The 72,089-nt window shown below is 38.4% G+C and overlaps 1 protein-coding gene across 1 annotated transcript; it reads right to left on the bottom strand.

The window, feature by feature from the left end:
- Nucleotides 1-28,628: 28,628 nt before the first annotated feature.
- On the bottom strand, nt 28,629-43,796 carry LOC307168128 (tubulin epsilon chain-like). The gene is made up of 8 exons (XM_079887767.1): nt 43,297-43,796; nt 40,295-40,349; nt 38,936-39,051; nt 34,397-34,518; nt 34,120-34,307; nt 32,022-32,194; nt 31,136-31,276; nt 28,629-29,648 (listed from the first exon to the last, which is right to left on the bottom strand). Exons 3-8 carry the CDS (start codon nt 39,034-39,036, stop codon nt 29,477-29,479), a joined length of 897 nt encoding a protein of 298 aa, XP_079743893.1. The 5' UTR covers nt 39,037-39,051; nt 40,295-40,349; nt 43,297-43,796; the 3' UTR covers nt 28,629-29,476.
- Nucleotides 43,797-72,089: the final 28,293 nt, after the last annotated feature.

The following is a 72,089-nucleotide window of genomic DNA, read 5'->3' as shown; positions in this document are numbered from 1 at the left end:
TAAAATGTAAACTATAATACCACTGTTGTCCACTAGAGGGAGCAGCAGGATTATGCATGATCTTTTAATTCGCTTTCAGTATTGGGAAATAAACAAATGCTTTAAGAAGCAATCTTTTTTATTATGATGTTTTTTTTTTTATTATGATATTTGTATATATTTTATTTTTTTATTATGATTATGAACGGTTTGATTGACATTAGTGATTCTTGAGGCAAAGTTGTTCAAGATGAGGAGATGAAGATATTTTCACAATATCACATCCTAAAAACATTGAAAACATATTTGTCTTTGTGTGTGTGTGTGTGTGGATGTGTTTGTGTTTGTGTGTGTGTCTGTGTGTGTAAGCATGCTTAATGGAAAGAACATGGAGAAACTGCTTTGTTTTACTGGTGGATAAAAAAGTCTTTCAAATGAAAGTGAGTCAATTAGTGGTCTTCTACTGCCCTCTGCAGGACATTCTACTTAATAAAATATTTTCATCTGTGCTTTTGCATTAGTTTTTGGACTATATAAAATTACTTGCATGAAAATCACCTATTATAACACAGTCATGTTTTGTCAAAGTTTATCACTTCATTTTTACTGAGCTCTCAGTTTGAACAATTCTGCCTCTCAGTAATTAATTTGAAATCTGAAAATGGTGTTATACAGAGGAGATTTGCAATTATCATTTTGTTACCTATCTTTTATTTTAAATATCTACATCTACAACAAAATGTGTGTGCATGTGTGTGTTCAAGCATGGTTAGTGTATTAAGTATTATTGTTTAAGTATTATTGTTTTCATTTACATTTTAACCACCAGAAGAAGAACACTCATTGGTTCATTCTGCTCACTAAAATATTATTTTTCATTTTTTTTTTCCATTTGAAATATTGTTTAAACTTAATAAAATCATTAAAATAACATTTCAAATCATATTTTGTCTGTTTATAAATCCCACAGACTCACATTGGCTGCAATACTAATGTTTTTGTAAAACACAGACCTGATAGTCTAATCTGTGTGTATTGTGCATATATTATTGATATTATTACTATTGCAAATCATGTTATTGTAACTCATATCTTAATAGAATATTATTTGTAATTTTAATTCTTTATTTCTTAATTGTTTTTTTATGATTACTACAGATATTATCACCAAAGATATCAACTACACCTTCACTTTTAGTATTGACACGCTGCACACACAGCACAATCACACACTCACTAATGCATTCAAATAAATGTAATCTTACTGTGCTACTTTATTTGTACATGATTAGAATGAACAGAAATCTAAGAATATTTTTCTTCTTTTGTTAAAGCCATTTCAGACTCCAAGTAAGCATTATATTACTAATCATCTATTTTAAAGGTGCCATACAATTGAAAACTGTATTTATCTTGGCATAGTTGAATGATAAGAGTTCTGGACATGGAACTGACATACCGTGAGCCTCAAACACCATTGTTTCCTCCTTCATGTGTAAATCTCCTGTTTGCAAAAGACCGCTGAAAAATGAGTGAATCCCACCATAACACCGACTGTGACGTTGGAGTCAGGATCATTAATATTTATACCCCCCAAATTAGCATTTTCCAGTCCATGTTCTAGGCCAGGCAGTGTTAATGTGGACCTGCACAGCCGAATCATCAGAAGATCTGCAGGTATTGTGAAGAAGCAAGCAAGGACAATAGTGAAAATGGCAGATCATGGATATAAATGTTATGTCTGAGGCTGTGCTGCGGATTTGAGAACTTTTCATTCCCTTCCCACAAAAGAGAACTGTCAACAGGCATGGTTGATGTTTACAACAGGATACCTCACCATTTTAATTCAAAGCTGTTAGTTTACTCTTAACGGAGGCCGATCAGAACGAAACTCGGCGAAACTCACTCATTTTTCAGCGGTCTTTTGCAAAGGTGTCATGTATGTCTATGAGGACATTGGCGTATCTCAAAAAACATGGCCGCCATCGGCCAATGAAGTTTGAGCACCTATTAGACAAGGTTAACGGAGGCCTATCGGAACGAAACTCGGTGGGCATGTTCGACTCATGGCCCTAGAGGTCTGTAAGAATTTTAAAAGAAATCGGCCACTAGTTGGCGCTAACGAGTTTTATGGCTCTGTAATCACGTGGTGTTACACTTATTGTCACAAAATGCATACCATTTGATAGATCTCCTCTTGTTGAACAACTTTGCCTCAAGAACCATTGCTGTCAATCAAACCGTTCATTAAATATTCGTAATTATGTTAAAAACCTACTTTTGCGAACTAGTCCTAGGTTTTTCGCCCGATCAGAACCAAACGAGTCTAGGACAATTCTATGGACTCTCAAGATCAATAATTATCAAAAAAAAGTTGAACTTTTGCATTTTTCGCATGGGTATATTGGGTCATAAAGAAAATGGGCGTGGCAAAATGCACTCAAAAGCCTATAAATCCTAAACGAAAACTCAGAACTTCACGAAAATTGGTGAGCTTATGTGCCATAACATCATTAACAAGCATGCAAAATTTCATGGAGATCGGACTATAGGTGGCGCTATAACTGTTAAAAAGCTTTAAAAAACACATATTTCCTATGGTAAATTGCCTGTATTGGCTGTAAATGGACTTTTCCATCTATTATTTCAGTGGTTAAAAGCTTTCTAAATAAATCTTAATGTCTTAAATGCTTATGTGCTTAAAGGCCTTAAATGCTTGAACCCCGATAAATGCTGCTTGCAGCTTGTCCTAGAGTCTCAATTTTAGCATCACTGTGATCCCTGGATCCAGACGGACAAAATGGCTATCTCCAAATCCCGATCCGAGCAAAAAAAAAAATTTCTATGGGCAATTTAGTGAAAAACCTACTTTTGCAAACTAGTCCTAGGTTTTTGGCCCAATCGGAACCAGACCAGTCTAGCACAGTTCTCTGGAGTCTCTAGATCAATAATTATCGAAAAAAAGTTGAACTTTTGCATTGGCCTGGCTGTAACAGGGTCATTCAGGAAAGGGGTGGGACAAAAAAACACTCAAAAGCCTATACAACCTAAGGGAAAACCCCAAGCTTCACAAAAATCGATGAGCAGATGTGTCAGAACATGGTGAAGAAGCATGCCAAGTTTCGTGAAGATCGGACAATAGGTGGCGCTATAACTGTCCAAAACGTCTCTTCTTATTAGGGGTTCAAGCATGAAATGCTGAAACCCTATTGTAATTGTGCTGATTTTTATTATTATTAGGGGTTCAAGCACGAAGTGCTGAAACCCTATTGTTATTGTAAGGATTTTTATTAGGGGTTCAAGCACGAAGTGCTGAAACCCTATTGTAATTGTACTGATTTTTATTATTAGGGGTTCAAGCACGAAGTGCTGAAACCCTATTGTAATTGTGCTGATTTTTATTATTATTATTATTATTATTATTATTATTCCGCCGTAAAACGCATCGTGCAGCCCAAACCGTAAGAGCTGGAACTTTGAAACTTTGACAGATGGTAGTACAAAAATCGAGGAAAGGTTCAGAGATTATGACCCCGATTGGCCCATAGGTGGCGCTATAACAACCAAAAGCGCGAAACTGCTCATAACTCCTAGACCGTATGTCGTAGACTCAAGTGTGTTATATCATTGGAAAGCTGGACGCCTGACGAACAAAACGTATATCTCCGATTTCATTTCCGCCATGATAGATTTTCCGCCATTTTGAATTTTGTCAAAAATCTACTTTTGCGAACTAGTCCCTGGTTTTTTGCCCGATTGGAACCAAACTAGTGCAGAAATGTTCTCTGGAGACTGAATATCAATAATTATCGAAAAAAAGTGGAAATTTCGATTCACGGTCGCTAAGGGGCGCCAAAACGTACGTTGTGGGAGGGGCCTATTTTACTAAAATGGCTATAACTCCCGATGTAAATGAGGTATCTTCACCAAACTTGGTACACATGTGTATGAGCTTACTCTGGGGTCACAGTAAAAAAATCGCGACGATTGGCCTCATGGTGGCGCTATAAAATGAAAAAAACATAAAACAGGCTATAACCACCTGACCGTTAGTCCGATTGACTTGAAAATTGGTATGCAGTGTCTTGGTCCAAGGTGCCATGTATGTGTATGAGGACATTGGCGTATCTCAAAAAACATGGCCGCCATCGGCCAACGAAGTTTGAGCACCTATTAGACAAGGTTAACGGAGGCCGATCGGAACGAAACTCAATGGGCATGTTCGGCTCATGGCCCTAAAGGTCTGTAAGAATTTTGAAAGAAATCGGCCACTAGTTGGCGCTAACGAGTTTTACGGCTCTGTAATCACGTGGTGTTACAAATATCCACACAATATGCATATCATTTGATAGATCTCCTCATCCTGAACAACTTTGCCTCAAGAACCATTGCTGTCAATCAAACTGTTCATTAATTATTCATTAATATGTTAAAAACCTACTTTTGCGAACTAGTCCTAGGTTTTTTGCCCGATCGGAACCAGACCAGTCTAGGACAATTCTCTGGACTCTCTAGATCAATAATTATCAAAAAAAAGTTGAACTTTTGCATTTGGATGGCTGTAATAGGGTAATTTATAAAATGGGCGTGTCAAAATACATTAAAAAGCCTATAAATCCTAAATAAAAACTCAGAACTTCACAAAAATTGGTCAGCATATGTGACATAACATCATTAACAAGCATGAAAAATTCTATGGAGATCGGACGATAGGTGGCGCTATAACTGTTAAAAAGCTTTAAAATCATATATTTCCTATGGTAAACTGCCTGTATTGGCTGTAAATGGTCTTTTCCATCTCTGATCATATAATTTTCATATCATAATGTTCAAAACTAGTGCAATACAATTCTCTGGACTCACTAGATCAATAATTGTCAGAAAAAGTTGAACTACTTCATTTGGATAGCTATAATAGGTTCACTTCAAAATCTGGCCTTTACCAAGTGTCCCCGAAAGCCTATATCTCTTTAATCAATGCTCAGACCTTCTTAAAAACAAGTCAGAACGTGTGAAATATCACCCTGAACAAGCATGAAAATTTTCAGACAGATCGGACAAAATTTGCCTCTATAACAGTTAAAAAGGTGAAAATGATATGAATTAATGGCATGTTAAGCCAATAAGTGGTATTTTACTGCCCCCTGCTGTTTAAAATAGTCATTTTCTCATATTGGTATTGGTATCAGCCATGGTAAATCATGATAAATGATGGTGTGTGTGTGTGTGTGTGTGTGTGTGTGTGTGTGTGTGTGTGGTACAAATATAACAAAGGTTTTATTTTCCAACATGAAAACAAACATAACAGAGTGCTAGTGCACAAACAATAACTGACAATGATAATGGATGAGAGGGGAACTTAAATACACAGATCAAGACAAGGACAACAGGTGACGGTTATGATGATGAGGAGCAGGTGATGATGAGGAGGGTGATGAGGAGCAGGTGCAGGTGATGACGACAGATGGTGAATGTGATGAAGACAGAAGGTGAATGTGATGAAGGTGAATGTGACACCAATATCACTGAAACATTTGTGTGTGTGTGTGTGTGTGTGTGTGTGTGTGTGTGTGTGTGTGTGTGTGTGTGTGTGTGTAGCATTATTGTGTGTAGCATATGTAGCAAGTATGCATTATTGAGTTAACATGGAAACACTGGTTTGCTTTAGTGCAGAAAACTGGTCAAAATCATGAGGTTTAAAGTGAAAGTGAGCCAATAAGTGGTCTTCTACTGCCCTCTGCTGGCCATTCTACTTATTAATTAAATTTTTCCACATGTGCTTGCATTTATACTTGAATACACACTAAAAATCACTTATATAGCAATAACTATTATAACACAATCATATTTTGTCAGTGTTAATCACTTTATTTGCACTGACACTTCAAATAATTGCTAGTAATGTGGTAAATCATGGTAAATCATGGTTAACTATGCTGTGTGTGTGTGTGTGTGTGTGTGTGTGTGTGTGTGTGTGTGTGTGTGTGTGTGTGTGTGAGTGTGTGTGTGTGTGTGTGTCTGTGTGTCTGTGTGTGTGTGTGTGTGTGTGTGTGTGTGTAAGCATGCATTGAGTTAACATGGATAAACTGGTTTGCTTTAGTGCAGAAAACTGGTTTAAAGTGAAAGTGAGCCAATAAGTGGTCTTCTACTGCCCTCTGCTGGCCATTCTACTTATTAATGAAATATTTCAACATGTGCTTGCATTCATACTTGAATACACACTAAAAAAATCACTTATATAGCAATAACTATTATAACACAATCATATTTTGTCAGTGTTAATCACTTTATTTGCACTGACACTTCAAATAATTGCTAGTAATGTGATTAATCAGGCTAGAAACATGGTAAATCAAAGTAAATAATACTAGATTGTCGTTTATCTCCTGGTAAATAATACTAGAACGTGGTATATCATGGTAAATCATGGTTAACTATGCTGTGTGTGTATGTGTGTGTGTGTGTGTGTGTGTGTGTGTGTGTGTGTGTGTGTGTGTGTGTGTGTGTGTGTGTGTAAGCATGCATTGAGTTAACATGGAAAAACTGGTTTGCTTTAGTGCAGAAAACTGGTTTAAAGTGAAAGTGAGCCAATAAGTGGTCTTCTAGTGCCCTCTGCTGGCCATTCTACTTAATAATGAAATATTTTACATGTGCTTTTGCATTCATACTTGGACACACACTAAAAATCACGTATATAACTAACTATTATAACACAATAATATTTTGTCAGTGTTCATCACCTCATTTGCACTGACACTTCACATAATTGCTAGTAATGTGGTTAATCATGCTAGAAACATTGTAAATCATAGTAAATAATACTGAAATGAGGTGTATCAAGGTAAATCATGCTAGAATCCTAATAAATCATTCTGGAACATGGTATATGATAGTAAATCATGCTAGAATCATATTAAATAATTCTAGAATGTGGCAAATCGTCGTGGGAGGAGCCTATTTTACTCAAATGGCTATAACTCAAGAAGTAAATGAGATATCTTCACCAAACTCAGTACACATGTGTATGGGTTCAATTTGAGGTCACAGTAAACAATTTTATGGAGATCGGACCATAGGTGGCGCTATAACTGTTAAAAAGCTTTAAAACCATATATATCCCATGGCAAATTGCCTGTATTGGCTGTAAATGGTCTTTTCCATCTATTATGTCAGTGGTTACATGCTTGCTAAATAAATCTTAATAACTTTTGATGCTTTTGTGCTTAAATGCCTTAAAGGCCTTAACTGCTTGAACCCCGATAAATGCTGCTTGCAGCTTTAATTATTATTATTATTCTTCTGCCGTAAAACGCATCGTGCAGCCCAAACCGTAAGGGCTAGAGCATTGAAACTTTGCCAGATGGTAGTACAAAAATCGAGGAGAGGTTCAGAGATTATGACCCCGATTGGCCCATAGGTGGCGCTATAGCAACCAAAAGCGCGAAACTGCTCATAACTCCTAGACCGTATGTCGCAGACTCAAGTGTCTTATATCATTGGAAAGCTGGACGCCTGACGAACAAAACGTATATCTCCGATTTCATTTCCGTCATGATAGATTTTCCGCCATTTTGAATTTTGTCGAAAATCTACTTTTGCGAACTAGTCCCTGGTTTTTTGCCCGATCGGAGCCAAACCAGTGCAGAAATGTTCTCTGGAGTCTGAAGATCAATAATTATCGAAAAAATGTTGAAATTTCGATTCATGGACGCTAGGGGGCGCAAAATAATCGTTGTGGGAGGAGCCTATTTTACTAAAATGGCTATAACTTAAAAAGTAAATAAGATAGCTTCACCAAACTCGGTACACATATGTATGGGTTCATTCTGGGGTCACAGTAAAAAAATCGCGACGATTGAACACTAGGTGGCGCTATAACATGAAAAAAACATGAAAAGGGCTATAACCACCTGACCGTTAGTCCGATTGACTTGAAAATTGGTATGCAGTGTCTTGGTCCAAGGTGCCATGTATGTCTATGAGGACATTGGCGTATCTCAAAAAACATGGCCGCCATTGGCCAATGAAGTTGAGCACCTATTAGACAAGGTTAACGGAGGCCGATCGGAACGAAACTCGATGGGCATGTTCGACTCATGGCCCTAGAGGTCTGTAAGAATTTTGAAAGAAATCGGCCACTAGTTGGCGCTAACGAGTTTTTTGGCTCTGTAATCACGTGGTGTTACACTTATCGTCACAAAAAGCATATCATTTGATATATCTGCTCATGCTGAACAACTTTGCCTCAAGAACCATTTCTGTCAATCAAACCGTTCATTAAATATTCATGAATATGTCTAAAACCTACTTTTGCGAACTAGTCGTAGGTTTTTTGCCCGATCGGAACCAGACCAGTCTAGGACAATTCTCTGGACTCTCTAGATCAATAATTATCAAAAAAAAGTTGAACTTTTGCATTTGGATGGCTGTAATAGGATCATTTATAAAATGGGCATGGAAAAATACATTAAAAAGCCTATAAATCCTAAATAAAAACCCAGAACTTCACAAAAATTGGTGAACTTATGTGACATAACATCATTAACAAGCATGCAAAATTTCATGGAGATCGGACGATAGGTGGCGCTATAACTGTTAAAAATCTTTAAAACCATATATTTCCTATGGTAAACTGCCTGTATTGACTGTAAATGGTCTTTTCCATCTCTGAATATATAATTTTCATATCATAATGTTAAAAACTAGTGCAATACAATTCTCTGGACTCACTAGAACAATAATTGTCAGAAAAAGTTGAACTACTTCATTTGGATAGCTATAATAGGTTCACTTCAAAATGTGGCCTTTACCAAGTGTCCCCGAAAGCCTATATCTCTTTAATGAATGTTCAAACCTTCTTAAAAACAAGTCAGAACATGTGAAATATCACTCTGAACATGCATGAAAATTTTCAGACAGATCTGACAAAATTTGCCTCTATAACAGTTAAAAAGGTGAAAATGATATGAATATAATGACATATTAAGCCAAGAAGTGGTATTTTACTGCCCCCTGCTGTTTAAAATAGTCATGTTGTCATATTGTTCTATAATTTATATTTAGACTTTATAAAATCACTATTTTAACATTTACAATTACATTTAGTCAAAAATCCATCTGTTAAATTATTAGTATTGACAGTTTGATCACATCATATATTTCAAATGTCTGTATCTACAATATAATGTGTGTGTGTAGTCTTAGGTTTCTGAATAAATTCTGAATGATCTGATTAATAGCTTACAAAGACTTTGTGAAATGTTTATAGACCATTCAAATATATTTTCATAATGACATATCCCAATAGCATTGAAAAAACAACATTTGTCTTGTGTGTGTGTGTGTGTGTGTGTGTGTGTGTGTGTGTGTGTTAACATGCATTATGGATTTAAAATGGAAAAACTGGTTTGCTTTAGTGCAGAAAAATGGTGAAAATCAAGAAGTTTAAAGTGAAAGTGAGCCAATATGTGGTCTTCTACTGCCCTCTGCTGGCCATTCTACTTATTAATGTCTACCCACATATGCTTTTGCATTCATTAGACACTAAAAATCACTTATATAACAATAAAACACTAAAAAATCACTTATATAACAATTACTATTGTAGCACAATCATATTTTGTCAGAGTTTATCACTTCATTTTTACTGATACTTCACATAATTGCTAGCAATGTGGTAAATCATGGTTAAATCACACTAAAAACATGGTAAATCAATAAATGATACTAGAATGTGGTGTATCAAGGTAAATCATACTACAATCCTGGTACATCATTCTAGAACATAGTATATCATGGTACATCATGCTAGAACATGGTAAATCATGGTAAACTATGCTAGAACAGGGTAAATCATGGTAAGCCATGATAAATCATAATAAACTATGGTAAATCATGTTAGAATGTGGTATATCATGGTAAATCATGCTAGAACATGGTAAATCATGGTAAACTATGCTAGAACAGGGTAAATCATGGTAAACTATGATAAATCATGATAAACTATGGTAATCCATGCTAGAATCACAGTAAACAATGGTAAATCATACTAGAATGTAGTATATCATGGTAAATTATGCTAGAATATGGCAAATCATGCTAGAATCATAGTAAATAATACTAGAATGTGCTAAATTGTTGTGGGAGGAGCCTATTTTACTAAAATGGCTATAACTCAAGAAGTAAATGAGATATCTTCACCAAACTCAGTACACATGTGTATGGGTTCAATTTGAGGTCACAGTAAACAATTCTATGGAGATCGGACCATAGGTGGCGCTATAACTGTTAAAAAGCTTTAAAACCATATATATCCCATGGTAAACTGCCTGTATTGGCTGTAAATGGTCTTTTCCATCTATTATGTCCGTGGTTACATGCTTGCTAAATAAATCTTAACTTTTGATGCTTTTGTGCTTAAATGCTTAAAAGGCTTTAACTGCTTGAACCCCGATAAATGCTGCTTGCAGCTTTAATTAGGGGCCAAGCACCGAAGGTGCGGAGGCACCTATTGTATCCGTTCGCGTTCTTATTATTATTATTCTTCTTCTTCTTCCGCTCTTGGAGTCTATGGCAGCCCATAGAACCGATTGCGGGAAAGTTGTTTTGGTTTGACATTCTGATAGAGGACAGTCCCAACATTAAGTACACCAATTTTGGTGTGTCTAAGTCATTCCCTCTAGCGCCACCACCTGTCCAAAGTTTCACTTTTACTTTGCTAATAACTTTTGAACCGTAAGGCCAATCAGCGAAATCCTTTTTTCCTCTGATTCCTGAGCTCATGCCGATTCGATTGCACCCTATATCGTCATTTTCCGTCATAAAAACATGGCCGCCATTTTGAATTTTCCTAAAAAGGTACTTTTTCGAACTCGTCCTAGACGGTTTGTCCGATTTGCACGAAAATTGAATCGGATCATCTTCAGGCAGTGGTGACAAAAAGTTATTAAAATCTTGTTGATTCGTCAAACCGTTTTCGATAAACGCATGAATACATTTTACGTAGCGCTAGCAAAAACAGTCGTAAGGCTGTATCTCCGCAACGGTTTATCGTATTCAGACCAAACTTGGTACATGTACTCACAAGCATGACCTGAGGCTACATGCTGCGTTTCGGCGCAGCGCCACCTACTGGTCCGGAGATATGAAAAATGGCTATTTTTGCTTATAACTTCTGAACAGTTTGTCCAAAAATCATAAAATTGGTCTCGTTAGATTCAGGGCGACATGCCGAGTCGACTGATATCCAATTTTACCATATCGGCTATTTTGACTGTCGGCCATTTTGAATTATGTGCTAAAATGCTGTATTTTATGAACGCATTAACGAATTGTTACGAAACTTGGTGTGGGTCATCAGCACGATGCCCTGAAGGAGCCTGAGAAGTTTCGAAACAGCGCCACCTAGTGGTGAATTTTTTTTTTCAAATGCTTATAACTTTGGGTGTGGTTGACTTATTTTCAGGAGACTCATCTCTTTAGACTCCTGAATCCTTGCCGAGTCCAACAATACCAAACATGCTAGGTTTCGCCTTACGGTTTGTGTAGCGTTGTGATTTAGCACTTAAAAAACATTAGGCGATATCTTCGAAACCGTTTGTCCGATCGAGACGAAACCACCGTCAGAAGTTTGGAATCATAGCTTGTTAACTAAACGTCAAAGCCCAAATGCGAAAATATGGATGTCTAGAGGTAGTAAATTCCAATTAAAGTCATGTGTCAGTCATTTTTTACGTGTTTTTTCATATAAATGTCTATAACTCCGAAGATAATTGAGATATTTTCACCAAAATCGACACACATATGTATGGGCTCACTCTGAGGACACATAAAAAAAATGGTTGGACTGAGCCTCTTGGTGGCGCTATAATAGAACAAAACATGAAATTCCCATTGACTTCAATACAGTTTTGTGAAATAAAATGCTATACTAAACAAATGCATTGGTGTAATATTACAAAACTCAGAATGTGCCATCTGCACCATCCCCTGAAGGTACCCAACATATTTAGAAACAGCGCCACCTAGTGGTCAAAAGTTATAACAAAATTTCCAAAATTGCTAATAACTTTTGAATAAATTGGCCTATTGTAATGCAACTCATCTTAGTAGATTCCTTGGGTCAAGCTGAGAACATAGATACCAAGTTTACCTTATTTGGCCTAACTTCCTGTCCGCCATCTTGATTTCCATTCAAAACCTACTTTTTCGAACTCCTCCTAGACCGTTTGTCCGATTTTCACCAAAATCGAATCGTATCATCTCCAGACCGTGCCGACTAAAAGTTATGGATTTCGTGTCGACAGACGAAACCGTTTTTGTATAGCGCAGCAGCAAAGTTGAGGCATGATGCTAATAGCACTAATCAGGCTTTATCTCTGCAATGCCTTGACATATTGACACCAAACATTGTATGTGTCATTGTAACTTCACTCTGACCACATCACATGAGTTTTGTAACTGCGCCACCTATTGGTCGAAAGTGATAATCCATTAAATCATATTTTTAATTATTGTTTCTATGATTTTTCAGGCATTTTGCCTAAAATCCTCTTTAAATGTCTTTAATTGCTCATTGTTGCAGTTGGTCTGACACTTTCAGACATGTCGGCCTGTCTTGTCGTCTTATTCTGCTTGGCCCCGGTAATGGCTGCTTGCAGCTATATTTATTATTCTTCCGTTTCTTCCGACTGGGAGTCTATGGCAGCCCATAGAACCGATTGCGGGAAAGTTGTTTTGGTTTGACATTCTGATAGAGGACAGTCCCAACATTAAATACACCAATTTTGGTGTTTCTAAGTCATTCCCTCTAGCGCCACCACCTGTCCAAAGTTTCACTATTATTTTTTTAATAACTTTTGAACCGTAAGGCCAATCAGCAAAATTCTTTTTTCCTCTGATTCCTGAGCTCAAGCCGATTCGATTGCATCCTATGACGTCATTTTCCGTCATTAAAATATGGCCGCCATTTTGAATTTATCTAAAACGCTACTTTTTCGAACTCGTCCTAGACGGTTTGTCTGATTTGCACGAAAATTGAACCAGATCATCTTCAGGCAGTGCTGACCAAAAGTTATGGAATTCAAATTGATTCGTCAAACCGTTTTCGATAAACGTTCGAACAAATTTTACGTAGCGCCTGCAAAAACATTCGTAAGGCTGTATCTCCGCAACGGTTTATTGTATTCAGACCAAACTTGGTACATGTCATCACAAGCATGACCTGAGGCTACGTGCTGCGTTTCGGCGCAGCGCCACCTACTGGTCCGGAGATATGAAAAATGGATATTTTTGCTTATAACTTCTGAACAGTTTGTCCAAAAATCATAACATTAGTCTCGTTAGATTCAGGGCAACATGCCGAGTCGACTGATATCCAATTTTACCATATCGGCCATTTTGACTGTCGGCCATTTTGAATTTTGTGCTAAAATGCTGTATTTTAAGAAAGCATGAACGGATTGTTATGAAACTTGGTATGGGTCATCAGCACAATGTCCTGAAGGAGTGTGAGAAGTTTCGAAACAGCGCCACCTAGTGGTGAATTTTTTTTTTCAAATGCTTATAACTTTGGGTGCGGTCGACTTATTTTCATGAGACTCATCTAATTAGACTCCTGAAACCTTGCCGAGTCCTACGATACCAAACATGCTAGGTTTCGCCTTACAGTTTGTGTAGCGTTGTGATTTAGCGCTTAAAAAAAATTTGGCTATATCTTCGAAACCGTTTGTCCGATCGAGACGAAACCACCGTCAGAAGTTTGGAAACATAGGTCGATAGCTAAACGCCAATGCCCAAATGCGAAAATATTGATGTTTAGGGGTAGTAAATTCCAATCAAAGTCATGTGTCAGTCATTTTTTACGTGTTTTTTCATATAAATGTCTATAACTCCGAAGCGAGTTGAGATATTTTCACCAAAATCGACACACATATGTATGGGCTCACTCTGAGGACATATAAAAAAAATGGTGCGACTGAGCCTCTTGGTGGCGCTATAATAGAACAAAACATGAAATTCCCATTGACTTCAATACAGTTTTGTGAAATAAAATGCTATTTTTATTCAAAACATACTTTTTCGAACTCCTCCCACACCGTTTGTCCGATTTTCACCAAAATCGAATCGTATCATCTCCAGACTGTGCCGACTAAAAGTTATGGATTTCGTGTCGATTGACGAAACCGTTTTCGTATAGCGCAGCAGCAAATTTGAGGCATGATGATAAAAGCACTATTCAGGCTTTATCTCTGCAATGCCTTGACATATTGACACCAAACTTTGTATGTGTCATTGTCTCCTCACTCTGACCACATCACATCAGTTTTGTAACTGTGCCACCTATTTGTCAAAAGTGATAATCAATTAAATCATATTTTTAATTACTGTTTCTATGATTTTTCAGCCATTTCGTCTAAAATACTCTTTAAATGTCTTTAATTGCTCATTGTTGCAGTTGGTCTGACACTTTCAGACATGTTGGCATGTCTTGTCGTCTTATTCTGCTTGGCCCCGGTAATTGCTGCTTGCAGCTATATTTAGGGGCCAAGCACCGAAGGTGCGGAGGCACCTATTGTATCCGTTCGCGTTCTTATTATTATTATTCTTCTTCTTCTTCCGCTCTTGGAGTCTATGGCAGCCCATAGAACCGATTGCGGGAAAGTTGTTTTGGTTTGACATTCTGATAGAGGACAGTCCCAACATTAAGTACACCAATTTTGGTGTGTCTAAGTCATTCCCTCTAGCGCCACCACCTGTCCAAAGTTTCACTTTTACTTTGCTAATAACTTTTGAACCGTAAGGCCAATCAGCGAAATCCTTTTTTCCTCTGATTCCTGAGCTCATGCCGATTCGATTGCACCCTATATCGTCATTTTCCGTCATAAAAACATGGCCGCCATTTTGAATTTTCCTAAAAAGGTACTTTTTCGAACTCGTCCTAGACGGTTTGTCCGATTTGCACGAAAATTGAATCGGATCATCTTCAGGCAGTGGTGACAAAAAGTTATTAAAATCTTGTTGATTCGTCAAACCGTTTTCGATAAACGCATGAATACATTTTACGTAGCGCTAGCAAAAACAGTCGTAAGGCTGTATCTCCGCAACGGTTTATCGTATTCAGACCAAACTTGGTACATGTACTCACAAGCATGACCTGAGGCTACATGCTGCGTTTCGGCGCAGCGCCACCTACTGGTCCGGAGATATGAAAAATGGCTATTTTTGCTTATAACTTCTGAACAGTTTGTCCAAAAATCATAAAATTGGTCTCGTTAGATTCAGGGCGACATGCCGAGTCGACTGATATCCAATTTTACCATATCGGCTATTTTGACTGTCGGCCATTTTGAATTATGTGCTAAAATGCTGTATTTTATGAACGCATTAACGAATTGTTACGAAACTTGGTGTGGGTCATCAGCACGATGCCCTGAAGGAGCCTGAGAAGTTTCGAAACAGCGCCACCTAGTGGTGAATTTTTTTTTTCAAATGCTTATAACTTTGGGTGTGGTTGACTTATTTTCAGGAGACTCATCTCTTTAGACTCCTGAATCCTTGCCGAGTCCAACAATACCAAACATGCTAGGTTTCGCCTTACGGTTTGTGTAGCGTTGTGATTTAGCACTTAAAAAACATTAGGCGATATCTTCGAAACCGTTTGTCCGATCGAGACGAAACCACCGTCAGAAGTTTGGAATCATAGCTTGTTAACTAAACGTCAAAGCCCAAATGCGAAAATATGGATGTCTAGAGGTAGTAAATTCCAATTAAAGTCATGTGTCAGTCATTTTTTACGTGTTTTTTCATATAAATGTCTATAACTCCGAAGATAATTGAGATATTTTCACCAAAATCGACACACATATGTATGGGCTCACTCTGAGGACACATAAAAAAAATGGTTGGACTGAGCCTCTTGGTGGCGCTATAATAGAACAAAACATGAAATTCCCATTGACTTCAATACAGTTTTGTGAAATAAAATGCTATACTAAACAAATGCATTGGTGTAATATTACAAAACTCAGAATGTGCCATCTGCACCATCCCCTGAAGGTACCCAACATATTTAGAAACAGCGCCACCTAGTGGTCAAAAGTTATAACAAAATTTCCAAAATTGCTAATAACTTTTGAATAAATTGGCCTATTGTAATGCAACTCATCTTAGTAGATTCCTTGGGTCAAGCTGAGAACATAGATACCAAGTTTACCTTATTTGGCCTAACTTCCTGTCCGCCATCTTGATTTTCATTCAAAACCTACTTTTTCGAACTCCTCCTAGACCGTTTGTCCGATTTTCACCAAAATCGAATCGTATCATCTCCAGACCGTGCCGACTAAAAGTTATGGATTTCGTGTCGACAGACGAAACCGTTTTTGTATAGCGCAGCAGCAAAGTTGAGGCATGATGCTAATAGCACTAATCAGGCTTTATCTCTGCAATGCCTTGACATATTGACACCAAACATTGTATGTGTCATTGTAACTTCACTCTGACCACATCACATGAGTTTTGTAACTGCGCCACCTATTGGTCGAAAGTGATAATCCATTAAATCATATTTTTAATTATTGTTTCTATGATTTTTCAGGCATTTTGCCTAAAATCCTCTTTAAATGTCTTTAATTGCTCATTGTTGCAGTTGGTCTGACACTTTCAGACATGTCGGCCTGTCTTGTCGTCTTATTCTGCTTGGCCCCGGTAATGGCTGCTTGCAGCTATATTTATTATTATTATTCTTCCGCCATGGGAGTCTATGGCAGCCCATAGAACCGCTTGCGGGAAAGTTATGAAATTTGGCACAATGATAGAGGACAGGCCAAAAAGTCACCATACCAAATTTGGTGTCATAAAACCAATCCCTCTAGCGCCACCAACTGTCCAAAGTTTCACTTTTATTATGCTAATAACTTTTGAACCGTAAGGCCAATCAGCGAAATCCTTTTTTCCTCTGATTCCTGAGCTCATGACGATTCGATTGCACCCTATCACGTCATTTTCCGTCATTAAAATATGGCCGCCATTTTGAATTTTTCTAAAAACCTACTTTTTCGAACTCGTCCTAGACGGTTTGTCCGATTTGTACGAAAATTGAACCAGATCATCTTCAGGCAGTGCTGACCAAAAGTTATGGAATTCAAATTGATTCGTCAAACCGTTTTCGATAAACGCTCGAACAAATTTTACGTAGCGCCTGCAAAAACAGTCGTAGGGCTGTATCTCCGCAACGGTTTATCGTATTCAGACCAAACTTGGTACATGTTATCACAAGCATGACCCGAGGCTACATGCTGTGTTTCGGCGCAGCGCCACCTACTGGTCCGGAGATATGAAAAATGGCTATTTTTGCTTATAACTTCTGAACAGTTTGTCCAAAAATCATAAAATTGGTCTCGTTAGATTCAGGGCGACATGCCGAGTCGACTGATATCCAATTTTACCATATCGGCCATTTTGACTGTCGGCCATTTTGAATTATGTGCTAAAATGCTGTATTTTATGAACGCATGAACGGATTGTTACGAAACTTGGTGTGGGTCATCAGCACGATGCCCTGAAGGAGCCTGAGAAGTTTCGAAACAGCGCCACCTAGTGGTGAATTTTTTTTTTCAAATGCTTATAACTTTAGGTGTGGTTGACTTATTTTCAGGAGACTCATCTCTTTAGACTCCTGAATCCTTGCCGAGTCCAACAATACCAAACATGCTAGGTTTCGCCTTACGGTTTGTGTAGTGTTGTGATTTAGCACTTAAAAAACATTAGGCGATATCTTCGAAACCGTTTGTCCGATCGAGACGAAACCACCGTCAGAAGTTTGGAATCATAGCTTGTTAACTAAACGTCAATGCCCAAATGCGAAAATATTGATGTCTAGAGGTAGTAAATTCCAATTAAAGTCATGTGTCAGTCATTTTTTACGTGTTTTTTCATATAAATGTCTATAACTCCGAAGATAATTGAGATATTTTCACCAAAATCGACACACATATGTATGGGCTCACTCTGAGGACACATAAAAAAAATGGTTGGACTGAGCCTCTTGGTGGCGCTATAATAGAACAAAACATGAAATTCCCATTGACTTCAATACAGTTTTGTGAAATAAAATGCTATACTAAACAAATGCATTGGTGTAATATTACAAAACTCAGAATGTGCCATCTGCACCATCCCCTTAAGGTACCCAACATATTTAGAAACAGCGCCACCTAGTGGTCAAAAGTTATAACAAAATTTCCAAAATTGCTAATAACTTTTGAATAAATTGGCCTATTGTAATGCAACTCATCTTAGTAGATTCCTTGGGTCAAGCTGAGAACATAGATACCAAGTTTACCTTATTTGGCCTAACTTCCTGTCCGCCATCTTGATTTTCATTCAAAACCTACTTTTTCGAACTCCTCCTAGACCGTTTGTCCGATTTTCACCAAAATTGAATCGTATCATCTCCAGACCGTGCCGACTAAAAGTTATGGATTTCGTGTCGATTGACGAAACCGTTTTCGTATAGCGCAGCAGCAAAGTTGAGGCATGATGCTAATAGCACTATTCAGGCTTTATCTCTGCAATTCCTTGACATATTGACACCAAACTTTGTGTGTGTCATTGTCACTTCACTCTGACCACATCACATCAGTTTTGTAACTGCGCCACCTATTGGGCAAAAGTGATAATCCATTAAATCATATTTTTATTTACTGTTTCTCTGATTTTTCAGGCATTTTACCTATAATCCTTTTTAAATGTCTTTAATTGCTCATTGTCGCAGTTGGTCTGACACTTTCAGCAATGTTGGCATGTCTTGTCATCTGATTGTGCTTGGCCCCGGTAATGGCTGCTTGCAGCTATATTTAGGGGCCAAGCACCGAAGGTGCGGAGGCACCTATTGTTTTTGTTCCGGTTCTTATTATTATTATTCTTCTTCTTCTTCTTCTTCCGCTCTGGGAGTCTATGGCAGCCCATAGAACCGCTTGCGGGAAAGTTATGAAATTTGGCACAATGATAGAGGACAGTCCAAAAAGTCACCATACCAAATTTGGTGTCTTAAAACCAATCCCTCTAGCGCCACCACCTGTCCAAAATTTCACTTTTATTTTGCTAATAACTTTTGAACCGTTTGGTCAATCAACAAAATTCTTTTTTCCTCTGATTCCTGAGCTCATGACGATTCGATTGCACCCTATCACGTCATTTTCCGTCATTAAAATATGGCCGCCATTTTGAATTTTTCTAAAAACCTACTTTTTCGAACTCGTCCTAGACGGTTTGTCCGATTTGTACCAAAATTGAACCAGATCATCTTCAGGTAGTGCTGACCAAAAGTTATGGAATTCAAATTGATTCGTCAAACCGTTTTCGATAAACGCATGAATACATTTTACGTAGCGCTAGCAAAAACAGTCGTAAGGCTGTATCTCCGCAACGGTTTATCGTATTCAGACCAAACTTGGTACATGTACTCACAAGCATGACCTGAGGCTACATGCTGCGTTTCGGCGCAGCGCCACCTACTGGTCCGGAGATATGAAAAATGGCTATTTTTGCTTATAACTTCTGAACAGTTTGTCCAAAAATCATAAAATTGGTCTCGTTAGATTCAGGGCGACATGCCGAGTCGACTGATATCCAATTTTACCATATCGGCTATTTTGACTGTCGGCCATTTTGAATTATGTGCTAAAATGCTGTATTTTATGAACGCATTAACGAATTGTTACGAAACTTGGTGTGGGTCATCAGCACGATGCCCTGAAGGAGCCTGAGAAGTTTCGAAACAGCGCCACCTAGTGGTGAATTTTTTTTTTCAAATGCTTATAACTTTGGGTGTGGTTGACTTATTTTCAGGAGACTCATCTCTTTAGACTCCTGAATCCTTGCCGAGTCCAACAATACCAAACATGCTAGGTTTCGCCTTACGGTTTGTGTAGCGTTGTGATTTAGCACTTAAAAAACATTAGGCGATATCTTCGAAACCGTTTGTCCGATCGAGACGAAACCACCGTCAGAAGTTTGGAATCATAGCTTGTTAACTACACGTTAAAGCCCAAATGCGAAAATATTGATGTCTAGAGGTAGTAAATTCCAATTAAAGTCATGTGTCAGTCATTTTTTACGTGTTTTTTCATATAAATGTCTATAACTCCGAAGATAATTGAGATATTTTCACCAAAATCGACACACATATGTATGGGCTCACTCTGAGGACACATAAAAAAAATGGTTGGACTGAGCCTCTTGGTGGCGCTATAATAGAACAAAACATGAAATTCCCATTGACTTCAATACAGTTTTGTGAAATAAAATGCTATACTAAACAAATGCATTGGTGTAATATTACAAAACTCAGAATGTGCCATCTGCACCATCCCCTTAAGGTACCCAACATATTTAGAAACAGCGCCACCTAGTGGTCAAAAGTTATAACAAAATTTCCAAAATTGCTAATAACTTTTGAATAAATTGGCCTATTGTAATGCAACTCATCTTAGATAGATTCCTTGGGTCAAGCTGAGAACATAGATACCAAGTTTACCTTATTTGGCCAAACTTCCTGTCCGCCATCTTGATTTTCAGTCAAAACCTACTTTTTCGAACTCCTCCTAGACCGTTTGTCTGATTTTCACCAAAATCGAATCGTATCATCTCCAGACCGTGCCGACTAAAAGTTATGGATTTCGTGTCGATAGACGGAACCGTTTTCGTATAGCGCATTAGCAAATTTAAGGCATGATGCTAATAGCACTATTCAGGCTTTATCTCTGCAATGCCTTGACATATTGACACCAAACTTTGTATGTGACATTGTCACTTCACTCTGACCACATCAGTTTTGTAACTGCGCCACCTACTTGTCGAAAGTGATAATCAATTAAATCATATTTTTAATTACTGTTTCTATGATTTTTCAGCCATTTCGTCTAAAATCCTCTTTAAATGTCTGTAATTGCTCATTGTTGCAGTTGATCTGACACCTTCAGCCATGTCTTGTCGTCTTATTCTGCTTGGCCCCGGTAATTGCTGCTTGCAGCTATATTTATTCTTCTTCTTCTTCTTCTTCTTCTTCTTCCGCTCTTGGAGTCTATGGCAGCCCATAGAACCGATTGCGGGAAAGTTGTTTTGGTTTGACATTCTGATAGAGCACAGTCCCAACATTAAATACACCAATTTTGGTGTTTCTAAGTCATTCCCTCTAGCGCCACCACCTGTCCAAAGTTTCACTTTTATTTTGCTAATAACTTTTGAACTGTAAGGCCAATCAACAAAATTATTTTTTCCTCTGATTCCTGAGCTCATGCCGATTCGATTGCATCCTATGACTTCATTTTCCGTAATAAAAATATGGCCGCCATTTTGAATCATTCGAGAAACCTACTTTTTCGAACTCGTCCTAGACGGTTTGTCCGATTTGCACGAAAATTGAACCAGATCATCTTCAGGCAGTGGTGACAAAAAGTTATGGAATTCAAATTGATTCGTCAAACCGTTTTCGATAAACGCACGAACAAATTTTGCGTAGTGCTTGCAAAAACAGTCGTAAGGCTGTATCTCCGCAACGGTTTATCGTATTCAGACCAAGCTTGGTACATGTCATCGCAAGCATGACCTGAGGCAACATGCTGCGTTTCGTCGCAGCGCCACCTACTGGTCCGGAGTTATGAAAAATGGCTGTTTTTGCTTATAACTTCTGAACAATTTGTCCAAAAATCATAAAATTGGTCTCGTTAGATTCAGAGCAACATGCCGAGTCAACTGATATCCAATTTTACCATATCGGCCATTTTGACTGTCGGCCATTTTGAATTTTGTGCTAAAATGCTGTATTTTAAGAACGCATTAACGGATTGTTACGAAACTTGGTATGGGTCATCAGCACAATGTCCTGAAGGAGTGTGAGAAGTTTCGAAACAGCGCCACCTAGTGGTGAATTTTTTTTTTCAAACGCTTATAACTTTGGGTGTGGTCAACTTATTTTCACGAGACTCATCTAATTAGTCTCCTGAAACCTTGCCGAGTCCTACGATACCAAACATGCTAGGTTTCGCCTTACGGTTTGTGTAGCATTGTGATTTAGCGCTTAAAAAACATTTGGCTATATCTTCGAAGCCGATTGTCCGATCGAGACGAAACCTCCGTCAGAAGTTTGGAAACATAGGTCGATAGCTAAATGCCAATGCCCAAATGCGAAAATATTGATGTTTAGGGGTAGTAAAATTCAAACAAAGTCATGTGTCAGTCATTTTTTACGTGTTTTTTCATATAAATGTCTATAACTCTAAAGCGAATTGAGATATTTTCACCAAAACTGACACACATATCTATGGGCTCACTCTGAGGACACGTAAAAAAAATTGTGGGACTGAGCCTCTTGGTGGCGCTATAACAGAACAAAACATGAAATTCCCATTGACTTCAATACAGTTTTGTGAAATAAAATGCTATTTTCATTCACAACCTACTTTTTCGAACTCCTCCCACACCGTTTGTCCGATTTTCACCAAAATCGAATCATATCATCTCCAGACTGTGCCGACTAAAAGTTATGGATTTCGTGTCCATTGACGAAACCGTTTTCGTATAGCGCAGCAGCAAAGTTGAGGCATGATGCTAAAAGCATTATTCAGGCTTTATCTCTGCAATGCCTTGACATATTGACACCAAACTTTGTATGTGTCATTGTCACTTCACTCTGACCACATCACATCAGTTTTGTAACTGCGCCACCTATTGGTCGAAAGTGATAATCAATTAAATCATATTTTTAATTACTGTTTCTATGATTTTTCAGCCATTTCGTCTAAAATCCTCTTTAAATGTCTTTAATTGCTCATTGTTGCAGTTGGTCTGACACTTTCAGACATGTCGGCATGTCTTGTCGTCTTATTCTGCTTGGCCCCGGTAATTGCTGCTTGCAGCTATATTTCTTCTTCTTCTTCTTCTTCTTCCGCTCTGGGAGTCTATGGCAGCCCATACAACCGCTTGCGGGAAAGTTATGAAATTTGGCACAATGATAGAGGACAGTCCAAAACGTCACCATACCAAATTTGGTGTCTTAAAACCAATCCCTCTAGCGCCACCACCTGTCCAAAATTTCACTTTTATTTTGCTAATAACTTTTGAACCGCAAGGCCAATCAACAAAATTCTTTTTCCCTCTGATTCATGAGCTCATGCCGATTCGATTGCATCCTATGACGTCATTTTCCGTCATAAAAATATGGCCGCCATTTTGAATTTTTCGAAAAACCTACTTTTTCGAACTCGTCCTAGACAGTTTGTCCGATTTGCACAAAAATTGAACCAGATCATCTTCAGGCAGTGCTGACCAAAAGTTATGAAATTCAAATTGATTCGTCAAACCGTTTTCGATAAACGCTCGAACAAATTTTACGTAGCGCCTGCAATAACAGTCGTAAGGCTGTATCTCTGCAACGCTTTATCGTATTCAGACCAAACTTGGTATACGTCATCACAAGCATGACCTGAGGCAACATGCTGCGTTTCGGCGCAGCGCCACCTACTGGTCCGGAGATATGAAAAATGGCTATTTTTGCTTATAACTTCTGAACAGTTTGTCCAAAAATCATAAAATTGGTCTTGTTAAATTCAGGGCGACATGCCGTGTCGACTGATATCCAATTTTGCCATATCGACCATTTTGACTGTCGGCCATTTTGAATTTTGTGCTAAAATGCTGTATTTTAACAACGCATGAACGGATTGTTACAAAACTTGGTATGGGTCATCAGCACGATGTCCTGAAGGAGTGTGAGAAGTTTCGAAACAGCGCCACCTAGTGGTGAATTTTTTTTCAAATGCTTATAACTTTGGGTGTGGTCGACTTATTTTCACGAAACTCATCTCATTAGACTCCTGAATCCTTGCCGAGTCCTACGATACCAAACATGCTAGGTTTGGTGGCGTTGTAGCATTGTGATTTAGCGCTTAAAAAACATTAGGCGATATCTTTGAAACCGTTTGTCCGATCGAGACGAAACCACCGTCAGATGTTTGGAATCATAGCTTGTTAACTATACGCCAATGCCCAAATGCGAAAATATTGATAGTAAGGGGTAGTAAAATCCAATCAAAGTCATGTGTCAGTCATTTTTTACGTGTTTTTTCATATAAATGTCTATAACTCCGAAGCGAATTGAGATATTTTCACCAAAATTGACACACATATGTATGGGCTCACTCTGAGGACACATAAAAAAATGGTGGGACTGAGCCTCTTGGTGTCGCTATAACAGAACAAAACATGAAATTCCCATTGACTTCAATACAGTTTTGTGAAATAAAATGCTATACTAAACAAATGCATTGGTGTAATTTAATGAAACTCAGAATGTGCCATCAACACCATCCCCTGAAAGTACCCAACATATTTCGAGACAGCGCCACCTTTTGGTCAAAAGTTATAACAAAATTTCTAAAAATGCTAATAACTTTTGAATAAATCTGCCTATTGAAATGCCACTAGTCTTAGTAGATTCCTTGGGTCAAGCCGAGAACATAGATACCAAGTTTTCCTTATTTGGCCGAACTTCCTGTCCGCCATCTTGATTTTCATTCAAAACCTACTTTTTCGAACTCCTCCTATTTTCACCAAAATCGAATCGTATCATCTCCAGACTTTGCCGACTAAAAGTTATTGATTTCGTGTCGATAGACGAAACCGTTTTCGTATAGCGCATCCGCAAATTTGAGGCATGATGCCAAAAGCACAATTCAGGCTTTATCTCTGCAATGCCTTGACATATTGACACCAAACTTTGTATGTGTAATTGTCACTTCACTCTGACCACATCACATCAGTTTTGTAACTGCGCCACCTATTGGTCGAAAGTGATAATCCATTAAATAATATTTTTATTTACTGTTGAGGCATGATGCCAAAAGCACAATTCAGGCTTTATCTCTGCAATGCCTTGACATATTGACACCAAACTTTGTATGTGTCATTGTCACTTCACTCTGACCACATCACATCAGTTTTATAACTGCGCCACCTATTGGTCGAAAGTGATAATCCATTAAATAATATTTTTATTTACTGTATCTGTGATTTTTCAGGCATTTTGCCTAAAATCCTCTTTATATGTCTTTAATTGCTCTTTGTTGCAGTTGGTCTGACACTTTCAGACATGTTGGCATGTCTTGTCATCTGATTGTGCTTGGCCCCGATAATTGCTGCTTGCGGCTATATTTATTATTATTATTATTCCGCCGTAAAACTGATCGGGCAGACCAAACCGTAAGGCCTAGAGACTTGAAACCTGGCCAGGTTGTAGGTCTCAATTTGGGGAGAACCTCAGAAAATATGACCTCCATTGGCCAATAGGTGGCGCTACAGCGACCAACAACGCGAAACCTCTCATAACTCCTAGACAGTTTGTCGTAGACTCGAGTGTCTTATATCATTGGAATCCTTGAGTCCAGACAAACAAAATATATATATCTCCGATTTCATTTCCGGAATGCAAATTTTCCCGCCATTTTGAATTTTCCGAAAAATCTACTTTTTCAAACTCCTCATAGGCCGTTTGTCAGATTCACTCGAAACTTGACATGATTCATCAAGAGACCCTCAAGGCAAAATGTTATCAAAAGAATTACGATCGGTTATTCAACCTCGCCATGGGACGCCAAAACGTTTGAAGTAGGCGGGGCCACTTTCACTAAAATGGCTATAACTCTTGAAAGCATATTTTCACTTTGGTGAGATATTTTCACCAAACTTGTTATACTCATGTACGAGCTCATTTTGTGGTCACACCAAAAAATCTGCAGCGATTCACCACATGGTGGCACTATAATATGAAAAAGGCATAAAACAGCTTATAACTACGCTACCGTTAGTCTGATTGACTTGAAAATGGGCATGCAGTGTCTTTGTCCAGGGTGCCATGCCTTTCTATGAGGACATTGGCGTATCTCGAAAAACATGGCCGCCATTAGCCAGTGAAGTTTGAGCACCTATTAGACAAGGTTAATGAAGGTTGATCGAAACAAAACACGGTGGGCATGTTCAACTCATGGCCCTAGAGGTCTGTAAGAATTTTGAAAGAAATCGGCCACTAGATGGCGCTAACAAGTTTTATGTCTCTGTAATCACGTGGTGTTGCACACATCCACACAATATGCATATCAGTTGATAGATCTTCTCATTCTGGACAACTTTGCCTCAAGAACCACTGCTGTCAATCAAATAATTTGTTAAATATTTGTGATTATTTTAAAATTCTACTTTTTCGAACTCCTCATAGACCGTTTGTCCGAACTGCTCGAAACTTCACATGCATCATCTAGGGACCCTTATTGGCAAAAAGTTATCAAAAGAATTTCGATCAATGAAACCGTTTAGCAGATACAATTTTTTTATATATTTCTGGAATGGCCCATTGTGAGTAACATGTCTATATATTGTGTGCACAAAGTAGAAACTTCACAAAACGGTGTAGATATGGAGAACAACTAATTTTGAAGAAACGTGCCAGGTTTCAAGGATTTCTGATGCTCAGAGGGCTCACAGTACATTCTATCAAACATTTAAACTGAAGATGAAGCCTTAAATAACACTGTTGTCCACAAGAGGGACAATAAATCTTTTTAATCTAATCTTTATCATTATCCAGCATTGGCTGATAAACAAATGTTTAAAATCATAATTTTTTTCAAAGAATTAGAGTGCACTGGTACTATAGATTTATATCATTTGCGCATTCTCCTTGAAAACTCTACTTTTTCGAACTCCTCATAGACCGTTTGTCCGAATTGCTCGAAACTTCACATGCATCACCTAGGGACCCTTATGGCAAAAAGTTATCAAAAGAATTTCGATCGATGAAACCGTTTAGCAGATACAACTTTTTACATATTTCTGGAATGGCCCATTGTGAGTAACATGTCTATATATTGTGTGCACAAAGTAGAAACTTCACAAAACTGTGTAGATATGGAGTACAACTGATTTTGAAGAAATGTGCCAGGTTTCAAGGATTTCTGATGCTCAGAGGGCTCACAGTACATTCTATCAAACATTTAAACTGAAGATGAAGCCTTAAATACCACTGTTGTCCACAAGAGGGACAATACATCTTTTTAATCTAATCTTTATCATTATCCAGCAGTGGCTGATAAACAAATGTTTAAAACCATAATTTTTTTCAAAGAATTAGGGTGCACTGGTACTATAGATTTATATCATTTGCGCATTCTCCATCATGGATATTTTATGGTTTCAGGCCTACATTTTGGTTCAACCTATAGCCCAACAGCATAGTTGGCCAACAGTTGGCATGACGGTCTTAAATGCTTGAACCCCGTTAATTGCTGCTTGCAGCTATATTTTTGTTTTCAGATTTGTCGTTCTGTTTTCTGATTTGTTCATTTGTTTTTAGTCTTTCCATTGCGTTTATAAATTTGTTGCTTTGTTTTCGGAACTGTTGTTTGTTTTGCACTTCTCGGTCACCGTAGATTTCTGATCTGCTTGCTCAATAACTGTTTGTTTTTTAACAAAAAAGTTACATACCACAGCTTTAAGTACAAAAAAATATCTATATAGTTTTAATTATGACTACTTCACCCCAATTTGTGCACCTTGTATTTTTATGCTTATTAGGAGTATTGTGTCGACATGCTTGGGTAAGACTTGCCAAGGGCTGGTCTTTGATCAGGGTTGGAGCTAAACTCTGAAGGAAAGTGGATCTCGAGGGCCAGAGTTGCCAGGCCCTCCTCTATTACCTCTGGCATTAAGATGCGTTTTCATTGATCCAATCACAAGTGGTCAGTTGAGAGACGCATTACCATTTACACCTGGTATTAAAGGGACAGTTCACTCAAAACTGAAAATTCTGTCATCATTTACTCACCCTCATGTTATTCCAAACCCATAAGACTTTTATTCACGTTCAAAACACAAGTGGATACATTTTTCAACTCACATGCATAAAGCACATCAAAATGGTCAACGACAGCTCAACCGTAGTTGCTTAATGCACGTACCTCATTTGTTCTCGTGTGTCAAGCAAGCACGTTTCAGTTTCCGTTTACCATTTTTAATATTCATTGGCAATAATAATAAATGCCTAGATTAGATCTGTTCATTATATAAAGTTATCATATCTCTTCAAAAGACTTTGATTAAACTGCTCGATTCATCAGGATTACTTTTACAATGTCTTTGAAGGTTCAAAGTTTAAGGTGAATGGATGAAAAGAAAGCTCTCAGAGTATATCTAAAAAAAAAATATTAACAATTTTTATAAGCTTATCGTTGCGAATCATGGTAAGGTAGGGAGACAGTTTGAACACTGATTTCTACGGTGGACGAGAATTGCAAAACAAACCACAATTCTGAAAACAAAACAACAAATTTATAAACACAATGGAAAGACTAAAAATAAATGAACAAGTTAGAAAACACAATAACAATTCCGAAAACAAGATAACAAATCAGAAAACACAACAAGTCAGACAAAACGGAAAAGGCAGGTATATGTGGCGAATGGAATACTGACCGCTGATTGGACGAGACATCTGTCAATCAAGACATGCAGAAAGTACAGCCGACAGCAGGAGAAAGTCGATTCGCGTGTGCATGTGTAAATATTAGCTGTATCGTCTACGATAATTATTTTTTTTTTTTAATTATGTGCAAGGCTGCGAGCTGACATTATCGAGTATGTCTCTCACTTTGCAAAAAACAAACAAACACTATTAGAATGCAGTTATAATGCCCCTAAAATTCCAGATATAGGGGCAATGCCCCTGCATGAGCTTTTTGGCACATCAAAATGGTCAACGACAGCTCAACCGTACTTGCTTAATGCATGTACCTCATTTGTTCTCCTGTGTCAAGCAAGCACGTTTCAGCTTCCGTTTACCATTTTTAATATTCATTGAACAATGTTTATATGTGAATAAATGCCTAGATTAGATCTGTTCATTATATAAAGTTATCATGTCTCTTCAAAAGACTTTGATTAAACCGCTCGATTCATCAGGATTACTTTTACAATGTCTTTGTAAAATGTCAAAGTTTAAGGTGAATGGACGAAAAGAAAGCTCTCAGGGTATATCTAAAAAAAAAATAAAAAAAACTTAATTTGTGTTTCATAGATTAACAAGTCTTATGGATTCAGAACAACATGAGGATTTATTGATTTCACTGGTTTATTTCAGAACTAAACTAACCCTATAAAATGCACTAATGTGTTTCTTGCTAACTATTTATTTTCCCTTCATTTTGGTAACCCAACTGACATCGAAGAATTTATTTTTATTATTTTATTCTCTCTCTGTCAAAAATAATAATGGATGTAATGCCAGGTGTAAACAGGTTTTATTGGAATGAGTTCACATGAGGACCATGTGCGAGCGCCGATGAAGAGGTTAGGATGCTGCCTTGTCCAGCTGCATGTGGACAGCGAGGCAGATTATTAGGTTTTGAAGTGAGAATACAAAAGATATGGATGGAAAAAAATAGACAGAAGGCTAAACAAATGGAATTATGGGACAAACAAACCGTTCAATATTCCGGCGCAGATCTGACATCTGAACGTTTCCACGCAGCATAAGAGCACAGGCCAGATACAGGTTGTGTTTGGGGTCAGCTCTGATCAGCTGATGATCCTTACTGAATGCATCTGAGAACATCTGATCCAGCCTACAGAAACACAGCACAGCATTCACTTATTCACTTGATGATGACATAAGACACTAAAGCTTCTGTGGCAGGATTTTTCAACTTCAGTCCTGCAGAGTTCAGCTCTAAAGTTTTATTCCTGTTATTCCTGCTGTACAAAATGCCCGCGTAACCTCCACATCACGGCAATTCTGCTCCGGCCGGAAGCAATTACCAAACCGGTTCCGTGTGTTTATCACACTCACGTACATATTTTGCAACAGCATATAAAAATGATTAATTATGAAGGCTATATTGCTAATTGATAATATAAAATTTTCTTCAAAACTATCTACATTTTTAATGCCTGTAGAATTAAAATGTAATGCTTTTTAATGCCATTTAAGGCCTTAATTTTCGCAAAATCCATTTAACGACTTTTAATGCTTTTTAATGCCCAGCGGAAACCCTGTGGTAGTGTTGTGAAAATAATTAATGCATAATAATCGTGATGTGAAACCGTGATTATTCCTCAGACTATAATCATCGCATCCCTAGTCCTTTCACTGAGATGTGAAAGAGGAAACCCCACTCTCTGTATGTGCAGCTGGGCGTAGTACCGAATTGATGGTGAAAAAGGCAGGTGTAAGAGGAGATGAGGTGAAACTGGGTAAAAATGACTGCAAATGTATAATGACAAACCTGCGTGCAGTGATGGGGACGAGACCGCCTATGCCGAGTCCGAGTCAAGACCGAGTCTTTGAAGGGTCGAGTCCGAGTCGAGACCGAGTCCGTTGGTTTTCAAATTCAGTCGAGTCCGAGTCAAGACCGAGTCTTTGAAGGGTCGAGTCCGAGTCGAGACCGAGTCCGTTGGTTAACATGGGAGGATTTGAACTTGAAACACGGAGTGTACTGACGCCTTTCCGTGGTTAAAACAACATTGCTTCTTATGTTTGTTCATGTTTATTTGAGGCTATAAATTAACTAGAAGGAAGAGATGATCGGTTCACGAGCAGCTTTAACTGATGCTCTACAGCGATCTGTCACTACACATTTAAGAGCCACAAAACGGTATTTATTGTTTAAATTTCTTTTAAAAAATGACCAAGTTTGAAAGGCGAGACTTTGTTTAATATGTTTAATATCAAAAGTAACCGAAAAGTAACCTGGTCTATCCTGTCTGTCAGCGTGTTGTCAGTCTCCTCTGCTCCGCGATGTATTTTTCACTGCGTGAGAACATGGTGTGGCGTGAGAACGGTGTAGCTTGTCGGACATAGCGACAGTAACTAAGGGGGGCGGGTCTTTGCGAACAGTCAATTAAAATTTTCTAGTGGTATGTATTCTAGTGGACTAGTGATGGGACGAGACCGCCTATGCCGAGTCCGAGTCAAGACCGAGTCTTTGAAGGGTCGAGTCCGAGTCAAGACCGAGTCTTTGTAAGAACAAGTCCGAGTCGAGTCCGAGAAAGCAGAAATCGGTCTCGAGACCGGACTCGAGTCCGAGACCGGACTCGAGTACTACATCACTACCTGCGTGGTGGTACGTTGACATCTGCAAGTGTGTAGAGAGGAGTTAGACTGGGCACGAGGTAGTGTAAACGCGGGAACGGTACCAGGTTCATGGCTATCTCATTCAGATCCATGTTGAGAGAGCCCTCAAAACGTGCTGAACTGCAAGAGAAGAAATCGAATCGAATTAAACAGGTGATCAAATCTCTAGACAGAAAGATAAAAAAGAATCAAAGATAACAGATTACCAGTTCTATTACTTTCTATAAACTTTATTTTTATAACTACTTTTAAATTTACATAAAAATCAGCTTCTAGCTAGTAAAGTTTTGATTGGTGAAGATTGCAGGATTGCAATCAAAGTAAAGACGATTGCGGTGATGTACAGTAAGCACGCAAGTCTGTTTTATTGATGCACAAACCATGTATGTAAGAAAATCTGTAATGTTTTTGTTTCATGGGTGCTTTGGTGTGCACAAATATATAAATTACATAGACTTCTTATATAATTTGGTTATTTGGTCTCCTTTTGTGGCTCCAAGTGGCCTTTTTGGGAAAACACCACAATTTACCTTGGTTTACTTTGCTGGATATAGCAAATAATGACAAAATAAATGTGTTAAACAAGATAAATGGTATAAGCTTAATTTCAAGATAAGTGTGTGATTAATCAAGATTAAAATATAGAATCTATAAAGTCAGGCGTGAAATGCATCCAATTTCTATAAATCTCAATTACTGTGCACAAAATAATTACCGGTACTGTAATTCCTCTTCAAAAGTGTATTTTTGTGTGAAAAGCATTCCTCTTATTATGTACTTCTCTTTTAATTCCTAATGAAGGTTTCACTACACTTTCACTGCTGCATAAAGCACAAGCATTTCCCCTTTTTTTGGCACATGATACCTTGTGATATTAAGAAGTAGATTGGCCACAATGTTGTTCATGGCATCAAAAGGTTTTTCGACCTTCACCACCCCTCCTTGTCCAGAGATGATGGTACAGTCCTTCTTGATAGTACAGCTTGGTTTGCCAGTGTTGGACATGTGCTGTATCTTACCAACAATATCCACCAGAGACTAGAATAATAATAGAGAATAATCATTAAAATTGGTATGATCTGTTCACGCTCATGCCATTCAAAAACTGTATGAGTTCCCATGCGTTATTACACAAAAGGAAAAATTGTGAAGAACATCAATACAGCTCTTTTCCACACAGCAAAAGCTGCAGAAATCAGGGCTGTGCTTTTTCGTACCAAACAGGACAATAAAGCACAATAATACTAGTACATGTGACTTGTAAGCTCTATTCCAAGTTTCCTGATGACACGATACAATAGCGTTGTGTGAGGAATAGACTGATATTTAAGTCATTATTCACTGAAAAACTTTCCATTCAGTGTCACTGGCACATCAACATATTCAAATTTAGTGTTGCAAATGGTTGAGACATGTGGCCAGTAAGGGGTGTAACAATATATCGTGTCGGTGTCACAATATATTGCAATACAACAATATGTACCGTGGATAGTGACAATATGTATTGTGTATTGTTCACCCAAAATGAAAATTATTGTGTGGAAAAAAATTTAGTTTACAGAGTTTTAGTATCAGTACTACATTAAAATAATATATAATGCTGAATATTATATAATAATGCAATGGGGGAATATTTGTGGGTCGTGATAATGCCAAGTGTCTTATGTTACCAGTAAATATTATTTTAAATACATCTAGTCAGTGACAAAGTGGAAACATTTTCGTCTAAAATAATTCTGTATTTTCAGCTTCAGAATCATGAATATTTTTATTCTGGTGTCACTATTGTCCTGTGCTTTGGGTTTCCAGCACCAAGTCCAAGCCTATTCATTTACACCCAATGTAATACTAAATTTAGCATTTTAGGGTGTTTTCACACCTGAAAGTCCGCACCAAGGTCCGAACCAAACTTCATGTTTTGATACATTTTATTCATTCGATAAGTTTTGGTTTGGTTTCACATTGCAATTATGCGAGCACACTAAAGAACTTTACATGACATACTTGCGTCCTGTCGTCATCATCTATGTGGGCTGCATCTTGACATTGATTGGTTTGTAAATGGACGTGCGTCTGACGTCAGCGTATTGTCAATTCGGCGGGTAACTTTGACAAGAATGAATGAACAGATGCATATCGTTGGCACTATACTGTTATTATTACGGCATTACTACCTGCAGCACCAACTATACTCGAGGCTAGTTCAAATTCGCCAAATGAACGTCCTCGTTGTGCAAACATTTTATGGTCGCCGGCAGGAAAGCAGGAGAAGACTGCAAGCAATCCTGCAAGAACCACCGGAACTTCCTGTAAATGGTCCGAAAGTCTGAACCATACAGACATTGCTTTCACACTAGAAACGAACCAAACCTTTGTTCAGTTTGATCCGGACCGAGACTACCTCTTTTCGTCTGATCAAATTTCGTCTGTTTGGTCCGGACCGTGGTCCGGGGGAGGTTTCACACCTATAATTATGATTCGTATCAAACTGAAAAGTCAGAAAATCCAGACCAAACAAGGTAGGTGTGAAAGGGCCCTTAATCAACAGAACATTTTGTGTTTACCATATGTCTTGGAGTATCGCAATAATATCACATCGTGAGTTCAGTATCGTGATATGTATCAAATCGTGACATGAGGGTATCGTTACACCCCTAGTGGCTAGTGTTGTTTAACATCATTGTTGTCAAATGTTGAGAGCTGGAAGAGGGAAGGACGTAATTACAAATTATAATGAGGTTTAGATAGAAACTTCTGAGGTTCTTTATGGTGTTTATTTTTATTTTATTTCTTTTGGAGCTTTCAAACATCTGTGCCCATTTCATTTCAAAAGTGCAGTGTGAACATTCTGCCTAACATCTGCTCCACAAAACAAAGAAAAAAAAAAGGGAAAAACATGGGAGTAGGTAACGGATGACAGAATTTTAAGTTCTAATACCCTTTACATTTTTACGAAGTCATACCTGGTTATCGACCGGCAAGACACAGTCTGCATGTTCTGTGAGCTCTTTCATGGCTAGGACGCTGTTGTAGGGAGAGGTGATGACATCATCCTCTGCCGTCGGATAAACCGAGGTCACTATCCGGCACACCTCTGGGAACTCCTCTTCTAGAAGCTTCAACACAAATGTGCCTAACCCTGAACCAGTGCCTAAACACACAAAAGTACGCTTATATCACCCCATGTTTCTCAACCACCAAATCTGAATACTGGTTACATGACAGGCATCAGAAGCTCACCTCCTCCCATGGAATGAATGAGGAAGAAGCACTGAAGACAGTCACAGTGTTCTGCAGCCTTACGGACCTGATCCACAATCTGCTCTCGGTAGGTCAAGCCGTATGTGTGGTGCCCGACTGCCCTAAGGGTCATAGACCAATCACACGGTCAATCACTGATCCAACAGTTAAAACAACAATGCATAACTAAATACTAATTTTATTGCAATACTCCAAGGAATATGGTAAAAGGGTTGACAAAAAATTAACTGTTGATTAAAATGCAACATTTTACAAAGGGGGTGTAAATGAATAGGCTTGGACTTGGTGCTGGAAACCCAAAGCACAGGACAACTGAGACACCAGAATAAAAATATTCATGATTCTGAAGCTGAAAATACAGAATTATTTTAGACGAATATGCTTGCACTTTTTCACTGACTAGATATAATCTAATTATAGATATAATATATAATATAATATAATAATAGATATAATATAACTAGATATAATGTTGGACACTTTTTACTGGTAACATAAGACATTTGGCATTATCAGTACCCACAAATATTCCCCCATTGCATTATTATACATTATATTCAACATTATATATAGTAGTTTAATGTAGTACTGACACGAAAACTCTGCAAACTTGAATTTTTTCACGCAAAGTAATTTTCATTTTGGGTGAAATATCCACGATACAGACTGTCACCATCCACAATAAATATTGTTGCATTTTTGTATTGTGATATATTGTGACACGATATATTGTTACACCCCTACTAAAAACACTTCAAGCTACAGAAAAGAACAGGTTATATGAACAGGTAAATAAAATCAGCACTCTTGTAATACTGCTTGTCCAATCCAGTTAGAGGAACTGAACTAACGCTTGTATGCTTGTACGAGCAATCAACCTTGAGCACTGGTACATGAAGAACCACTTAAAAAGTCAAATCCCATAAAGTGTGACTGTTCAGTAACATGCCTGGAGGCTGTCAGGAGCTATTACAGCACATGGGTGTCGACACATGAAGAAAAGTAACATAGGCCCAGTTTAAACCTGGTTATAAAATCCATCTCCGGTGATCTGTGACAAGCAGATTGAAGGTCAACCTGCAAGGTTTTGTTTCGCAATGAAGAGTGTGTTTTCATAACCAGCAATTACATAATAAAGAGGAAGAAGGACAAAACGAGTAATTTAGGATGCTTGGTTTCAATAAAAGCTGTTTTTTTTTTTAATCACACAAGAACAAAAAATAACTTTAACAAGAAAACAAGTAGGGTTGCAAAGGGGTGGAAAATGAATACAAGTCAAATGGTTTTTGACTTGGATTTATTTTTGAGTAGAACTTTTTTTTAAATGAAAACATATTTTCTCAAGCTTCTGGTTTCTGCATTTTTCCTCTCAATCCATTCAGGTCTCAATGGCTTCTTCCTGGACCTCATCAACATCCTCCATCTCCGCCTCTGCCTCTGTGTCAGGCTCAAACAGGCTTAGGTTTGCCCTGGATGGCCACCAGTTTCTAAATCCTTGCCTGTTGCGAATAGGAATGAACTGAAATTTTGACAGCCAGATATTATCGGCCAAAAATGGCATTTTCTATTTTCGGTCAAAAGAAAAACGGCTGAAAATATGAGCAGAAAATATATGCTGCCCCGGCAGTCCCTCAGTGATCAGCGTTCAGGTTTCACTCTCGCTCTAGCCGTTATCGCTGCACTCAATATTCTGCTCACGGCCCATGCAAACACTCCACTCGTGCTCATCAAAAATCAACTCGCATATAAATTCTATCTTCTAATGATTGGAATCGAGTCATAAATTTAAAAAATTGATATTCTAATCATCTGTTAATAACGTGATGTTGACGGAACAAAGAACAGTGCAGCACCAGACAGTTTAGAGAGCACACATGCTTGCAAAGGGGGACAAATGACACTTACTTCACAACAACAGGTCTTATATCAATGTATTTATTAATATAAATGAAATTAGCCATAAATAAAGTATAATTACTGGCACATGTCAAGTTGTTTTGTACTTTTTACACACAAGAAACACGTTGAAAGTGGACATGCAAACAGTTGCCACGGTAACAAACAATACCTGCTTGTAAAATCCTGTATCAGGCTAAATCACAAAATATTGAGAACGCAACAGTGTGTATTATATTTTTCTAACTTCAAAAGATCAGCAACTGATCGGAACCAGCTGATAATCACACATTTCAAATGATACAAAAGAATCATCAGCACGTGCTTATGCCGCAAAAGGCGAATATGAAAGACTGAGCAGCGGTGGCGTAAAAAAAAAACAATAACATGAGATAAAAAAATAATAACTCAACAAAACTTTAATTAAAGTTTGGGGGCACATGTTTTCTTATAAGGCTTTAAGGACAATAAATTGCAATGAAAATCGAAATCAAGTTTCGATTCGAAACCTGATTAAAAAAATTGAGAATCGATTTTGAATTGAATTGTGAGATTACAAAAGATTGCCACCCCTAACATATATGTGCTGGCACGACTGCCATATCCCATCCCCTTCCCAAAGGCCTGGCTTGGTACGGGATTATACCAGACTGCCGAGAACTTTGTCTTCATAAGATCCAGGTGGTGAGACATGGCAGTAATAAAAGTATAAGCTCTGTTGATCTCTTCACCAGAGAGAATGCTTTTCTCATACTTTGGGTCCACCATGTAAGCTCCTTCATAATCTGGCTTCATGCGGTATTCTTGGTGCTGCAATTTCCCGTTAATTTCCATTAATCCCATGGAAAGTTTCCAACTTTGCAAATTCCAGGGAGTATGTGTGGTATAGTGTTCCCACAGCATTAGCTACTGATGTAGCATCAAATGAACCTATGAAAGGGAACGTCCCAGTTACATATGTAACCCTGGTTCCATGAGTAGGGAATGAGACACTGGTTAGCTCTGCCATACTCAATTACTGCTACAAATACTTCTTAGAAAAATCTGAGGTGCATGTCCAGCACTTCCACCTTCAGCCAATGAATTGTTGTGATTCTAAACGGAAAATCATCACATCTGGGGCCGGTTGCATAAACACAGGCCATTACGTTAAGTACAGTGTCATAAATTCTAGTATGACCCACTAGCAGTTACTAGTAACTAGTAACCACTAGTAACAGTAGCATACACTACAGTTCGGTCTCAAATTAGGCTAATCTATGTTTTTATGTAACATTAAAAAAAGCTATGAATAGTCTTAAAGAAAAAAAATGTATGTCTAACTTGTAAGACTAGTCTTAGAGGTTTATGCAACCGGCCCCTGGAGGGTGATACATAGCGCCAGCTTGTGCAAGCTGGTTGGAGAAATCAGGCTGTGCGTGTGAAGTGTACATACCCTAGCTAGTATAAGCGCAAAAAACAAAGTATTACTTTGGGCTTTAGCCATGGGATTGGAGAGGAGGTAATACCATACAGAATCAAGAGCAATGTGTGTATGCCATAGTACGTGTAGCATGTGTCTGAATTGGTGTCTGAATCTGGTTATCGGGGTGAAGTAGAACAGCTGGTGAAGTGGTGTGAGGTCAATAACTTAATCCTCAATACATCTAAAACTAAAGAGATGATAGTGGACTTTAGGAAGAAGGCCGTTCGGCATCTTCCCCTCTCCATCAATGATCAGGTTGTTGAGAGGGTCTCTTCCTTCTGTTTCTTGGGCACCACCATTCATCAATCCCTCTCATGGGACCTGAATATCAGTCTCATTGTAAGCAAAGCCCATCAGAGACTTTATTTTCTCCGTCAGTTGAGGAAATTTGGCAGCATGACTCATTTCTACCGAGCCGCCATAGAAGGTGTGCTGACCTTCTCTATCCTGTCCTGGTATGGCAATGCGACCAGTCAGGGTAAGCAACAGCTAGAGAAAGTAGTGAGAAGAGCCTTTAAGATCATTGGCTGTAGTCTGCCTACCATAGCCTCACACTACGACTCCAGAATTATTAAGAAGGCGAAAAACATCACCACTGACCCCTATCACCCAGCACATTACTTGTTCACTTTACTGCCCTCAAGGAAGAGGTACAGAAGCATTGTCAGTAGAACATCACGCTTCAGAGATAGTACCTATCCCCCAAGCCATACGTTATCTAAACATGGTCTGAAGCTAGAACATTGAATGCAGTGTTGTTCATGTCTGTGTATTTGATGTTATTGGGGGGTATATGTGAGGTATATGTGTGGAATGTGTTATTGTGTCAGTGTATTGTTGTTAATAAAGTTGTATATGTGAGCATACCAAGACAAATTCCTATCAACTGTAATGTTGAAATGGCTAAATAAATCTTGAACTTGAACTTGAATTGCAGAGGCCTTGGGACGGAAAGTAAGCCGTCATTGACGATCAGACAATAATTTCCAGCAGGTTTTGACAGGTACCTGTGCTCTTAATTTACTTATAGCAGAATCTGTTGACACATTTCTCTCTTTGCAGAGTATATAACACCATACCGTCCAGCCCTAGTTAGCACTGTGTCCGTTTTAGCATGTAGACAGTGTGACAGAGTCCCTGCTGAGACAGACCCTTACCAGTTGTTCCCTGAACCAGAGACATCACTTATGAGTTGTGTGCTGTTGAAGAGAGAACGCAACGGTCCTTGCAAAATCTCTCCTAGGACTCCCTCCTCCATGTCCACTAATACGGCCTGCAGAAACACACACACAAATTTGTTTTTCTATTATGTTGGGTACCTTCCATTGACTCCTGTTGTTTTTATTACGAATGGTCATTTTGTCTACACGAGAACTGAATAATATATGAATCAACTGCGTACTTGAGAGGAAAATTTGCAAAAAAATTTTTTTTAAATTGTTGGTCCATGTACAAATGTAAAGGATTAGTTCACTTCAGAATAAAAATTTCCTGATAATTTACTCTACCCCACGTCATGCATGATGTTCATGTCTTTCTTTCTTCAGTCGAAAAGAAATTAAGGTTTTTGAAGAAAACATTCCAGGATTTTTCTCCATTTAGTGGACTTCAATGGGAACCAATGGGTTTAAGGTCCAAATTTCAGTCTCTACACGATCCCAGCCGAGGAATAAGGGTCTTATCTAACCAAACCATCGGTCATTTTCTAAAAAAAACAGCATTTTTAACCACAAATGCTCATCTTGCACTTGCTGTGATGCGCCACACATTACGTAATCACATTGAAAGGTCAAGCAGTAGGCGGAAGTACAGACCTAGTGTTTACAAAGCGAACGTGCAAAGACTAAGTCAAACGCCATTTACAAAATAAATAAATAAATAAATAAATAAATAAAAGGTAAAACAATGATGTCAGACGATTTTGAAGTTGGAGGAGAAAATGAGAAAAAGTTTTTCGTCCAAAATTTTTCCACCCATGTCACACGTGACCTTTCCAACGTGATTACGTAATGCGTGAAGTCGTGGACGTGCAAGACGAGCATTTGTGGTTGAAAAGGTTTTTTTTTGTTTGTTTGTTTTTTTCTAAATAGAAAATGACCGATTGTTTGGCTAGATAAGACCCTTATTCTTTGGCTGGGATTGTAGAGCCTTTGAAGCTGCATTGAATTTGGACCTTCAAACCATTGAAGTCCACTATATGGAGAAAAATCCTAGAATGTTTTCCTCAAAAACCTTAATTTATTTTCGACTGAAGAAAGAAATACATGAATATCTTGAATGGGGGTGAGTAAATTATCAGGACAAGTGAACTAATCCTTTAAGACTGACATCTTTGGCTGCTGTATAACTAGTCTTGCTCTTTTAATGTCTTTCTCCATAAGCGTAACATTCTGTAGGCACTGTAAGCCAAACCGCATAGATCTGAAGCTCACACACACATTCACAACATAGCAGTCAGATACTACAGTCCTGTCTCCATGCTCCAATCCCAAAACATCACCTAACATGGTGCTCACCCTGGCCTTTAGAGCAGTGATTCTGCCCCCTGTAGCGTCTGCTCCACCCGCTCTCCTACAGAAACACCACACACACACGAGATCCCACAATAACTCAAGAGGATCAGCAGAGAGGATGACATGTGGACAAACAGAGGGTCGTGAACAGAGTAAGAAGAGAGCAAGAGAAGAGAGAGCTTTGGTCAACATTTCTAAAGAAGCTGCTCAGCGCCTCATCATAAACTCCTGTCTGCAGAGACAAAATCAAGACTCAGTTAATGATGTTTTCTAATCTTTGATATCATGTATATTGTGCATATGTAAACATGAGCAGACCTGTTTTGTTTAGATGAAGGTTAGATGTCCACATATCAGATGTGTATTTGATGATTTAAAACCACATTTGGAAGTGCAGTGTTTCCCCTACTATGTATTCAGCAGCGGTGCAGCGCCGCCGGTGGATTTTCAACGCTGCTGCAAAATCTTCACGTGATCAGTAATGTCACGACATTCACTTCATTCACTTACACACCTAAAAACACTGAGACATGGCGACCGGCAGCGCTGCTAATGCGGTGGCCTGAATCCACTTGTTGACAAGAAAGGAGGAAAGAGCCACATATGGAAATATTTTTGATTAGGCTAATGTCACTTTACTGATTTTTACTGGTATTGGTACCGAATAGTGAAATTTTTCAGTGAAAAAAGAGTATGAAATGTGTATCTCTCTCCGGCGCGTTCACTACTGCAAAGATCGCGAGTCAGACTTCATCTTTGCAGCTGACACAGAAAACACTTGTTTATTAATAGACAATTAAAATGTCTCATTGCAATATTTTACATATTCATAATCATTACTTTTGCTGGTTCGTTGTGACAGTTATGAAAAATTGAGTGTGAGGGATTTGTTCACTTCACACAAAAAGATCTTGGAATGAGATGGCTAACTGTAGTAGCGTTTAGTCCACTGCCTATAATAGCCTAATTTAGAGATCACTTTTTTTTTTAACCGACTACCGACTAGAGAGTAAACTTGAGGCACTTGCAAGAAAATGGATAAGTAGCTACATAATAACATTCACAAATATTACACCATTTAAAAAAATACATAGGCTACTGAGTTACTAAAACATTCTTTGTCAAAGAATACACTTGTTTGTTCACAGTTTTAACGTTCATGTTTCCATTTGTTTAATTTCAAGATCTGAGGTGAATTATATCCATTGTTGCCTTTATTACGTGTAATTGACACGCTTCTGTTGAATATTTACTTTATAGAAATGGTTTTGTGTCTTCGAAAAAGTCCGTTAGCATCTCAACCATTTTTAGAAGAGGTAAGTTAGGCCTACGTTAAGGGAGGCTAACTATAGACTGGAGCTCTTGTTTATGAAAGTTTGGGGTTTTAACCACATCTTTGTGTAGATAACAGTTTTTGATAGTTTTGTTTTGCTGGTAATTTGTCAATGGGTGATTGGAAGTAGGCTAATTTATTTAACCTAAAAGAATGCACTGCACTGTTAATCAGTGACGTCACTTACAAATAGTGATTAAAAAAAAGTGATTTCAGGAGCAACAGGAAAAAAACCTCTACAACAAAGGGTGAATTATTGTTTAATCATGATACTAATTTCATATGCATCAATTTATATTAATATATAATTAATTATTATATTAATTAATATATTATCTTAAGAAATATATATATATATGTGTGTATATAATATATATATATAATTCTTTCTCTTTTCTGCAGTTCACCTCTGCTCTAGCTTGGTTTCTTGTAATAAACCCTATTGTAAATCCTATGTAACATTGTTGGCTCTGTGAAATTGCATGTTATGTTCCTACTGTAGATCATCATGCTGAAGGCCTGCTGCACCCCCGTCCAAGAAAATCTCCACGGCTATGAACCATATGACTAGTAAGCAAAACAACCTCAAACATACAATGCACTACTGTCCAAAAGTTTGGGTTCTGTAAGATTTATGCTTTTGAAAGAAGTCTCACATTTTAAAATCATTAACCCCAGGTTTTTTCAGTGTGATTGTCCTTGAGAAGCCTGTAGGCTAAATAATAGGCGACAAATATAATGGTATAATGGTCGTAGTTATAATAATTTATTTAACTATTATGATAACAGGATATCATGGTCATTGGTATATTTTATTTTATTTCTCTAGGTCTGTTTTGAGTTATGTTGGCCAGTGAGAGAGACACCATACTGTGAAACTCAGGGGTATTTATTTATTTGTATGTATTTTTTACTGATAAATACTGAAATTCTTTTTACTTTTAAATGCTAAATGTGGTTCAGGCCAAAAAGTTATTTTTCACAGATATCTGGCCAGCTTACTCATGGCTCATACTCTTAGCCATTAAAATGTTTGAATTGATATCCCCAATGCAATATCAGCGGGTAAAGATATCATTAGAGTTCTTAAAATTATGGCTGTGCTCTTGTTATCAGATGAGATATAATCCCTAGCGTTTGGCCCTGTGATTCTTCAGGACAAGACCTTGATGCCATCCACACTCGGTAGATGAAGAAGGTGAGTTTCAAAATAGCTGCGACTATCACAAATCAAGAGACCGAACACAACAGGCTTTCATCCATATGAACACACCCATATGTAGGCATGGGTACTGAAACTCAGTATTAAATGGGCCCTGGGGCCAAATTATGGAAGACCGCAGTATCGATAAGCTTGGACGTTATCAGTTCTGCTGACGGTACTGAAGAATTTACTCGCACTATTTATTAAATACTAAGGGTGTCACGATTCTCCAAATCCTCGATTCGATTACATTTTCGATTCTAAAGTCACAGTTCGATTCGATTCTCGATAATAAAAAAAAAAAATTGAAAGCACAAGCTATGCCATTTTTAGACTTATGCAATATAATAATATCTGACCTTTGTTCGCAATACTACATTGTCAAATTTAAAATGTTTATTAACAAAATAATGTAACAATAACTTATATCTTAAGACAATTGGAAACTTAAACAATATAACCTATTACCTATTATAGTCCCGGGGCTCCCTGGACTCCTCAGAGCAGTCACAGGCGAATAGCACGTCGTTTTAAATTGGGTTCCCACAGCGTTTGCAACGCAGTACGAGAGAACGTTCTCGTAATGGGACGTACTTGGTTACTTGCGTAACCTCGGTTCCCTTAGAGATAAGGGAACGAGTACAGCGTTGCCTTGCCGTGCTATTTCGCTCATATCAGGTACTTCGCTTCAGTCGATTTAAACCTAAAATCCTTTGGCGAGTTTTCTGTGAATTTATACTCTCCAGCCACGTCCAAATTGGCTCGCTCGAGGTTGGCAGGGCGCCAAGTGCTCCCATTGGACCGCACGCCACTGCTAACTCGCCATAGGTTCGTGCAGTTGCCGCAGCACAGCCAATCAGCTCGCTCAGACGAGTTATGATGCTCTCGCTGTGCAGCTGCAATGCGTTTTAAAATAAAGGCTTCAATATTCTCGAGAAAAGGAGTTTTACCTATTACAGGCAAGCCGAGCTGACGTGACATGGGGGCGTGGCAGCATCGACGATTCCATTGTTTGATTCGATAATCGAGATTGAGCATTAATTTCGATCGATTTTGATTTGACACCCTTATTAAATACATTGTCTTGCAAATTGTATCTCACCAGCTGTTTCTATATGCGATAGGGGTGATTGCATTGGAGTTTTTCCCTCTTTTGCACCTCGCTTTAAATCACTAATAGGGGTGTAAGAAAAAATCAATACACTTGAGTATCGCAATATTTTATTTTGCAATCCTGTATCGATTTTCAATATCAAATTTTTATTTTTATTTTTTAGTTTACGTGCAAAAATATTCATGGTAAGACAGTGGTTCACATTTATGTTGTGTTGAAATCCCTACCACTAGATGGCTATGCTGAGACGCACCACTAGTGTCCTCGCCTAACAGTGTCTGACTTTTTGCTAGAAGCTAACAACATTGCTATGGCTGAACCCCGTGTAAGACCGGCTCCCGCTGCATGAAGTGTGGAATCATTTTGGTTTCCAGAGTAAAGAGGGCACTACCAATATCGACAGGAACCATGCAGTTTGTAAACTGTGTCTGGGAAAAATCAAGTACTCTGGTAATGCCACGAATTTGAGGAAACATTTTGCAAGACACCATTCAGACACTCAGTTAAGCGAACAGCAAGCTAAACGACACGACCCCTCACAACTCACCCTTGCTTAAGTTCAAACGCACAAATTACCAACGACTTCAACTCGTGCAACCAAAATAACCCAGTCAGTAGTTTATTTCATTTGTAAAGACATGCGTCCGCTCCGTGTGGTTGAAAACGAAGGTTTCTGTTATATGGTGCAAACAATGGAGCCTCATTACACTATACCGTCCACTATGGCGTCCCGGCAACACATCACTGAAATCGCTGTGCCCAAACTTTACAAGGAGGTTAAAACAAACGTGCTGGAATGTCTAGCCTTAGCTGAGAAGGTTGCCTTGACATGTGACACTTGGACGTCTAGGGCGACTGAGTCATTGATTTAATAATTAGTTACATTCCTAAATGTTTCCTTTAGGAATCGTGTGTTTGTAACACTAAGTGTTATGTGTTGGATGTACCCTGTGTATGAATAATAGTGCAAGCATTTTTTTAATGACAGATTGCACCTCAGATTGCACCTAATGTGTTATGCATTAGCCTAGATGTCACAGTCAGGGGCTATGTATTTTCTTTAACTGACAATTTACATTTGTTCCTCAATGTTTCCCTTAGGAATCGTGTTCGTGTTTTTGCAACACAAAACGTGTTGGATGTACCCTGTGTACTAGGAATAGTGCAAGCATTTTTTTTTTTTATTGACATAGATGTCTTTTCTTTTTTCAGATTGCACATAATGTGTATGTGTTATGTATTGTGACAGGGGCTATGTATTTTCTTTTATTATGGCCTACTTGAGCATATAAAAATTTGCTCACTAAGAACCTGTGAACCACAATCCCAAACTGGCAGTTTGATTTTCTGTTTACTGAATTCAGGGCCGGAGTGGGGCCACTTTTCAGCCCGGGAGTTTCAGGCCCAAGACCAGCCCACTTTTTCCAGGGTGGAATTCCAAATTAGCGCTTTTTCCAAATTGGTTAAATGAAGCAACAGTTCAGCTCTTACTATTGTGTAGTTTGTATTAATACCATGGTTCAACAAATAATGTAAATGTTAAATAATAATTCACTAGAAGCAATTGCGACTTTATTTCACACAATTCTGACTTTATATCGTGCAATTCTGACTTTATAACACGCAATTGCGACTTTATTTCATGCAATTCTGACTTTATAACACGCAATTCTGACTTTATAACACGCAATTGCGACTTTATTTCACTCAATTCTGACTTTATATCTCGCAATTCTAACAATGTAAACTCGCAATTGTGAGATAAAAAGTCGCAATTATCTTTTAAAATGTTTCATTCTGTGGCGGAAACAAGCTTCCATACCTCCTGGCCTCTTCCTCCCATCCATCCTCCCTGACGCGTACCGTTACGGTAGGGCCGGCCCAGCTATCGGTAGGCGGTGCCGCGGTAGCCTACCTGAGAAAACGTTTTGGAAAAGATGGGCTATGGACCCAACCAACTCTATAGGAGGGGAGGGGAGAACTCCCTCACACGGTACAACCCATGCAGAGCTGCGCGCTGCGGTGTCAGAATGCGGAACGTGTGTAGCCTAATGTAACTAACGTGACAAATGTGAGAAAAAAAAAATCCTCGACCGGCCCAAAAGTGAAGCGGCCCAACGGGAATTCTCCCGATTACCCACCTGCCTGACTGAATTGTTTACCTAAAGTAAACTTCTTTGACTTTTATGCAATTACTTTTTCTAAAATTATAGTCCTACATTAAAAAAAATCCCAATATATCACCTTATACACAGTATCAAAATATATGGCAATATATTGAATCGTGACCCATGTATCGTGATGCGTATCATATCGCCAGATTCTTGCCAGCCCTAATCACTAATAAATATCTGTGCATTTTACCTTTGCTTTTCGAATTAGCACCAAGCAAAGCCAATTCGGGAGCGGCAGTTGCTTGAATGGTGAGTTCATTATTATTCTTAATGAAAAACACAACAACAAACTCATTTAAATAGGCCTTTTGAAACCAAATCTTCCTCCATCATCTTGTCAGTCAAGAGTAAGGTTATCGCATTGGACTGAAACTTAGTGACTTTGTTCACAAAGGGTATAACTACTTCCCAAGTGTTTTTTTGACAATTTTCTTAATTTTTATGACACGCGCCACATTCTTCTCTCAAATGTTTGCTTTCACTCTAGACATAACCAACTGTGTTTATGTAAACCTTGTGAGTATATATTTGACAGTATTAACGTAACTAAGACTCGAAAGATAACTTAGTCCAGTATCCAGGCGCTGTTTGATGGGCTTTAAGTGCATGTGCGCTTCGGGTGTATGCACTCAGGAAAGCTCATTCTCAGAAAAGTTAGAACAGTGCATCAGTACACGAATGAAACATTTAACTGGCAAGGCTTAAAGCACATGCGAATAATGAACTTTTGCGAATTGCAGTGTCTACTCTACCTCTGCGTTAACATGTGATGTGAATGTATGTCGCGTTGTACAGTATGTTGAGACGGAGGTGCCAGAACTGCAACTGATAGAATGCACTGTAACACGATACTATGATATTTCTTCAAAAGCAGATCGTGGAGACATTTTACTCGTCCACGATCAAAAATTGTGATATCCCACACCCCTATGCGCAACACAAAACTTCTCACACAGCGTGCGTGAGTTCATTAATAATGCAGCACTGGTCCAATCGGGACAGTGGCAGTTCATTCAACTGTCCGAAACGTCTTTCAAGCTGCAAGGCGCACCTGCATCTGCCATGTTCAGCACTGAATGAATGACAGGATCTCCCCTGTAACAACGCACCAGGTAAACAAGAGGATGACATCTAGTGAAGAAGACTAGTAATAAGATTAACGATATCGAATCAACCACATTTTAAAAAACAATTAATCGAAAAATCTTTTTTTGCCCATCCCTACTTCGTGTGTGTGGCTAAACGATCAGATACACAAAAATATTAGTTATAATGACCAGCTTGGAGAGTATTCACTTAAACACAGTTTATGTCTTAAGTTTTAAGCTTGGTGAATAATATGTCAAATGAAATGCAATGGTCAGGATTATTGAGGGTCTTTTTCTATGACAGCAGACACATGAGATAATGGCTGAAGTGAATCAGTGAAGGAGAAGATCAAGCCTATGGAGGAGGACATGCAGTTTACACTTCAGGAGAAAGACAAAAGATTAGCTCCAAGGCAGATTCAGCAATCATTATAAAGTGAGTTCAGTGTTTCCATGTTTAGGTGATACTGTTTAATAAAGCAGGTACATTGTGTTATTTACAGTGATGATTTTACTTGTTTTATTATTAAAAGGTAATATTAAAGGTTAAAAATGACCCACGGTAATAGACCTGCACGATATAGCAAAAAACTGATATTGCAATATTTAATTTTTTCTGCAATATATAATGTAATATGAAAATCTATTTCACCAAATGACTTAAATAGCTCTATTTGGAAGTAATTAATCATTCTAGAATGATTAGTGTGATTTTGTAGGGGTTTGCATCTGCATAGAAAATAATAAATTGCAAGCATAGGTAAAAATGTTTTAACAAAGATTTGAAATAAACATTTCCTCATATATTCCAGGTAAGTCTTATTTAGGTACAGAAATTAAGTAATCAACTGTAAATTAACATGGAGTAGTCTTTACATAGCCTTGCTTTCACAGAGGCCTATACTGCAATGTCACTACCACAGATAGGTATGAATGATAAAACAATGTTCATGGCTTTAATGCATCACATAACGCACATTTAATGCATCACATAACACGCGTGTTCATTACAGTGTGTCAGGTTGTGTGTAGCTTTACACCTGTTTTATGAGGACATCATAAGAACATGTTCCTGATGTTTAACTTGACTGGAGAATCTCAGTGTGTTGTGGTAGTTTGACAGAATCCTGGTCTATGGCTAATACCAGTATTGAAAACTATTTGTGCTTGTTAGATTAAATGTAATCATTGAAGAAGTTGGTAAAAATAATTGAAATTGGCAAGTAATACTAAAATTAGTATTTATTTGTCTTTTTTATATTTTTAAGTTGGCTTAGAAAAGCCAACTTACTGATATTGTACTTAAACTTATTATTAGTGGTGCTTGCTGAAAGCAAGGCATCACTATTGTTATCCTCCATACTTATTATTAATGGTGCTTGCTGAAAGCAAGGCATCATTAGTGTTCTCTTGCATACTTATTATCTTCTTATTAATGGTGCTTGCTGAAAGCAAGGCATCATTAGTGTTCTCTTGCATACTTATTAATGGTGCTTGCTGAAAGCAAGGCATCATTAGTGTTCTCTTGCATACTTATTATTAGTGGTGCTTTTTTGAAAGCATCACTATTGTTATTGCTCATACTTATTATTCTTATTATTAATGGTGCTTGCTGAAAGCAAGGCATCATTAGTGTTCTCTTGCATACTTATTATTAATGGTGCTTGCTGAAAGCAAGGCATCATTAGTGTTCTCTTGCATACTTATTATTAGTGGTGCTTTTCAAAGCAACACTATTGTTATTGCTCATACTTATTCTGGACCAAAGTTTGGCGCGTAACTCGCCCCACACCGTTTGTCTCAGACCCCTGAGTGAGGTGTCAAATCGACCGGCTCATTGAGGAGAGGTGTGCTATATCTTTTCTAAGCGATCGGGTGTACGATGTTCGCACAGCGGACGAAAAAGCGGCCAAAAAAGTCCCATTGACTTAACATTGGGCATTCCAAAAAATTCAAATCCAAACCGACTTTTTCACACACACAGACACAAAGGGCCTGACACCCCTGCGTCTCTCCCTCTCTCTCTCCCTCAGAGGATTTATATTATCAAGCAACCAATAAGTAATGGCCTAAAATCTTCATAGCCACACCCTAGCAACCAGTTACAGCACCCTAGCAACCACTAAGAGCTCCCTAGCAACCACCCTATACCAAAAAAAAAAAAGTTTTTTTATTTTTTTTATTTTTTAAAGCAATATTACACTCGTGGCCATCCGAAATCACTCCATGCTTGTGCCTATTCGGCCATAGGCACGAGGCCGCAGGCCGAGTGCCGTACTGAACCACCCAGAACACCCTATTCGGCCATAGGCACGAGGCCGCAGGCCGAGTGCCGTACTGAAGGCACTCGCAACCACTCAGAACACCCTAGCAACTGCTTTTTTTTAAAAAAATTAAAGCAATATTACACTCGTGGCCTTGCGAAATTGCTCCATGCTTGTGCCTATTCGGCCATAGGCACGAGGCCGCAGGCCGAGTGCCGTACATAAGGCACTCGCAACCACCCAGAACACCCTAGCAACTGCCTAGCAACCACCCAGAACACCTAGCAACTGCCTAGTAACCACCCAGAACACTCTAGCAACTGCCTAGCAACGCCCTAGCATCTATCCAGAATACGATAGCAACTGTCTAGCAACACCATAGCAACCACCCAGAACACCCTAGCAACCACCTAGCAACGCCCTAGCAACCACCAAGAATACCCTAGCAACTGCCTAGCAACCACCAAGAATACCCTAGCAACTACCTAGCAACCACCCAGAACACCATAGCAACTGCCTAGCAACACCATAGCAACCACCCAGAACACCCTAGCAACCACCTGGCAACAGCATCTTGCTAAAAACATGCTAGCAACATGCTAATCAAGCTAGCATCATGCTAGCAACATGCTAATCATGCTAGCATTATGCTAATCATGCTAGCATCATGCTACCAACATGCTAATCAAGCTAGCATCATGCTAACAACATGCTAATCAAGCTAGCATCATGCTAGCAACATGCTAATCATGTTAGCATCTAGCTAAAAACATGCTAGCAAAATGCTAATCATGCTAGCATCTTGTTAAAAGCATGCTAGCAACATGCTAATAATGCTAGCATCATGCTACCAACATGCTAATCAAGCTAGCATCATGCTAATCAAGCTAGCATCATGCTAGCAACATGTTAATCAAGCTAACATCATGTTAGCAACATGCTAATCAAGCTAGCATCATGCTAGCAACATGCTAATCAAGCTAGCATATTGCTAGCAACATGCTAATCATGTTAGCATCTAGCTAAAAACATGCTAGCAAAATGCTAATCATGCTAGCATCTTGTTAAAAGCATGCTAGCAACATGCTAATCATGCTAGCATCATGCTACCAACATGCTAATCAAGCTAGCATCATGCTAATCAAGCTAGCATCATGCTAGCAACATGCTAATAATGCTAGCATCATGCTACCAACATGCTAATCAAGCTAGCATAATGCTAGCAACATGCTAATCATGCTAACATCTTGTTAAAAGCATGCTAACAACATGCTAATCATGCTAGCATCATGCTACCAACATGCTAATCATGTTAACAACATGCTAATCATGCTAGTATCATTCTAACAACATGTTAATCATAATAAATCATGCTGGAATGTGTTAAATCGTAGTAAATCATCTTAGAAACATGGTAAATCGTGGTGAATAATGTTAAAACGTGGTATATCATGGTATCACGACATATTAATTGTGTTAGCATCTGCCCAAGTGCGAATATTGCCACTGCAAGCACCACTTCACATTTTCTTCAGGAAATGTACATTCTAGTTAGTGGTGCTTGCTGAAAGCAAGGCATCACTATTGTTATTGCTCATACTTATTATTCTTCTTCTTATTATTGTTCTGGACAAAAGTTTGGCGCGTAACTCGCCCCGCACCGTTTGTCACAGACCCATGAATGAGGTGTCAAATCGACCGGCTTATTGAGGAGAGGTGTGCTATGACTTTTATAAGCGATCGGGGGTGCGGTGTTCGCCCCAGGGGCGAAAAAGCGCCCCAAAAAGTTCCATTGACTTAACATTGCGACGAACTTTGAGCACTCATAGCTCTGAGCGAGGATTTTGCAGAAACGTGTGATTTGCCACATTTGAAGAGGCTGACAGGCTCTGTAAGAACATACCTCACAATGGGGTAAAAGTTGCACCCCTGGGGGGCAGGAGCGTCCCAAAGTTGTCCCATTGACTTACTATGGGGAAGGAATGTCCCGTGAAACACACATACTTTTCCTACTATGGTAAATTGCATAGGGATTTTGTAATGAACGTAGCTCTGGATCACAGTGTCATAGAGACAAGGGGGAGGGCTCATCTTACTCAGATGACCAATCAGTCTCTCAGGATCATTGTGAAGCTATCAAGCCACGCCCTAGCAACCATTTAGAGCACCTTAGCAACAAGTCCCATAGACTTCCATTGAAAGAGATCAAAGGGATATCTCAGGACTGAATTGTCATAGAAACATGGGGGTGGTCTCATTTGACTCGGGGCAGCAAACAGCCAATCATGAATCACCTCAACACTTCCTAGCCCCTCCCTAGCAACCATTGTCGAGCACCTTAGCAACCAAAATTCATAGAGAGATATCTTCTATTCTGAATGTCACAGAGGCATGGGAGTTGGTTTATATCATACATACTGACAAGCAGCCTTTGGAGTTTCATGATTGGCAGCTGCCAAGCCACTCCCTAGCAACCAAACAGAGTACCCTAGCAACCATTTTGCAAGACCTATATCTCTGCATCAGAACATCATAAAGAGATGGGGTTAACACAAGTTTGACTCAGGGCAGCAAACGGCCAATCATAAATCACCTCAACACTTCCTAGCCCCTCCCTAGCAACCATTGTCGAGCACCTTAGCAACAACAATCCAAAGAGGGATATCTTCCATTCTGAATGTCACAGACGCATGGGAGTTGGTTTATATCATTCATAGTGACAAGAAGCCTATGGAGTTTCATCATTGGCAGCTGCCTAGCAACTCCATATCAACCAAATAGAGTACCCTAGCAATCAAAATTCAAAGAGGGATATCTTCTATTCTGAATGTCACAGAGAAATGGGAGTTGGTTTATATCATTCATAGTGACAAGAAGCCTTTGGGGTTTCATTATTGGCAGGTGCCAAGCCACTCCCTAGTAACCAAACAGAGTACCCTAGCAACTGTTTTGCAAGACCTATATCTCTGCATCAGAACATCGTATAGAGATGGGAGTTGGTTTATATCATTAATAATGACAAAAAGCCTTTGCAGTTTCATCATTAGCAGCTGCCAAGCCACTCCCTAGCAACCAAACAGAGTACCCTAGCAACCAAAATCCAAAGAGGGATATCTTCCATTCTGAATGTCACAGAGGCATGGGAGTTGGATTATATCATTCATAGTGACAAGAAGCCTTTGGAGTTTCATGATTGGCACCTGCCAAGTCCATCCCTAGCAACCAAACAGAGTACCCTAGCAACCCCTTATCAAGACCCATGTCTCTGCATCAGAACATTGTATAGAGATGGGGGTTGGCTCTTTTGTTTCGGTTGGGAAACAGTCTGTAAATATCACCATGGTAACTGTGTATTCACACCCTAGCAACCGTTTAGAGCCACCTAACAACCATATTGCAACATATAGAAGCCATATTTTAGCTCCACAACATCGTACAGACATGGTTGTTGGCTCGTATGCAACCATGTACAACATCCTAGCAACCGAGTGGAGAGTTTTGCCACTGCAAGCACCACTTCACATTTTCTTCAGGAAATGTACATTTTAGTTATTATTATTATTCTGGACAACTTTTCGGCGCGTAATGCGCCCCGCACCGTTTGTCTCAGACCCCTGAATGAGGCATCAAATCGACCGGCTCATTGAGGAGAGGTGTGCTATGACTTTTCTAAGCGATCGGGTGTACGATGTTCGCACAGCGGACGAAAAAGCGGCCAAAAAAGTCCCCATTGACTTTACATTGGGAGTTCTAAAAACATTTGAATCCCAACTGCCGTTTTCACACACACAGACTCCAAAGGGCCTGACAGCCCTGCGTCTCTCCCTCTCTCTCTCCCTCAGAGGATTTATATTATCAAGCAGCCAATAAGTAATGGCCTAAAATCTTCATAGCCACACCCTAGCAACCAGTTTCAGCACCCTAGCAACCACTAAGAGCTCCCTAGCAACCACCCTAAACCAAAAAAAAATGTTTTTTACATTTTTCTGTATTTTTTAACGCAATATTACACTCGTGGCCTTGCGATATTGCTCCATGCTTGTGCCTATTCGGCCATAGGCACGAGGCCGCAGGCCGAGTGCCGTACTCAAGGCACTCGTTATTAAAGATTTTAATAACTCTATAAAAACTCCATAGTAACCATCTTTGACAACTACCAACCACCTAGTAACACCATAGCAACTAAAAAAATACCTTAGCAACCATCCTGAACACCCTAGCAATGTCTAGAAATGCTCTAGTAACCACCAAAAACACCGTAGCAACCACCCAGAACACCCTAGCAACTGTCTAGCAACCCCCCAGAACACCTAGCAACTGCCTAGCAACCACCCAGAACACCCTAGCAACTGCCTAGCAACGCCCTAGCATCCACCCAAAATACCATAGCAACTGCCTAGCAACACCATAGCAACCACCCAGAACACCCTAGCAACCACCAAGAATACCCTAGCAACGCCCTAGCAACCACCCAGAATACCCTAGCAACCACCTAGCAACACCATAGCAACCACCCAGAATACCCTAGCAACTGCCTAGCAACGCCCTAGCAACCACCCAGAATACCCTAGCAACCGCCTAGCAACGCCCTAGCAACCAACCAGAATACCCTAGCAACCACCTAACAACACCATAGAAACCACCCAGAACACCATAGCAACCACCCAGAATACCCTAGCAACCGCCTAGCAACCACCCAGAATACCCTAGCAACCGCCTAGCAACACCATAGCAACCACCCAGAACACCCTAGCAACTGCCTAGCAACCACCCAGAATACCCTAGCAACCGCCTAGCAACACCATAGCAACCACCCAGAATACCCTAGCAACACCATAGCAACCACCCAGAACAGCCTAGCAACCACCTAGCAACGCCCTAGCAACCACCAAGAATACCCTAGCAACCGCCTAGCAACCACCCAGAATACCCTAGCAACCGCCTAGCAACACCATAGCAACCACCAAGAATACCCTAGCAACCGCCTAGCAACCACCCAGTATAACCTAGCAACCGCCTAGCAACACCATAGCAACCACCCAGAACACCCTAGCAACCGCCTAGCAACACCATAGCAACCACCCAGAATACCCTAGCAACACCATAGCAACCACCCAGAACAGCCTAGCAACCACCTAGCAACGCCCTAGCAACCACCAAGAATACCCTAGCAACCGCCTAGCAACACCATAGCAACCACCAAGAATACCCTAGCAACCGCCTAGCAACCACCCAGTATACCCTAGCAACCGCCTAGCAACACCATAGCAACCACCCAGAATACCCTAGCAACGCCCTAGCAACCGTTTAGAGCCACATATAAACCATATTGCAACATATAGAAGCTATATTTCAGCTCCACAACATCGTACAGACGTGGTTGTTGGCTCGCATGCAATCATGTACAACACCCTAGCAACCGAATGGAGAGTTCTGCCACTGCAAGCACCATTTCACATTTTCTTCAGGAAATGTACATTCTAGTTATTATTATTATTCTGGACAACTTTTCGGCGCGTAATGCGCCCCGCACCGTTTGTCTCAGACCCCTGAATGAGGCATCAAATCGACCGGCTCATTGAGGAGAGGTGTGCTATGACTTTTCTAAGCGATCGGGTGTACGATGTTCGCACAGCGGACGAAAAAGCGGCCAAAAAAGTCCCCATTGACTTTACATTGGGAGTTCTAAAAACATTTGAATCCCAACTGCCGTTTTCACACACACAGACTCCAAAGGGCCTGACAGCCCTGCGTCTCTCCCTCTCTCTCTCCCTCAGAGGATTTATATTATCAAGCAGCCAATAAGAGCTCCCTAGCAACCACCCTAAACCAAAAAAAAAGTTTTTTTAAATTTTTTTGTATTTTTTAACGCAATATTACACTCGTGGCCTTGCGATATTGCTCCATGCTTGTGCCTATTCGGCCATAGGCACGAGGCCGCAGGCCGAGTGCCGTACTGAACCACCCAGAACACCCTATTCGGCCATAGGCACGAGGCCGCAGGCCGAGTGCCGTACTGAAGGCACTCGCAACCACCCAGAACACCCTAGCAACTGCTTTTTTTTTTTAAATTATAGCAATATTACACTCGTGGCCTTGCGAAATTGCTCCATACTTGTGCCTATTCGGCCATAGGCACGAGGCCGCAGGCCGAGTGCCGTACATAAGGCACTCGCAACCACCCAGAACACCCTAGCAACTGCCTAGCAACCACCCAGAACACTCTAGCAACTGCCTAGCAACGCCCTAGCATCCACCCAGAATACCATAGCAACTGCCTAGCAACACCATAGCAACCACCCAGAACACCCTAGCAACCACCTAGCAACGCCCTAGCAACCACCAAGAATACCCTAGCAACTGCCTAGCAACCACCAAGAATACACTAGCAACTGCCTAGCAACCACCCAGAACACCTTAGCAACTGCCTAGCAACACCATAGCAACCACCCAGAACACCCTAGCAACCACCTGGCAACAGCATCTTGCTAAAAACATGCTAGCAACATGCTAAACATGCTAGCAACATGCTAAACATGCTAGCATCATGCTAGCAACTGCCTAGCAACCACCCAGAACACCTAGCAACTGCTTAGCAACCACCCAGAACACCCTAGCAACTGCCTAGCAACGCCCTAGCATCCACCCAGAATACCATAGCAACTGCCTAGCAACACCCTAGCAACCACCAAGAATACCCTAGCAACCGCCTAGCAACCAACCAGAACTGCTTAGCAACACCATAGCAACCGCCCAGAACACCCTAGCAACCACCTAGCAACTGCCTAGCAACCACCCAGAACACCCTAGCAACACCCTAGAAACCACCCAGAATACCATAGCAACTGCCTAGCAACCGCCTAGCAACCACCCAGAACACCCTAGCAACTGCCTAGCAACCGCCTAGCAACCAGCCAGAACACCCTAGCAACTGCCTAGCAACACCCTAGCAACCACCCAGAATACCATAGCAACTGCCTAGCAACACCATAGCAACCACCCAGAACACCCTAGCAACCACCTAGCAACACCCTAGCAACCAACCAGAACTCATTAAGGAGAGGTGTGCTATGACTTTTCTAAGCGATCGGGTGTACGATGTTCGCACAGCGAGCGAAAAAGCGGCCAAAAAAGTCCCATTGACTTTACATTGGGAGTTCTAAAAACATTTGAATCCCAACTGCCGTTTTCACACACACATACTCCAAAGGGCCTGACACCCCTGCATCTCTCCCTCTCTCTCTCCCTCAGAGGATTTATATTATCAAGCAGCCAATAAGTAATGGCCTAAAATCTTCATAGCCACACCCTAGCAACCAGTTTCAGCACCCTAGCAACCACTAAGAGCTCCCTAGCAACCACCCTAAACCAAAAAAAAAATGTTTTTTACATTTTTTTGTATTTTTTAACGCAATATTACACTCGTGGCCTTGCGATATTGCTCCATGCTTGTGCCTATTCGGCCATAGGCACGAGGCCGCAGGCCGAGTGCCGTACTGAACCACCCAGAACACCCTATTCGGCCATAGGCACGAGGCCGCAGGCCGTACTGAAGGCACTCGCAACCACCCAGAACACCCTAGCAACTGCTTTTTTTTTTAAAATTAAAGCAATATTACACTCGTGGCCTTGCGAAATTGCTCCATGCTTGTGCCTATTCGGCCATAGGCACGAGGCCGCAGGCCGAGTGCCATACATAAGGCACTCGCAACCACCCAGAACACCCTAGCAACTGCCTAGCAACCACCCAGAACACTCTAGCAACTGCCTAGCAACGCCCTAGCATCCACCCAGAATACCATAGCAACTGCCTAGCAACACCATAGCAACCACCCAGAACACCCTAGCAACCACCTAGCAACGCCCTAGCAACCACCAAGAATACCCTAGCAACTACCTAGCAACCACCAAGAATACCCTAGAAACATGCTAGTAACATGCTAATCATGCTAGCATCATGCTAGCAACATCCTAGCAACCACCCAGAATACCCTAGCAACCGCTTAGCAAAACACCATAGCAACCAACAAGAATACCCTAGCAACTGCCTAGCAATCCCTAGCAACCACCCAGAAAACCCTAGCAACCGCCTAGCAACACCATAGCAACCACCAAGAATACCCTAGCAACCGCCTAGCAACCACCCAGAATACCCCAGCAACCGCCTAGCAACGCCATAGCAACCACTCAGAACACCCTAGCAACTGCCTAGCGACGCCCTAGCAACCACCCAGAATACCCTAGGAACCGCCTAGCAACACCATAGCAACCACCCAGAATACCCTAGCAACTGCCTAGCAACCACCCAGAATACCCTAGCAACTGCCTAGCAACACCATAGCAACCACCCAGAACACCCTAGCAACTGCCTAGCAACGCCCTAGCAACCACCAAGAAAGCCCTAGCAACCGCCTAGCAACCACCCAGAATACCCTAGCAACCGCCTAGCAACCGCCCAGAATACCCTAGCAACCGCCTAGCAACGCCATAGCAACCACTCAGAACACCCTAGCAACTGCCTAGCGACGCCCTAGCAACCAGCCAGAACACCCTAGCAACTGCCTAGCAACACCCTAGCAACCACCTAGCAACGCCCTAGCAACCAGCCAGAATACCCTAGCAACTGCCTAGCAACCGCCTAGCAACCAGCCAGAACACCCTAGCAACTGCCTAACACCATAGCAACCACCAATAACATCCTAGCAACGCCCTAGCAACCACCCAGAATACCCTAGCAACTGCCTAGCAGCGCCCTAGCAACCACCCAGAACACCCTAGCAACTGCCTAGCAACCACCAAGAAAACCCTAGCAACTGCTTAGCAACCACCCAGAACACCCTAGCAACTGCCTAGCAACGCCCTAGCAACCACCCAGAATACCATAGCAACTGCCTAGAAACGCCCTAGCAACCACCCAAAACACCCGAGCAACCACCTAGCAACGCCCTAGCAATCACCCAAAATACCATAGCAACCACCTAGCAACACCATAGCAACCACCCAGAATACCCTAGCAACCGCCTAGCAACACCATAGCAACCACCCAGAACAGCCTAGCAACCACCTAGCAACGCCCTACCAACCACCAAGAATACCCTAGCAACCGCCTAGCAACCACCCAGAATACCCTAGCAACCACCTAGCAACGCCATAGCAACCACCCAGAATACCCTAGCAACTGCCAAGCAATGCCCTAGCAACCACCAAGAATACCCTAGCAACCGCCTAGCAACCACCCAGAATACCCTAGCAACCACCTAGCAATGCCATAGCAACCACCCAGAATACCCTAGCAACCGCCTAGCAACGCCATAGCAACCACCCAGAATACCCTAGCAACTGCCTAGCAATGCCCTAGCAACCACCCAGAATACCCTAGCAACGCCATAGCAAACACCCAGAATACCCTAGTAACTGCCTAGCAAAACCCTAGCAACTACCCAGAATACCCTAGCAACCACCTAGCAACGCCATAGCAACCACCCAGAATACCCTAGCAACTGCCTAGCAACACCCTAGCAACTACCCAGAATACCCTAGCAACCACCTAGCAACACCATAGCAACCACCCAGAATACCCTAGCAACCGCCTAGCAACACCATAGCAACCACCCAGAATACCCTAGCAACTGCCTAGCAACGCCCGAGCAACCACCCAGAATACCCTAGCAACCGCCTAGCAACACCATAGCAACCACCCAGAACACCCTAGCAACTGCCTAGCAACGCCCTAGCAACCACCCAGAATACCCTAGGAACCACCTAGCAACACCATAGCAACCACCCAGAACACCCTAGCAACCACCTAGCAAAGCCCTAGCAACCACACAGAACACCCTAGCAACACCCTAGCAACCACCTGAACAACATGAATAAGCCATATCTCAGCACCAGAACATCGTACAGACATGTTTGTTGGCTCGTATGCAATCATGTACCACACTCTAGCAACCGAGTGGCGAGTTTTGCCACTGCAAGCACCACTTCACATTTTCTTCAGGAAATGTACATTCTAGTTATTATTATTCTTTTTCTGACCGCAAATTTTGGGACACTAACTCGGGTTCAACTGTAGCTTGACTCGGGTCAGACCTTCATACTGTTCTGACTTGGTGTGCTATATCTTTTCAGACTGGTTTGAGTTATGGTTTTCTTAAAAATTAATATTAAAAATCACAAAAATCCCATAGACTTTCATTGACCAAAAGTCCATGTCTGTTTGAACTATGTTTAATGTAAACTGCTAGAAGTCATTGATACTCAATTAAGCTTTCAGCTATTTATGTTCTTTCTAAATAATAACTAATCTATCTATCTATCTATCTATCTATCTATCTATCTATCTATCTATCTTCAAACCTTTTCTATCTATCTATCTATCTATCTATCTATCCATCTATCTATCTATCTATCTATCTTTAAACTCTATCTATCTATCTATCTATCTATCTAGCTATCTATCTTCAAACCTTTTCTATCTATCTATCTATCTATCTATCTATCTATCTATCTATCTATCTTTAAACTCTATCTATCTATCTATCTATCTTTAAACTCTATCTATCTATCTATCTATCTATCTATCTATCTATCTATCTATCTATCTTCAAAACTTATCTATCTATCTATCTATCTATCTTCAAACCTTTATCTATCTATCTATCTATCTATCTATCTATCTATCTATCTATCTATCTATCTATCTATCTATCTTCAAACCTTATCTATCTATCTATCTATCTATCTTCAAACCTTATCTATCTATCTATCTATCTATCTATCTATCTATCTATCTATCTATCTATCTATCTATCTTCAAACCTTATCTATCTATCTATCTATCTATCTATCTATCTATCTATCTATCTATCTATCTATCTTCAAACATTATCTATCTATCTATCTTCAAACCTTATTTATCTATCTATCTATCTATCTATCTATCTATCTATCTATCTATCTTCAAACCTTATCTATCTATCTATCTATCTATCTATCTATCTATCTATCTATCTATCTATGCTAGAATCAGTAAATCATACTTGAACATGGTAAATCATGGTATACTATAGTAAATCATAGTAAACTATGGTAAATTGTGGTAAATCATGGTAAACTATGGTAAATCATGGTAAACTATGGTAAATCATGCTAGAATCAGTCAATTATACTTGAACATGGTAAATTGTGGTATACTATAGTAAATCATGGTAAACTGTGGTAAATCGTGGTAAATCATGATAAACTATGGTAAATCATGGTAAACTATGATAAATCATGCTAGAATCAGTAAATCATACTTGAACATGGTAAATCATGGTATACTATAGTAAATCATGGTAAACTTTGGTAAATCGTGGTAAATCATGGTAAACTATGGTAAATCATGCTAGAATCAGTAAATTATACTTGAACATGGTAAATTGTGGTATACTATAGTAAATCATGGTAAACTATGGTAAATCATGGTAAATCATGGTAAACTATGCTAAATCATGCTAGAATCAGTAAATCATACTCGAACATGGTAAATCGTGGTATACTATAGTAAATCATGGTAAACTATGGTAAATCGTGGTAAATCGTGGTAAATCATGGTAAACTATGGTAAATCATGGTAATCTATGATAAATCATGCTAGAATCAGTAAATCATACTTGAACATGGTAAATCATGGTATACTATAGTAAATCATGGTAAACTATGGTAAATCGTGGTAAATCATGGTAAACTATGGTAAATCATGGTAAACTATGATAAATCATGCTAGAATCAGTAAATCATACTTGAACATGGTAAATCCTAGTATACTATAGTAAATCATGGTAAACTATGGTAAATCGTGGTAAATCATGGTAAACTATGCTAAATCATGCTAGAATCAGTAAATTATACTTGAACATGGTAAATTGTGGTATACTATAGTAAATCATGGTAAACTATGGTAAATCATGGTAAATCATGGTAAACTATGCTAAATCATGCTAAAATCAGTAAATCATACTTGAACATGGTAAATTGTGGTATACTATAGTAAATCATGGTAAACTATGGTAAATCGTGGTAAATCATGGTATACTATAGTAAATCATGGTAAACTATGGTAAATCGTGGGAAATCATGGTAAACTATGGTAAATCATGGTAAACCATGCTAGCAACATGGTAAAAAAAATTCTAGCATCATGCTAGCAACATGATAATCATGCTAGCATGGTAAACTATGGTAAATCATGGTAAACTATGGTAAATCGTGGTAAACTATGGTAAATCATGCTAGAATCATAGTAAATCATACTTGAACATGGTAAATCATGGTATACTATAGTAAATAATGGTAAACTATGGTAAATCATGGTAAATCATGGTAAACTATGGTAAATCATGGTAAACTATGATAAATCATGCTAGAATCAGTAAATCATACTTGAACATGGTAAATCATGGTATACTATAGTAAATCATGGTAAACTATGGTAAATCGTGGTAAATCATGGTAAACTATGGTAAATCATGGTAAACTATGATAAATCATGCTAGAATCAGTAAATCATACTTGAACATGGTAAATCCTAGTATACTATAGTAAATCATGGTAAACTATGGTAAATCGTGGTAAATCATGGTAAACTATGCTAAATCATGCTAGAATCAGTAAATTATACTTGAACATGGTAAATTGTGGTCTACTATAGTAAATCATGGTAAACTATGGTAAATCATGGTAAATCATGGTAAACTATGCTAAATCATGCTAGAATCAGTAAATCATACTTGAACATGGTAAATCGTGGTATACTATTGTAAATCATGGTAAACTATGGTAAATCGTGGTAAATCATGGTAAACTATGGTAAAATCATGGTAAACTATGATAAATCATGCTAGAATCAGTAAATCATACTTGAACATGGTAAATCGTGGTATACTATAGTAAATCATGGTAAACTATGGTAAATCGTGGTAAATCGTGGTAAATCATGGTAAACTATGGTAAATCATGGTAATCTATGATAAATCATGCTAGAATCAGTAAATCATACTTGAACATGGCAAATCATGGTATACTATAGTAAATCATGGTAAACTATGGTAAATCGTGGTAAATCGTGGTAAATCATGGTAAACTATGGTAAATCATGGTAAACTATGATAAATCATGCTAGAATCAGTAAATCATACTTGAACATGGTAAATCATGGTAAACTATGGTAAATCGTGGTAAATAATGGTAAACTATGGTAAATCATGGTAAACTATGGTAAAATCATGCTAGAATCAGCAAATCATACTTGAACATGGTAAATCATGGTATACTATAGTAAATCATGGTAAACTGGTATATCGTAGTAAATCATGGTAAACTATGGTGAATCATGCTAGAATCAGTAAATTATACTTGAACATGGTAAATTGTGGTATACTATAGTAAATCATGGTAAACTATGGTAAATCGTGGTAAATCATGGTAAACTATGCTAAATCATGCTAGAATCAGTAAATCATACTTGAACATGGTAAATCATGGTATACTATAGTAAATCATGGTAAACTATGGTAAATTGTGGTAAATCATGGTATACTATAGTAAATCATGGTAAACTATGGTAAATCGTGGTAAATCATGGTAAACTATGGTAAATCATGGTAAACCATGCTAGCAACATGGTAAAAAAAATTCTAGCATCATGCTAGCAACATGATAATCATGCTAGCATGGTAAACTATGGTAAATCATGGTAAACTATGGTAAATCGTGGTAAACTATGGTAAATCATGCTAGAATCATAGTAAATCATACTTGAACATGGTAAATCATGGTATACTATAGTAAATAATGGTAAACTATGGTAAATCATGGTAAATCATGCTAAACTATGGTAAATCATGCTAAACTATGGTAAATCATGCTAGAATCAGTAAATTATACTTGAACATGGCAAATCGTGGTATACTATAGTAAATCATGGTAAACTATAGTAAATCGTGGTAAATCATGGTAAACTATGGTAAATCATGCTAGAATCAATAAATCATACTTGAACATGGTAAATCATGGTATACTATAGTAAATCATGGTAAACTATGGTAAATCGTGGTAAATCATGGTAAACTATGGTAAATCATGCTAGAATCAGTAAATTATTCTTGAACATGGTAAATCGTGGTATACTATAGTAAATCATGGTAAACTATGGTAAATCGTGGTAAATCATGGTAAACTATGCTAAATCATGCTAGAATCAGTAAATCATACTTGAACATGGTAAATCGCTGTATACTATAGTAAATCATGGTAAACTATGGTAAATCGTGGTAAATCATGGTAATCTATGACAAATCATGCTAGAATCAGTAAATCATACTTGAACATGGTAAATCATGGTATACTATAGTAAATTATGGTAAACTATGGTAAATCGTGGTAAATCATGGTAAACTATGGTAAATCATGGTAAACTATATTTGGCTAAATCTATATTTTGAACTTATCTATCTATCTATCTATCTATCTATCTATCTATCTAACTTCAAACCTTTTCTATTTATCTATCTATCTATCTATCTATCTATCTATCTATCTATCTATCTATCTATCTATCTATCTATCTATCTTTTTAACTAACTAATCTATCTTTCTTTTTAACTAAATAATCCATCTTTCTTTCTTTTTAACGAACTAATCCATCTTTCTTTCTAACTAATATATTTTTCTTTCTTTCATTCTAACCAATCTATCTTTCTTTCTTTCTAACTAATCTATCTATCTTTCTTTCTAACTAATCTATCTTTCTATCTTTCTTTCTAACTAATCCATCTTTCTTTCTTTCTTTCTTTCTTTCTTTCTTTCTTTCTTAACTAATCAATCTTTTTTCTTTCTCTCTCACTAATCTATCTTTCTTTCTAACTAAATAGTCTTTCTTTCTTTCTTTCTTTCTTTCTTTCTAACTAATCAATCTTTTTTCTTTCTCTCTCACTAATCTATCTTTCTTTCTAACTAATTAGTCTTTCTTTCTTTCTTTCTTTCTTTCTTTCTTTCTTTCTAACTAATCCACCATTCATTCATTCTTTCTTTCTAACTAATATTTCTTCTTTCTTTCTAACTAATCAATCTATCTTTCTTTCTAACTAATCTTTCTTTCTTTCTTTCTTTCTTTCTTTCTTTTTCTAACTAATCTTTCTTTCTAACTTATCTTTCTATCTAATCTTTCTAACTAATCTTTCTTTCCTTTCTAACAAATCTTTTTTTTCTTTCTTTCTAACTAATCTTTCTTTCTTTTTTCTTTCTTTCTTTCTAGACAATCTTTCTTCTTTCTTTCTAGCTAATCTTTCTTTTTTCTTTTTCTTTCTTTCTAACTAATCTTTCTTTTCTTTCTTGCTTACTTTTCTTTCTTTCTTTCAAACTTATCTTTCTTTCTTTCTACCTAATCTTTCTTTCTTTCTTTCTTTCTTTCTTTTTTCTTTCATTCTTTCTTTCTACCTAATCTTTTTCTTTCTTTCTTTCTTTCTTTCTTTCTTTCTTTCTTTCTACCTAATCTTTCTTTCTTTCTTTCTTTCTTTCTTCCTTTTTTTCTTTCTACCTAATCTTTTTCTTTCTTTCTTTCTTTCTTTCTTTCTTTCTTTCTTTCTTTCTTTCTTTCTACCTAATCTTTCTTTCTTTCTGCCTAATCTTTCTTTCTTTCTTTCTTTCTTTCTACCTAATCTCTTTATTTTTTCTTTCATTCTTTCTTTCTACCTAATCTTTCTTTCTTTCTTTCTTTCTTTCTTTCTTTCTTTCTTTCTTTCTTTCTTTCTTTCTTTCTAACTAATTTATCAATCGAAATTTAAACTACTTTAAACTTCAAACTACTTCAAATTTCTAACTACTTTAAACTTCTAACTACTTTTAACTTCTTTAAACTCTCTGGTCCGGCTTTTTCTAGTTATTATTATTCTTCTGACCCAAAATTTTCTGACACTAACTCCTCCTAGAGCTTTAACTCTACAAACTCCAAACTCGGGTCAGACTTTCAGACTGTTCTGACTTGGTGTGCTATATCTTTTCAGACTGATTTGAATTTCAGTTTTCTTGAAAATTAATATTAAAAATCATAAAAATCCCATAGACTTACATTGCAGAGTGCTCAAATTGAGCCAAGACTATGGTGGCCCATTAGTGTACAAGCCAAAAACTCAAATCTAAACTCCCTGAAGCCTTAGACTCAATTAAACTTAATCTATCTATCTTCAAACCTTATCTATCTATCTATCTATCTATCTATCTATCTATCTATCTATCTATCTATCTATCTATCTATCTATCTATCTATCTATCTATCTATCTTCAAACCTTATCTATCTATGCTACAATCAGTAAATCATACTTGAACATGGTAAATCATGGTATCTTCAAACCCTCTATCTATCTATCTATCTATCTATCTATCTATCTATCTATTTTACTAATCTATCTATCTTTCTAATCTATCTATCTATCTATCTATCTATCTATCTTACTTATCTATCTTTCTAACTATCTTATCTTTCTTTCTTTCTTTCTTTCTTTCTAACTAATTATCTATCTTTCTTACTAACTTATCTATCTTTCTTTCTTTCTTTCTTTCTTTCTTTCTAACTAATTATCTATCTTTCTAACTAACTTATCTTTCTTTCTTTCTTTCTTTCTAACTATTCTATCTATCTTTCTAACTAACTTGTCTATCTTTCTTTCTTACTAATCTATCTATCTTTCTAACTAACTTATCTATCTTTCTTTCTTTCTTTCTTTCTTTCTTTCTAACTAATCTATCTATCTTTCTAACTAACTTATCTATCTTTCTTTCTTACTAATCTATCTATCTTTCTAACTAACTTATCTATCTTTCTTTCTTTCTTACTAATCTATCTATCTTTCTAACTAACTGATCTATCTATCTATCTTTCTTTCTTACTAATCTATCTATCTTTCTAACTAACTTATCTATCTTTCTTACTAATCTATCTATCTTTCTAACTAACTGATCTTTCTTTCTTTCTTTCTTACTAATCTATCTATCTTTCTAACTAACTGATCTTTCTTTATTTCTTTCTTTCTTACTAATCTATCTATCTTTCTAACTAACTGATCTATCTTTCTTTATTTCTTACTAATCTATCTATCTTTCTAACTAACTGATCTATCTTTCTTTCTTTTTATCTAATCTATCTTTCTAACTAACTGATCTATGTTTCTTTCTTACTAATCTATCTATCTTTCTAACTAACTGATCTATCTTTCTTTCTTACTAATCTATCTATCTTTCTAACTAACTTACCTATCTTTCTTGTTAACTAATCTATCTATCTTTCTAACTAACTTATCTATCTTTCTTTTTAACTAATCTATCTCTTTCTAACTTATCTATCTTTCTTTCTTTCTTTCTTTCTAACTAACTAATCTATCTATCTTTCTAACTAACTAATCCACCTTCCTTTCTTTCTTTCTTTCTTTCTTTCTAACTAATATATCTTTCTTTTTAACTAATCCATCTTTCTTTCATTCTTTCTTTCTTTCTTTCTTTCTTTCTTTCTTTCTTTCTTTCTTTCTATCTAATCCATCTTTCTTTCTAACTAATCTATCTTTCTTTCTTTTTAACTAATCCATCTTTCTTTCTTTCTAACTAATCCATCTTTCTTTTTCATTCTAACTAATCTATCTTTCTTTCTTTCTAACTAATCTATCTTTCTTTCTTTCTAACTAACCAATCCATCTTTCTTTCTTTCTAACTAATCCATATTTCTTTATTTTTAACTAACTAATCCTTTCTTTCTTTCTTTCTAACTAATCAATCTTTATTTATTTCTAACTAATCTATCTTTCTTTTTAACTAACTAATCCATCTTTCTTTCTAACTAACTAATCCATCTTTCTTTCTTTCTAACTAATCTTTCTTTCTTTCTTTCTAACTAATCTATCCAGCTTTCTTTCTTTCTAACTAACTAATCCACCGTTCATTCATTCTTTCATTCTAGCTAATCTGTCTTTCTTTCTTACTAATCCATCTTTCTTTCTCTTTCTTTCTTTCTTTCTTTCTTTCTTTCTTTCTTTCTTTCTTTCTTTCTTTCTACCTAATCCTGTCTTTCTTTCTTTCTTTCTTTCTTTCTACCTTTTCTTTCTTTTTTTCTTTCTAACTAATCTTTCTAACTAATATTTCTTTCAAACTTTTCTTTCTTTCTTTCTTTCTTTCTTTCTTTCTTTCTTTCTTTCTTTCTTTCTTTCCAACTAATCTGTCTTTCTTTCTAATCCATCTTTCTTTCTTTCTAACTAACTAATCCACCATTCATTCTTTCTTTCTTTCTTTCTTTCTTTCTTTCTTTCTTTCTTTCTTTCTTTCTACCTAACCTTTTTTTTCTTTCTTTCTTTCTTTCTTTCTTTCTTTCTTTCTTTCTTTCTTTCTTTCTTTCTTTCTTTCTACCTAATCTTTTTCTTTCTTTCTAACTAATCTTTCTTTCTTTCTTTCTAATATTTCTTTCTTTCTAACTAATCTTTCTTTTTCTTTCTAACTAATCTTTTTTCTTTCTTTCTAACTATTCTTTCTAACTAATTTATCAATCAAAATTTAAACTACTTCAAACTTCTAACTACTTCAAACTTCTAACTACTTCAAACTTCTAACTACTTCAAACTTCTAACTACTTTAAACTTCTTCAAACTCTCTGGTCCGGCTTTCTCAAGCCAACTTAAAGTTTGTCTCAACAAACTTTTTTTTCTAGTTAGTACATAGAATAGTAGTTTAATTGAGTCTTAGGCTTCAGGGAGTTTAGATTTGAGTTTTTGGCTGGTACACTAATGGGCCACCGTAGTCTTGGCTCAATTTGAACAGTCTGCAATGTAAGTCTATGGGATTTTTATGGTATTTAATATTAATTTTTAAGAAAACTGAAACTCAAATCTGTCTGAAAAGATATAGCACACCAAGTCAGAACAGTATGAAGGTATGACCCGAGTTTGGTGGTCGTAGCTTTAACGGTCTAGGAGGAGATGCAGTCTAAAATTTGGCTCAGAAGAATAATAATAATAATAATAATAAGTTTAAGTACAATATCAGTAAGTTGGCTTTTCCAAGCCAACTTAATAATAAATAATCCTACCGAAAACAATAGGGCCTTCGCCCTTTCAGGGCTTGGGCCCTAATAAATAATCCTAACGAAAACAATAGGGCTCTGCGCCCTTTCAGGGCTTGGGCCCTAATAAATAATCCTACCGGAAACAATAGGGCCTTCGCCCTTTCAGGGCTTGGGCCCTAATAAACAATAATCCTACCGAAAACAGGGCCTTCGCCCTTTCAGGGCTTGGGCCCTAATAATCCTACCGGAAACAATAGGGCCTTCGCCCTTTCAGGGCTTGGGCCCTAATAATAATAATCCTACCGAAAACAATAGGGCCTTCGCCCTTTCAGGGCTTGGGCCCTAATAATCCTTACGAAAACAATAGGGCCTTCGCCCTTTCAGGGCTTGGGCCCTAATAATAATAAATAATCCTAACGAAAACAATAGGGCCTTCGCCCTTTCAGGGCTTGGGCCCTAATAAAATAAAATCCTTCCGGAAACAATAGGGCCTTCGCCCTTTCAGGGCTTGGGCCCTAATAATCCTTCCGGAAACAATAGGGCCTTCGCCCTTTCAGGGCTTGGGCCCTAATAACGCCAGACTATCGATGTAAATGTCTATTGAGAGAATAATGTTAGAAATCAACGAAATTCATCGGGGAGAAACCGGTTTTGTGGTGTTTCTCGCTCCTTTCTACTGGTGGCTATACTGTGCAGAATGGCACATGCAGCCACTATCTGTGATGCCCACTCTGGTGACTCTTAAGCGCCGAACAGAGTTGAAATGTGCCTTTAGGATGCCAAAGGTCATCTCTATCTTCACTCTGGTTTTACTGAGGGCCACATTGAAGCGGTGCTGTGGCCCTGTCTGAGGGTCAGGATGGGGGTTATTGTGTAGGTTTTTCTATCTCAGTTCAAATTAACAGTGTTTTGTGCTGACACAACACAGACTCACGGAAAATTTGTGAGACAAGCACTGGAGCCAGGCCATTTGGCATCCAAACTTGTGATCATACGTTCATGACCACAAGTCATCTGCAGATGAAATGTTTAGTAGATCATTGTTATATCTGTTAATGTTACTATTAATTTAAAGATTCATCTCACAGAAAATAATCATCTCACATATTCACATCATCTCTACCTGAACATTAAGGCTGTGATAGGATTTCTTATTAACATAATCTGCCTCATGTTCCCCTAGAGCAGTGGAGATTGGAGCAATAGACTGCATACATGTTGCAATGACTCTAGGGAATCCTATCATAAGATTAACAGAATAATAATAAAGATTTAAAATAATTCTTAACATGTATTATATTGTATAGTACATTTGTGAAATTTGCTTTTTGAAAAAAAATTATAATAATTGTGTTCATGTGATGTCACCCTATCAATATATCTTACCGGCAATTTTATAAAAGCCCTCTTTTATGGACATGGTCGATAAATGTCCGGGGAACACTATTAATGAAACTATTCATGTACTCCTGCAGAGCGAGGACCACCTTGCGAATGGTTCGACAAACCATGTTTTCCCCTAGCTTCTGTGCGTCACCCACCGTGCAAGTATGTACCACTTGCAAAAAAACGCAACGCAATACCATTTGCGGTACAGTAAGTGCATGAATTCGACGTGTTAAATTCTTTATGTGCGGCTCAAGAAGTTCGCAAAGATAAGACATTCCTTCCGCGGAAAATCTGTATCTTCATACAAGTAACTATCAGGAAAGGCAAGGGGATTTTGTCTGGCTAAAACCACCGGATTTGGAAGAAAAGGTGAAGTCATTGTAACAGACACTGGGAATAAGTTACGTCACCTATATGTTTCTTTGCTCTCAGCTGATTGGTCAAACTTCAGTCTGAGATCTTGAATCCAGAACATAACCTGCCCCGGAGCAGGTTAGCCGTGCAGCGTAAGATACCATGGCGACGAACACCGATTAAAGCCAAGCTACTTTCATAGTACCTAAAACCCAGGGTTGGCGGAAACTAAACTGAAACATAGCTGGTGTGAATGAATTTTAATTAATCAACTTTAATTAATCAACTAACATTTGTTTTTCTTGCAGGAATAACATTCATATGCTTTTAATGTGTCCAAACTCTTTGGGAAAAACTTATGACTTTGAGTGTATGTGTCTATGTGTTATTAATAACAGAAAGGGGAACTGAAACTAGACATGACTAGTTCACAAAAACCTTGTGATAAGTAATCAGAGTTTGCTTATGCCAGTGACAGAGGGAAAAGGTTGGGGCTTTTGAACCAATTGAACCAATCATATTGAAGGTGAGATGTTAGTCTTATTTGTTTTCTTGGTTCTATAAAAACTGTTGTATATGTGTTTTTCGGTGGGATTCTCAATGGAATTTGTCTGAGATCCTCCGGCCTGGCTTCTTGGGAGAGATTCCCTGAGAACTGCTCGGGAAGATCTCCTGGCCGTGATTAAAGCATTTAAAGGACATTTGCAGGTCTGTTTGTCGATTTATTCCTGCGCAGGAAGCTAGTTTAGGAAGCTAGTTTAGGGAAGCAAGTAAGTTAGAAACTCGGCCAGTTGTCGACTGAAGACGCAAGAGCTAGAGTATTAAGGTATTGGTGTCGAGAGCAGACGCCAGAGAGTTAAGGTATTGGTGTCGAGAGCAGACGCCAGAGAGTTTAAGGTATTGGTGTCGATTTGGAGACGCCAGAGATATTAAGATCAGTTGGGTGTCGAGTGCAGACGCCCCAGATAGTTAGGTTTAGGGAAAGAAAAATATCATTTTGGCGGGCCATCCAGGAGTCCTCGGAATCTCCCTCTGTCGGATGGAGGGGAGCGAGGAACCACGTTGTCTTCACTCTGCAGACTGCAGAACCCTGTTCGACAGAGGGACCATTCCAGTCGGGCTAAAAGGACTTAAAGTATTAAGGTAGGACGACGGACTTGACATTTTTCCTTTAAAATGCTTCTAAATTAATTAAAATGTTTAATTAAAAATGGGCTTTTCTGTTAAGTAAAATTTTGAAGAAAATTGGTAATCACATCTAAAAGATTTAAGTGATTTAAAAAATGTTTTACCTTTGCTAAAAATGTTTGACCTTGTCTAAAAAGGGCAATGAATGATTATGGTTAAATTCAACCAAATTAGTATATGTTGAGTATTTTATTTGATGTTTTTGAGAGTGCGCCCAGAAAGCTGTTGATGAAACTTTGTTCTGCAAATAGCAACTTGTCATGCTGGAAACCAGATCAGGAGGGGAAAATACCCTGAGATGCTGTAGTAATGAAACTTGCTTTTTGTTTGAAATCTTGTTTGAAAAGACTTTGATTTTGATTGAATTAAAGAAAGGTTAATAAAGAAAAATAAAGAAAGATAAAAAGAGAAATGTTGAAATGTTGAAATAAGATCAATAGATAATTTAAATGAAGAAATTGTTAAAATTATAAATCATAATAATAGGAATATGCATTCTGTGATAATTAGGAAATTTTGAGTAATGAAGGAACTTTTATGAGTTAGACTTTGATTTATTAAAGTAGATATAAGATATATAAAACTGAGCAATAGGTGCTCTTAAA

This window comes from Squalius cephalus, assembly GCF_949319135.1.
Source record: "Squalius cephalus genome assembly, chromosome: 12".
NCBI classification, from domain to species: Eukaryota; Metazoa; Chordata; class Actinopteri; order Cypriniformes; family Leuciscidae; genus Squalius; species Squalius cephalus.
This window is presented reverse-complemented; position numbering and strand designations above follow the sequence as displayed.

Bases quoted from the DNA above. Each gene is read 5' to 3' on its own strand.
- LOC307168128 (XM_079887767.1), bottom strand. From the start codon at position 39,036: ATGGAGGAGGGAGTCCTAGGAGAGATTTTGCAAGGACCGTTGCGTTCT. The intron at 32,195-34,119 runs GTATGACTTCGT...TTATTATTCTAG, and splicing joins TCTTGCCGGTCGATAACCAG to TCTCTGGTGGATATTGTTGG. The intron at 29,649-31,135 runs GTAGTGATGTAG...GTGTTTCTGTAG, and splicing joins GTCAACGTACCACCACGCAG to GCTGGATCAGATGTTCTCAG.